The 69703-nt window shown below is 53.2% G+C and overlaps 2 protein-coding genes across 4 annotated transcripts; both read left to right on the top strand.

The window, feature by feature from the left end:
• The first annotated feature begins 9703 nt into the window (after positions 1 to 9703).
• SLC35C1 (solute carrier family 35 member C1) lies at positions 9704 to 22688 on the top strand. Of its 3 annotated transcripts, none has more exons than XM_029060896.2 (3): positions 9704 to 10101; positions 16409 to 16941; positions 20039 to 22688. In XM_029060896.2, the coding sequence occupies exons 2-3, from the start codon at positions 16440 to 16442 to the stop codon at positions 20596 to 20598; spliced, it is 1062 nt and encodes a 353-aa protein (XP_028916729.1). In that variant the 5' UTR covers positions 9704 to 10101; positions 16409 to 16439; the 3' UTR covers positions 20599 to 22688. The 3 variants fall into 3 exon arrangements, with proteins under 3 accessions (XP_028916729.1, XP_028916731.1, XP_028916728.1); XM_029060898.2 differs by lacking the exon at positions 9704 to 10101 and adding an exon at positions 13826 to 13853; XM_029060895.2 differs by lacking the exon at positions 9704 to 10101 and having other exon boundaries at positions 16314 to 16941.
• Positions 22689 to 35916: 13228 nt separating this feature from the next.
• Positions 35917 to 65839, top strand: CRY2 (cryptochrome circadian regulator 2). Its single transcript, XM_007668038.2, has 12 exons — positions 35917 to 36134; positions 47577 to 47685; positions 50263 to 50405; positions 53280 to 53464; positions 54074 to 54162; positions 57303 to 57443; positions 58605 to 58916; positions 59248 to 59399; positions 61285 to 61487; positions 61933 to 62028; positions 62452 to 62599; positions 65680 to 65839. Exons 1-11 carry the CDS (start codon positions 35917 to 35919, stop codon positions 62595 to 62597), a joined length of 1794 nt encoding a protein of 597 aa, XP_007666228.2. The 3' UTR covers positions 62598 to 62599; positions 65680 to 65839.
• The last annotated feature ends 3864 nt before the right edge of the window (positions 65840 to 69703 follow it).

Here is a 69703-nt window from a genome sequence, read left to right as displayed (position 1 = left end):
CGAGCTGGGATTCGAACTCATGACCTCTGACTCCCAAGCCGGTGCTCTTTCCACTGAGCCACGCTGCTTCTTGTATCCACACCAGCGTTTAATATAGTGCCTGGCTCATAGTCAACACTGAACAAATACCATTAAAAAAACAAAAACCCACAACCCAAAACCCATTTCAGTCTCGTTACCCAGGGGCTGTGCCTCCCAGAACAGTAAAGAGGAGTGAGCTCAGGGGAGTGACCCAAGGGGAGAGTCGCAGACTCCTGGCCTGAGTTTTTTGGGGTCCCCTCTCCCCCGGAATGTCTTGGATCGGAAGTTTTCATCCGACCCCGATGGATCTGTTCACGTAGACCGAGCCTGTGCTGCCCCACGATGGAGACCCACACTTACAGCAGCCTGCTTTTTCTAAGAAATGCCAACTGGATCCGTTTCCGAGGCCCACTCTCGGCCAAACTTCCCCTTTCACTCCCGGTGCACGAAGCCCTGAGCTCACTGCTGCTGCCCGCCTGCTACCTGAGGAGACGAGCGCCCTGGCATCCTTTACCACTTCATTTCAGTCCCTTGAGGGAGAGGAGAGACTCTTTTTTGGAGAAGTCCCCGGAGGAGCCTGATTCAGGTTTGCCTGGCCAGCCCCTGCCCCTCTCTTGCGGGGGGGGGGAGAGTCAACATTTCTCCGGGGATAGAAGGAAAGAGCCCTCACAGCAGCTGGGAGACACAAAGCAAGGCCCTGTGGGGCGGCCACCGCCCAGGAGAGATGAACTGTTCAGTTCCAGGAAAAATACCTTCTAGGCCAAAGGTTTCTGCAGAAATCCAAGGGGGGCGGGGGGGGGGGGGAACTTCTCGCTCCTTCTCCAAGCCAGCGATGCTCCAGGGCGGCAGAATTGGAGCCGGGAAGACCAGCCTCTCCCTCACCCACCCCAACCGCCCTGCCCTCTCTGCCCAGACTGTCCCCCTGCTAGCCCCAAACTGCCCCCCAGCAGTGGTCTCTCCAGGCTGTGACCACACTGCAGTCATTACAGCCATGCTGCGGTCACTGCAGCCTCACTGCAGTCGGTGCAACCACACTACAGTCATCACATCCGCGCTGCAGTCAGTGCAGCCGCACCGCAGGCATCACATCCATGCCGCAGTCACCTGCAGCCATGCTAACTGTGGTATTCGTTAAGCGCTTACTCTGTGCCGGGCGCTGTTCGAAGCACTGGGGTAATTGAGTTGGATGCAGTCCCTGTCCCACTTGGGGCTCACAGTCTCAATCCCCATGTTACAAATGAAGAAACTGAAGGAAGTGAACTGACTTGCCCGAGGTCACACAGCAGACATGTGGCAGAGCCGAGATTAGAACCCATGACCTGACTCCCAGGTCCATGCTCTATCCACTAGCCTACAGCCATGGCAGCCACGCTGCAATAATCACAGCCATACTGCTCATTCCGCGCGAGAGCAGGAAGGGAAATGAAGCTGCAGGAATCCACGACCCCGAGGCCTATCATTCCCTAACCACCCTCCACTCAGACCTCCCACTGGCTTGCAGGTCTCAGACCTGGGCAGTGGAAGAAAGGAAAGGCAGGGTCGATTCTATTCTTCCAAGCATCTAGTACAGTGCTCTGCACACAGTAAGAGCTCAGCAACTACCATCGACTGGATGGGGCAATCAATCAATCAATCGTATTGATTAAGCACTTATTTTGTGCAGAGCACTGTACTAAGAGCTTGGAAGAGTACAATATACCAGAGACGGTAGACACGCTCCCTACCCACAGTGAGCTTACAGTCTAGAGGGAGAGAGAGACAATAATATAAATACATTATATAAGATTATATGCCATTTAGAGAGAGGGACACATAAATAAATAAATTACAGATATGTTCTTAAGTGCTGTGGTGCTGGAGGAGGGGCGAATAAAGGGAGCAAATCCAAGTGCTTGTGCACAGAAGGGAGGATTATTAATAATAATGATAATGACAGTATTTTTTAAGCACTTACTACATGTCAAGCAAGCACTGTTCTAAGCACTGGGGTAGATACAAGCTAATCGGGTTGGACATAATTCACGTCCCACATGGGGCTCACATTCTTAATCCCCATTTAACAGATGAGGTAACTGAGGCACAGAGAAGTTAAGTGACCTGACTGAGGTCCCACAGCAGAACCCAGTAGGACGGCGTCCTATCCACTGGGCCACACTGCTTCTGTAGTCCTGAGGTTGAACTGCCAGCCGCCACCAGTGGCCGTGAACCCCGTGTTGTTCTGCCTGGGTCCCTCCCTTAGTCATTATAAACACCCACTGGGAGGAGGCCAGCAAGGAAGTACAGTGTTCTGCACACGGTAAGCATTCGCTAAATCTGACCATGAATGTTGCCACCTGTCTCATCAAAGGCTTAATGGCACCTGGGATCGCCCTGGTTTATTCCTTTTTCCTCCTCCCCCTCCCTCTGGTCCCCTGACTCACCCGACTCCACCTCCTTCTCCCGTCAGTGAGCCCCTTGGAATGTCCCCGGGAGTAGTAGCCAGCGGGAGGGGTGAGGGACGGGAAAACCAGCCGCCGCCGAGGCCCGATCAAGCGGCAGAATCCAGGGCCCGACTCGACACGTTTCGTGTCACCACTGGGCCTCTGGCTGCCAACGAAAGGACCTGTAATTGACTCGACACGTTTCCTGTCACCACTGGGCCTCTGGCTGCCAACAAAAGGACCTGTAATTGATTTTTTTTCTTTATATTAATGTCTGTCTCCCCCTCTAGACTGTAAGCTTGTTGTGAGCAGGAAGTGTGTCTATCACACCACTGAGTGATTGAGGCTGTGAGCCTGTGAAATCGGATAAGGTCAGGCAACCTCCATGCTCACAGGAGGCTGAGTTCATCAGAGCCCCAAGAATTAGACTCTTCAGGAAACAACAAGCGCTTAGTACAGTGTTTTGCACACAGTAAGTGCTCCGTAAATGTGGTTGAATGAATGAATGAATGACCTAGAGATCCCACGGCTGGGGGAGAGACCCATGCAGCAAAGGACTGTTGTCAAAGCCTCTGCCAGAGACCGTCCCTCCCCACGCCTACTCACACCACCCGTGACACTGTCTCTGGGAACGCGGAAAGTGCTCTGGAGACTGAGAACTCGCTTCCGTGACCCCCCCGCAAATACTGATCTCAACGGAAAATCCATCCTCTCTAAAAGGCTGGTTCAGTTCTTGATTCCTCCAGAAATCCCTCCCCTAATATACATAGAGCAGAATGAAGCGGATGTGTAATCTATCGTAAATATTCACGCTTTCCGCCTCCCCGATGTGACCATTTCTGAGCTCTGACAATTTTTCAGCCGCTTTCTGAAGCATCCCGTTCGGTGCCAAGCATCCTACTGTACTTCTTGAGAAGCAGCGTGGCTCACTGGAAAGAGCACGGGCTTTGGAGTCAGAGGTCATGGGTTCGAACCCCGGCTCTGCCCCTTGGCAGCTGTGTGACTGTGGGCAAGTCACTTCACTTCTCTGTGCCTCAGTTCCCTCATCTGTAAAATGAGGATTAAGACTGTGAGCCCCACGTGGGACAACCTGATTCCCCTGTGTCTACCCCAGCGCTTAGAACAGTGCTCGGCACATAGTAAGCGCTTAACAAATACCAACATTATTATTCTTGTTCATTCTCCCAGAAGTTCTCCCCACCAGACTGTGAGCTCACTGTGGGCAGGGAACGTGTCTGCCAACGCTGTTACATTATTATTTCGTACTCCCCTAAGCACTTCGCACTTCATTCATTCATTCAATCGTATTTATTGAGTGCTTACTGTGTGCAGAGCACTGTACTAAGCGCTTGGAAAGTACAATTCAGCCACAAATAGAGATGATCCCTATCCAACAATGGGCTCACAGCCTAGAAGTGGGGAGGGCACACAGTAAGTGCTCAGTAAGTATGACTGATGGGTTGACTGTTTAGCACAGCGCTCCACACACAGTAAGCACTCAGTAAATAAAATAAATACATAGTGGTATTTGTTAAGCGCTTGCTATGTGCAAAGCACTGTTCTAAGCGCCGAGGGATACAGGGTGATGAGGTTGTCCCACATGGGGCTCACAGTTTTAATCCCCATTTTACAGACGAGGGAACTGAGGCACAGAGAAGTAAAGTGACTTGCCCAAAGTCACACAGCTGGCAAGCAGCGGATCTGAGATTAGAACCCATGACCTCTGACTCCCAAGCCTGGGCTCTTTCCATTGAGCCACGCTGCTTCTCCTTGAGTCTGTGAAATCGGAAAAGGTCAGGCAACCTCCATGCTCCCACGGGGCTGATTTCATCAATGCCCCAAGAACTAAACTCTTTCCAAGTACGGCAAGCCCTATCCTTTTTATTCTCTAAGGTATTTGTTAAGCGATTACTATGTGCCAAGCACTGTTCTGAGCATTTGGATAGATAGAAGATAATCAGGTTGAATACAGTCCCTGTCCCACATGGGGTTCATAATTTTAATCCCATTTTAAGGGAGGCACAGAGAAATGAAGTGACCTGCCCAAGGCAAGTGGCAGATCCCGGATTAGAACCCAGGTTCTTCTGATTTCCAGGCCCGTGTTCCATCCACTGGGCCTCACTGCTTCCCACTTGCCTGCTGTGTGACCTCAGGCACGTCACTTAACTTCTCTGCACCTCAGTTTCCTCAACTGTAGAATGGGGATTCACTACCGGTTCTCCCTCCTACTTGATTGTGAGCCCCACCTGATTAACATGTAACTCCAGTGATTAGAATAGTATTTGACACATAATAAGTGTTTATAAATGCCATGTAAAAAAATGGAGAAGGCCATGTGGCCTGTTTGGACTGACTGGGACTGCCTCGGTGCTGCTGTGGAAAGGTTGTCCTTTACTGTGGAAACTTCTTGAACTTGAAGTCGGGGAAACTTCATAGCTCCTTGCCATTCCCTAACCTTTGGTTTGCAAATGAAAATTAATTCACTGAGAATCCATTCTTAAATTTGCTGCCAGGCCCCGGGGGATTGCCGGTTTTACAGGGCAATTAGAAACTGTTGTGTCCTCTTGGGAGGAGCCGTATTATATGCAAATGGACATTTGTCATGCTTTAATTTTACAGGACTTTTGTTGTAAATCCTCTCTTGCTCTCGCACAGAAACGCACTGAGATGAGAGATCCCTATTTTCCCAAAATGGAGCCTGAGACCACAGGAGCTGAGACAAAGCACAACTACCGAAGGGGTGGGGTTTCAACAGTAGGGAATCGATCATTCAATCAACTGTACTTACTGATCACCTACTGAGTGCAGAGCAGCATATTAAGTGCCTGGGAAAGTTCAGCAGAAGCAAAACAAACACTTTCACCCTCTAGACTTTGAGCTCCTGTGGGCAGGGAATGTGTTTGCTAACTCAGTTATATTGTACTCTCCCAAGCGCTTAGTACAGTGCTCTGCACACAATAAATGCTCAGTGAAGAAGCAGCATGGCCTAGTGGATAGAGCAGCATGGGAGTCAGAAGGACCTGGGTTCTAATCCTGGTTCGGCCACTTGTCTGATATGGGACCTCGGGCAAGTCATTTAATAATAATATTGCTAATAATTAGGTACTTGTTGTTAAGCGCTTACTATGTGTCGGGCACTGTATTAAGCACTGGGGTGGATACAATCAAATCAGGTTGGACACGGTCCCTGTCCCAGGTAGGGCTCACAATCTCAATACTCATTGTACAGATGAGGAAACTGAGGTACAGAGAGCTGAAGTGACTTGCTAAAGGTCACACAGCAGACAAGTGGCGGAACCGGTATCAGAACCCATGGCCATCTGACTCCCAGGCCTGTGCTCTATCCACTAAACCGTGCTGCTTCTCACTCCTTCCTCCCCTCCCTGTGCCTCAGTTATCTCATCTGTAAAGTATCTCCTCCTGCCTCCCGGTCGTCTCTACCTGGATGTCTGCCCCCCACCTAAAACGCAACATGTCCAAAACTGAGCTCCTTATCTTCCCTCCCAAGCCCTGTCCTCTTCCTGACTTCCCTATCACCGTGGATGGTATGACAATCCTCCCCGTCTCTCAAGCCCGCAACCTCGGTGTCATCCTTGACTCAGCTCTCTCATTCACCCCAGACATCCAATCCGTCACCGAGACCTGCCGGCCTCACCTTTATAATATCGCCAAGATCCGCCCTTTCCTCTCCACCCAAACGGCTATCTTACTGCTACGGGCTCTCGTAATATCCCGGCTGGATTATTGCGTCAGCCTTCTCTCTGATCTCCCTTCCTCCTGTCTCTCCCCGCTCCAGTCTATTCTTCACTCCGCCGCCCGTCCGCCGCCCGGCTCATCTTCCTGCAGAAACGCTCTGGGCACGTCACTCCCCTTCTTAAAAACCTCCAGTGGTTGCCCATCAAACTCTGCACGAAACAAAAACTTCTCACTCTAGACTTCAAGGCCTTCCATCCCCTTGCCCCCTCCTACCTCTCCTCCCTTCTCTCTTTCTACTGCCCACCCCGTAGGCTCCGCTCCTCCGCCGCCCACCTCCTCACCGTCCCCCCGTTCTCGCCTATCCCGCCGTCGACCCCCAACCCACGTCCTCCCGCTGTCCCGGAACGCCCTCCCTCCTCACCTCCGCCAAACTAACTCTCTTCCCCTCTTCCAAACCCTACTTAGAGCTCACCTCCTCCAAGAGGCCTTCCCAGACTGAGCTCCCCCTTTTCCCTCTGCTCCCTCTCTATCCCCCCCTTCACCTCCCCTCAGCTAAGCCCTCTTTTCCCCCCTTTCCCTCTGCTCTTCCCCCTCTCCTTTCCCCTCCCCTCAGCACTGTGCTCGTCCGCTCATTTGTATATATTTTTATTACCCTATTTATTTTGTTAATGAGATGAACATCCCCTTGATTCTATTTATTGCTATAGTTTTTGTCCGTCTGTCTCCCCCGATTAGACCGTAAGCCCGTCAATGGGCGGGGACTGTCTCTATCTGTTGCCGAATTGTCCATTCCAAGCGCTTAGTCCAGTGCTCTGCACATAGTAAGCGCTCAATAAATACTATTGAATGAATGAATGAATAAAGTGGGGATTGAGAGTGTGAACCCTACGTGGGACAGAGACTGTGTCCAACTTAACTTGTATCAGCACCAGCATTTGGTTCAGTGCCTGGCATAGTAAGTGCTTAAAAAATGCCATTTAAAAAAATAAAATTAATAAATGCGATTGATTGAAGCCACGTGCTAAAATTGAGAACTTTCCTCAAAAGTCACCAACCTCTCAAGAAGGATATCCAAAGGCCAATAGCCATTTAGGGACAGTCTCTATTCCTGCTGACATTAATTTAAGGCTGATTTTTCCCAAAGGGACACCGCCTACCCTTCGCTGCCCAGGGCCCGCTGCCCCACCCTCGCATTTGCTGCCCAGGAGGCTCCAAGACAAAGAGAGAGTTTTAAAAAATGAGTTGGAAAGCAGGTGTGGCAACAGGAAATGCTTCAGGAGGAAGTGTAAACCAGAGTGTTTGCCTAAGGCCAGGGGAGTGGGGTGACTGAGGGACAGGGTAGGGAGCCACCTGGCCCAGTGGGTAGAGCACGGGCCGGGGAGTCAGAAGGACCTGGATCCTAATCCCAGCTCCGCCACTTGTCTGCTGTGTGAAGTCGGCGCAAATCACTTTTCTGTGCCTCAGTTTCCTCATCTGTAAAATGGGGGTTAAGATTGTAAAGCCCCATGTGGTACATGGACTCTGTCCAATCTAATTAATTTGTCTACGCACCAGCGCTTGGTCCACACTTCTCTGTTCCTCAGTCTGCTCATCTGTAAAATGGGGATTGAGACCGGGAGCCCCACATGGGACGAGGACCGTGTCCAACCCGATTTGCTTGAATCCACCCCAGCGCTTAGTCCAGTGCCTGACACATAGTGAGTGCTTAACGGATGCCATAATGATTATGGCTTCAATAAATAGACACAGAAGCAGCGTGGCTTGGCGGAAAGAGCACGGGCTTGGGAGTCAGAGGTCGTGGGTTCTAATAATAACGATGGAATTTGTTAAGCGCTTACTATGTGCCAAGCACCGTTCTAAACCCCGCTCCGCCACTTGTCAGCTGTGTGCCTTTGGGCAGGTCACTTCACTTCTCCGTGCCTCAGTTACCTCATCTGTCAAATGGGATTAAGACTGTGAGCCTCTCAACCCGATGACCTTGTATCTACCCCGGCGTTTTAAACAGTACTTGGCACATCCTGTCTTGTCTTATGCCATCGAGTCGTGTCCGACCCATAGCGACGCCATGGACACATCTCTCCCGGAAAGCCCCTCCTCCATCTGCAACCGTTCTGGTAGTGGACCCACAGAGTTTTCTTGGTAAAAATACGGAAGTGGTTTACCCCCGCCTCCTTCCGCTTTGTCAACTTGAGTCTCTGCCCTCTACTCTCTCCCACGTCACTGCTGCCCGGCACAGGGAGTTTTGACTTAGAGCAGATGGCCTTCCCCTCGCTAGCCACTGCCCGAGCTAGGAATGGAATGGACAGGCCTCTGCTTGACTCTCCCTCCCGTAGTCGAGACAGGTAGGGGACTGGAAACTCTCCAGGGTCGACCCTTATAATAATATTTGTTAACCACTCACTACGTGCCGAGCACTGTTCTAAGCGCTGGGGTAGACCCAGGGGAATCAGGTTGTCCCACGTGGGGCCCACAGTCCCAATCCCCATTTTACAGATGAGGTCACTGAGGCACCGAGAAGTTAAGTGACTTGCCCAAAGTCACACAGCTGACAGGTGGCCGAACGGGGATTCAAACCCATGACCCCTGACTCCAAAGCCCGTGCTCTTTCCACTGAGCCACGCTGACTTGGGACATAGTAAGCGCTTAACAAATACCATCATTATTATGATGATGAAGGCTCACCTCCTCCAGGAGGCCTTCCCAGACTAAACTCCCCTTGTCCTCAGCTCCCCCTCCCTTCCCCATCGCCCCGACTCCCTCCCTTTCCCCAACTCCCCCCCCCCCTTACCCACACCACTTGTGTATAAATTCACATATCTAGAATTCTATTTATTTCCATTAATGCCTGTTTACTTGTTTAGATGTATGTAGATCTAGAATTCTATTTCTATTGATGCCTGTTTACTTGTTTCGATAGGTATATATCTTTGATTCTTATTTATTCCTATTATGCCTGTTTACTTGTTTAGACGTATGTAGATCTAGAATTCTATTTCTATTGATGCCTGTTTACTTGTTTCCATAGGTTTATATCTTTGATTCTTATTTATTCGTATTATGCCTGTTTACTAGTTTTGACGTATGTAGATCTAGAATTCTATTTCTATTGATGCCTGTTTACTTGTTTCCCTAGGTATATATCTTTGATTCTTATTTATTCGTATTATGCCTGTTTACTTGTTTTGACGTATGTAGATCTAGAATTCTATTTCTATTGATGCCTGTTTACTTGTTTCGCTAGGTATATATCCTTAATTCTTATTTATTCGATATCTGTCTCGCCCCTCGTCTAGACCGTGAGCCTGGTGTGGGCAGGGGTTGTCTCTCTTTGTCTCTGGGTTGTACTTTCCAAGCGCTTAGTAGACTGCTCTGCACACAGTAAGCGCTCAATAAATACGACTGAATGAAGGAATTATTCTTCTTAGGAGGGGACCGGGGAGCGAGAGGGGCGGCGTCCAGGCGGGAGACCGGAGGAGCAGGAAGCAGGAACAGGCCCGGGGCGGGGAGAGGAGGCGGAGCCCCTGCAGGTGCAGGTCCGGGGCTTTGCAGGTGCAGCTCCGGGGCCTTGCGGTGCAGCTCCGGGGCTTTGCAGGTGCAGCTCCGGGGCCTGGCGGTGCAGCTCCGGGGCTTTGCAGGTGCAGCTCCGGAGCCTTGCAGGTGCAGCTCCGGGGCTTTGCAGGTGCAGCTCCGGGGCTTGGCGGTGCAGCCCCGGGGCTTTGCAAGGGCAGCTCCGGGGCCTTGCAGTGCCGCTCCGAGGCTTTGCAGTGCAGCTCCGAGGCTTTGCAGGTACAGCTCCGGGGCTTAGCAGGTGCGGCCGCGGAGCTTAGCAAGTGCAGCCCCGGGGCTTTGCAGCTGCAGCTCCGGGGCTTTGCAGCTGCAGCTCCGGAGCCTTGCGGGTGCAGCTTCGAGGTCTGGCAGGTTGCAGCCCCGTCGGGAGGGAGCTGAGCGGAGGGCCGCTAGCCCGGTAGGTAGCCGGGCCCAGGGCGGGCGAGGGAGGGGCTACGGCCGGGCAGAGGTAGCCGCCGGAGGAGGAATCCCTCTCCCCGCCTTCAGAGCCTTACTGAAGGCGCACCTCCTCCGAGAAGCCTTCCCAGACTAAGCCCCCCCATTTCCTCAGCTCCCCCTCCCTCTGCTCCCCCCGCCCCACGGCACTTGTGTGTATTTGCATCCAGTGCTTGGCCCACAGTAAGCGCTTAACAAATACCATTACTATCAGAACGATCTGTATTTAGATTGATGCCTGTTTACTCGTTTTAATGTCTCTCTCTCCCCCCTCCCCGCCCCCCCCCGACCTGTGAGGTCGTTGTGGGCAGGGATGTCTCTGTTGCTGTCTCGTGCTTGGCAAGCGTTTAGTACAGTGTTCCGCACACAATCAGCGTTCAGTGGATCCACTGTCCCTTGAAGAGGGTGGGGAGGGCGGCTGTCGAGGAGCTGTCTCTTTAAGGGAGCATGGCTTGTAGGATGGGCGCCTGTCCCTTGAAGGGCGCGGGCATTCCCTTAAGGGACTGTCCCTTTAAGGGACTGTCCCTTTAAGGGGCTGTCCCTCTAAGGGACTGTCCCTCTAAGGGGCTGTCCCTCTAAGGGACAGCCATGTTATCCGGGTGCTGTCTCTTTAAGGGACGGGGAGGGCAGCAATTGGGCGCTGTGTCTTTAAGGGAGGGGACACGCTGGGCGGGAGGATGACCGAGTTCTGTCTCTTTAAGAGAGAGGGGAGGGCGGCTGTGGAGGAGCTGTCTCTTTAAGGGAGCATGGTTCGTGGGGAGGGCGTCTGTCCCTTTAAGGGGACGGGGAAGGCTGCTCCTGGGCGCTGTGTCTTTAAGAGAGGGGAAACGGTGGGGGAGGAGGATGTCCGAGTTCTATCTCTTTAAGAGGGAGGGGAGGGCGGCCGTGAAGGAGCTGTCTCTTAAAGGGAGCATGGCTCTGTAGGGAGGGGGGCTGCCCGGGTGCTGTCCCTTTAAGAGGATGGGGTGGGGCTGTGCGGGTGCTGTCTCTTTAAGGGAGCATGGCTCGTAGGGTGGGCGGCTGTCCCTTTAAGGGCCTGGGCATTCCCTGTAAGGGACTGTCCCTTTAAGGGACTGTCCCTTTAAGGGACGGCCATGCCGTCCGGGTGCTGTCTCTTTAAGGGACGGGGAGGGCTGCAATTGGGCGCTGTGTCTTTAAGGGAGGGGACGCGCTGGAGGGGAGGATGACCGAGTGCTGCCTCTTTAAGAGAGAGGGGAGGGCGGCTGTGGAGGAGCTGTCTCTTTAAGGGAGCATGGCTCCTACGGTGGACGGCTGTCCCTTTAAGGGAGCGGGAGGCTGCTCGAGTGCTGTCCCTTTAAGGGAGCTGGGGGGGGGGGGGGGCTTTAGAGCTGTTTCTTTAATAATAATATTTGTATTTGTTATAATGCTGGTATTTGTTAAGCGCTTACGATGTGCCGAGCACTGTTCTAAGCGCTGGGGGAGATACAGGGTCATCAGGTGGTCCCACGTAGGGCTCACGGTCTCTTGTCAGCTGGGTGACTGTGGGCGAGTCGCTTCACTTCTCTGGGCCTCAGTTCCCTCATCTGGAAAATGGGGCTGAAGACTGGGAGCCCCACGTGGGACATCCCGATTCCCCCGTGTCTACCCCAGCGCTTAGAACAGTGCTCTGCACATAGTAAGCGCTTAACAAATACCAACATTATTATTATTATTCATCCCCCTTTTCCAGATGAGGTCACTGAGGCCCAGAGAAGTGAAGCGACTCGCCCACAGTCACCCAGCTGCCAAGTGGCAGAGCCGGGAGTCGAACCCATGACCTCTGACTCCCAAGCCCGGGCTCTTTCCACTGAGCATGGCTTTAAGGGAGCATGGCCCGTAGGGTGAGAGGCTGTCGGGGAGCTGACGCTTTAAGGGGACGGGGAAGGCTGCTGCCGGGTCTCTGTCTCTTTAAGGGAGGGGGAAACGCTGAGCGGGAGGCTCTCAGTGCGTTATCTCTTTAAGGGGGGGGGGGGACGCTGCTATGGAGGAGCTGTCTCTTTAAGGGAGCATGGCTCGTAGGTGGGGCGGCTGGCCGGGTGCTGTCTCTTTAAAGGAACTGAGGGGGCTGTCGAGGAACTGTCTCTTTAAGGGAGCATGGCTCGTAGGGTGGGTGACTGTCCCTTTAAGGGAGAGAGCGGCTGTCGAGGAGCTGTCTCTTTAAGGGAGCAGAGCTCGTGGGTGGGGCGGCTTTCCGGGTGCTGTCCCTTTAAGGGAGCAGTTAATAATAATAATAATAATAATGTTGGTATTTGTTAAGCGCTTACTATGTGCTAGACCTAGGGGAATCAGGTTGTCCCATGTGGGGCTCACAGTCTTAATCCCCATTTTACAGATGAGGGAACTGAGGCCCAGAGAAGTTAAGTGACTCGCCCACAGTCACACGGCTGACAAGTGGCAGAGCTGGGATTCGAACTCATGACCTCTGACTCCAAAGCCCATGCTCTTTCCACTGAGCCACGCTCGGCTGCCCGGGTTCTGTCTCTTTAAAGGACTAGGAGTGCTGCTGTCGGGGAGCTGTCTCTTTAAGGGAGCATGGCCCGTAGGTGGGGCGGCTGCCCCAGTGCTGTCTCTTTAAAGGAACTGAGAGGGCTGCTGTCGAGGAACTGTCTCTTTAAGGGAGCATGGCTCGTAGGGTGAGTGGCTGTCCCTTTAAGGGAGAGAGCGGCTGTCGAGGAGCTGTCTCTTTAAGGGAGCATGGCTCATAGGGTGAGTGGCTGTCCCTTTAAGGGAGAGAGCGGCTGTCGAGGAGCTGTCTCTTTAAGGGAGCATGGCCCGTAGGGTGGGTGACTGTCCCTTTAAGGGAGAGAGCGGCTGTCGAGGAGCTGTCTCTTTAAGGGAGCATGGCCCGTAGGGTGGGTGACTGTCCCTTTAAGGGAGAGAGCGGCTGTCGAGGAGCTGTCTCTTTAAGGGAGCATGGCTCGTAGGGTGAGTGGCTGTCCCTTTAAGGGAGAGAGCGTCGAGGAGCTGTCTCTTTAAGGGAGCATAGCTCCTAGATGGGGCGGCTTTCCGGGTGCTGTCCCTTTAAGGGAGCACTCGGCTGCCCGGGTTCTGTCTCCTTAAAGGACCAGGAGTGCTGCTGTCGGGGAGCTCTGTCTTTAGGGGAGCGGCGAGGGCAGGGCGGGCGGTTGTCCGGGTGCTGTCTCTTTAAAGGAACTGAGAGGGCGGCCGGCGAGGAACTGTCTCTTTAAGGGAGCATGGCTCGTAGGGTGGGAGGCTGTCCCTTTAAGGGAGGTGGAGGATGGCGAGGAGCTGTCTCTTTAAGGGAGCATGGCTCGTAGGGTGGGTGACTGTCCCTTTAAGGGAAGGGGAAACGTCAGGGAGGCTCTCGTGCGCTCTCTCTTTAAGGGGGGGAAGGGCTGCTGTCGAGGAGCTGTCTCTTTAAAGGAACTGAGGGCGGCTGTCGAGGAACTGTCTCTTTAATAATAATAATAATAATCATGTTGGTATTTGTTAAGCGCTTACTATGTGCAGAGCACTGCTCTAAGCGCTGGGGGAGACACGGGGGAATCAGGTTGTCCCACGTGGGGCTCCCAGTCTTCATCCCCATTTTACAGAGGAGGTCACCGAGGCCCCCGAGAAGTGAAGTGACTTGCCCACAGTCACCCGGCTGACCAGTGGCAGAGCTGGGATTCGAACTCATGACCTCCGACTCCAAAGCCCATGCTCTTTCCGCTGAGCCACGCTGCTTCTCTTTAAGGGAGCATGGCTCGTAAGGTGAGTGGCTGTCGAGGAGCTGGCTCTGCAGAGCTCGTAGGAGGGGTGGCTTTCCTGGTGCTGTCTCTTTAAGGGAGCATGGCTCGTAGGGTGGGCGACTGTCCCTTTAAGGGAGAGGGCGACTGTCGAAGAGCTGTTATTGCAGTTGTTCTCGTCTGTCCGTCTCCCCCCATTAGACCGTAAGCCCGTCAAAGGGCAGGGGCCGTCTCTGTCTGTTGCCGACCTGTTCATCCCAAGCGCTTAGTACAGTGCTCTGCACATAGTAAGCGCTCAGTAAATACTAATGAATGAATGGATGGATGGATGAATGAATAAGGGAGCCGTCTCTCTAAGGGAGCGGGGAACGCAGGGCCGGGGGCCTGCGGGGAGGGCTGATGCTGGGCGCTGTCTCTTTAAGAGAATAATAATGTTGGTATTTGTTAAGCGCTTACTCTGTGCCGAGCACTGTTCTAAGCGCTGGGGTAGACCTAGGGGAATCAGGCTGTCCCACGTGGGGCTCACAGTCTTCATCCCCATTTTACAGAGGAGGGAACTGAGGCCCGGAGAAGTGAAGTGACTCGCCCACAGTCACACAGCCGACAAGTGGCAGAGCCGGGATTCGAACTCATGAGCCCTGACTCCAAAGCCCGTGCTCTTTCCACGAAGGGGAGGGGGCTGTCGAGGAGCTGTTTCTTTAAGGGAGCAGGGATAGTAGGGTGGGGTGGCTGCCCCCTTTAAGGGAGGGGAAACGCTGGTAGGGAGGCCGTCCTGATGCCGTCCCTTTAAGACGAATAATGTTGGTATTTGTTAAGCGCTTACTCTGTGCAGAGCACTGTTCTAAGCGCTGGGGGGGAGACCCGGGAGAATCAGGTGGTCCCACGTGGGGCTCACAGTCTTCATCCCCATTTTCCAGATGAGGGAACTGAGGCACAGAGAAGTGAAGTGACTCGCCTAAGGTCACACAGCTGACTCGCGGTGGAGGGGGATTAGAACCCGTGACCTCCGACTCCCAAGCCCGGGCTCTTTCCACTGAGCCACGCCGCTTCTTGAAGAGAGCCAGGAGGGCTGATTAGACCGTAAGCCCGTCATGGGGCAGGGACTGTCTCTATCTGTTGCCGATTTGTACGTTCCGAGCGCTTAGTGCAGTGCTCTGCACATAGGCGGCGCTCAGTAAATCCTGTCGAATGAATGAATGCTATCGAGGAACCGTCTTTAAGGGAGTGGGAAACGCTGGGCGAAGGATGCCTGGGGTTCTGGCTCCTTAATGATAATAATAATAGATATTTATGAAGGGCTTACTATGCGCCAAACACCGTTCTAAGCGCCGGGGGGGATACAGGGTGATCAGGTTGTCCCCCGTGGGGCTCACGGTCCTACTCCCCGTTTTACAGATGGGGGTCACTGAGGCCCAGAGAAGTCAAGTGACTGACCCAGCGTCACACAGCTGACAAGAGGCTGAGCCGGGATTTGAACCCATGACCTCTGACTCCCCAGCCCGGGCTGTTTCCACTGAGCCACGCTGCTGCTTTAAGGGAGAGGGTGGGTGTCCGGGTGCTGTCCCTTTAATAATAATGATGATAAAATAATAATAATAAGGATAATAATGGCATTTGTTAGGCGCTTACTCTGTGCGAAGCAGGGGCGTTTTCTATTTCAGAGAAAGGGAAAGCCTGGGCGGGAGGCCGGACGACCTCTGTCCCTTTAAGGGAGCGGGCGGGCGCTGTCCCTTTAAGAGCGCGGGAGCGCGGCCCCTTTAAGGGCGGGCACAGGGCGGGAAGTGTTTCCCGTCGGCGGCGGCCGAGCAGCGGGCCCCGGGCCGTGCCCCCCCCCCCCCCCCGCCCCCCAGCTGTGCCCCCCGAGGGGGCAGGCCCTGACCCTCTGCTGGGGGCGGGCCCCGCCCCCCCAGCCACCCAGCCCGCTATTCGGGGCATTGCCCCTCCTGCCTTGCCGCCCCGCTCCTGTCTGCGTGTTTGCCCGCTGCACCTTTTTTTTTCTTTAACCCTCCCTTGCTCCTTTCCACCCGCCTGTCCTGCCCCTCCACCCTCATCCCTTTCCGCCCCCCCCCCACCCTGCCCCTCTACCCTCATCCCTTTCCCCCTTCCTGCCCTGCCCCTCCACCCTCATCCCTCTCCTCCCCCCCCCCGCCCTGCTCCTCCACCCTTATCCCTTTCTGCCCCCGGTGGCCTGCCCTTCCCCCCTCATCCCTTTCCACCCCCCCGCCCTGCCCCTCCCCCCTCATCCCTTTCCCCTCTCCTGCCCTGTCCCTCCCCCCTCATCCCTTTCCCCCCTCCTGCCCTGCCCCTCCTCCCTCATCCCTTTCCCCTTTCCTGCCCTGCCCCTCCCCCATCTCTTTCCCCCCCTCCTGCCCTGCCCCTCCCCCTTCACCCCTTTCTGCCCCCCCCGCTCTGCTCCTCCGCCCTCATCCCTTTCCACCCCTCCACCCTCGTCCCTTTCCGCCCCCTGCCCTTCCCCTCCACCCTCGCCCCTCCTGCTGCCCGCCTTGCCCCCGCCCGTAGGCACCTCCCCCCCATCCCGTGCCTCGTGGGCTGACCCTCTCCCCGCTCCGCCATGAACAGGACCCCCCTGAAGCGCTCCGGGATCCTGAGGATGGCCCTGACGGGTGACTCGGACCCCCCCGGGGAGGAGGAGGATGACCCCGGCAAGGAGAAGCCCTTCCTCCTGCGGGCCTTGCAGATCGCCCTGGTGGTGTCCCTGTACTGGTTCGTCTCCATCACCATGGTCTTCCTGAACAAGTACCTGCTGGACAGCCCCTCCCTCCGCCTGGACGCCCCCCTCTTCGTCACTTTCTACCAGTGCCTGGTGACGGTCCTGCTGTGCAAGGGGCTCAGTGTGCTGGCCCTTTGCTTCCCGGGCACCCTGGACTTCCCGTCCGTGCGCATGGACCCGAAGGTGTCCCGCGGCATCCTGCCCCTCTCCCTGGTCTTCATCGGCATGATCAGCTTCAACAACCTCTGCCTCAAGTACGTGGGGGTCGCCTTCTACAACGTGGGCCGCTCCCTCACCACCGTCTTCAACGTCCTGCTCTCCTACCTGCTGCTGAAGCAGACCACCTCTCTCTACGCGCTGCTCACCTGCGGGGTCATCATCGGTGAGACACCCCCCCCCTCCCCCCCAGGTCCCAGGGCGAGAGGGAGTGCCGGGAGGGGTGCGGCGTGCAGAGGGATGGAAAACCAAGTGTCCCACGGGGTGGGACTCTCAGGAAGGTGGGCCGCCCTCTTGCCTTCCTCCCCCACGCCTTCCATCCTCCCCTTTGGAGCCCAGGAGGTTCCGGACTCTCCCGAGCGCTCAGCTCGGTGCTCTGCACGAGGTGAGCGCTCAATAAATATGATTGGAGAGCCCGAGGATTGGGACTTGGTCATGGGCACATGTGGAGTGGTGCCCCACCTCCAGGTTCTTATCTGCTACTCTGTCTGGGACCTGGAATCTGTGACCTTTTATCTCAAGACGGAGCAAAGGTAACTCAGGCCTCACTTTCACACACGTGTTGGTGAGGCAGGGATGGTGTCTTCCATCTCCTGTGTACTTTCGCAAGGTCTTATGATGATAATTATGGTATTTGTTAAGCGCCTACTGTGTACCGAGCACCGTTCCGAGCACTGGGGTAGATAAAGGGTAATCAGGTTGTCCCATGTGGGGCTCACACTTTTAATCCCCATTCTGCAGGTGAAGTAACTGAGGCCCAGAGAAATTTAAAAGCGACTTGCCCAAGGATTAGAACCCACGTTCTCTGACTCCCAAGCCCGTACTCTTGCCACTGAGCCACGCTGCTTCTCATACCGTGCCCTGCACACGGAAGGCACTCAGTGCTGTTGATGACGGTAATGATGATGATTGTGATATTTGCTGAGCGTTTACTATGTGCCCAACACTGGGGTAGATACAGTGTTGTCCCTGCTCCACATAGGACGTGTGACTTAAGGCAGGGTGTTGAATCCCCATTTTCCAGATGAGGAAACGGGCGCAGAAAAGTGAATAACTGGGAGAATCAGTGTGGCCTAATGGGTAGGGCGCAGGCTTGGGAGTCAGAAGTACCTGGATCTGATCCCCGCTCTGCCACTTGCCTGCTGTGTGACTTTGGGGAAGTGTCTTCACTTCTCTGTGCCTCAGTTACCTCATCTGTAAAATAGGGATTCATACTTTGAGAGCCATGTGGGACATGAACTGTGTCTAATCTGATTAGCTTTTATTAACCCCAGCGCTTAGTACAGTGCCTGGCGCGTAGTAAGCACTTAAATACCATTTAAAAAAAGAAAGAAAACTTGCCTAAGGTCACACAGGAGGTGTCAGTGCCTGGCTTAGAGTTCGCTAAACCACACTGCTTTTAGGATGAAAGAAGCACTGTGGAGACCTCCATAACTCCAGGTTCATTTGGGGGTTATTATTAATCATTATTCCCTCAAGGGAATCCCTCCCACCAGCAGTTGCACCATGATCCCTAAAGACCCCAGCCAGGGCAAGGCATATGGGGACCGAGGTCATGGAACCAGCCCTCAGGGAGAGCTGGGATGGGTGACATGGGACTGGTTTTCCAGGGAAGGGCTCCTGCTTCTCTGCCCAAGGGAGCTGTTGGAGTTTGCTGAGCGGTCAGCCGGTGAAACGGGTTTGAGGTGCCTCGTTCTCTTGTCCAGTATCAGATTCAGTGCAGCGAGAGGAGGATTTGGAGAAGGGAAGGTCACTGCTGTGAGAGCGTATGCTCATCGGGGACTGGATCCAGGACTGGGTGTGCAGCGGGGAAGTGCAGCGTGTGCTCAATCCTGGCAGCCCCCAATCCCCACTTCTCGAGGAGCTGGGAAGGCCCTGAAAGATTCCCAGCAGCTTCTGACCTGAGCTGGGAGGCCTCTCCCCAGGTGAGCTGTGGAACGTTGGTGTGGCTGACCTGAAAATCCCCCTCAGTAACACACGCCCTTCCGTATGTCCCCGGCTCCCTCGCCTTAACACAACTCTAAGCAAAATTCACTGCTGCCGCTGCCAAAGTAATGTCCCAGATCCACCAACCCCAGGCGCTGCCTTCACAGATACTCTGGTGTCCCGCCGCCGTGGGAGGTGTGGGGAAGAGAAGAAGGGTGAGCTGCTGAGGAAATTGGAGAGCCCCGGGCTTGGGTTTTGAGAGGAAACTGCAGTAGCCGATGAGGAGATGATGTCCCCGAGGGAAAGATTTCATGGGTCAGCGAATGGACGCAGAACGCTGACCACTCCCCACTGCCCCACTAAGGCTCCAGGTTAGCCTAATTTAGCGGAGGAAATTCATATTGAAGTCATGGCTCTAATTTATCCTAATTTAGAATTCATCTACCGTGGAGAACAGGCCAGCTGGCTCTCCTCTAACGCTGGTTCCCTGCCTTCCTCCAGGGACATAACAAGACTGTAGACTGTAAGTTCCAGGCCCTAAGCTCAGTGTGGGCTGGGAATGTCTCTGTTATAGTGTTGTATTGTACTCTCCCAAGCGCTTAGTACAGTGCTCTGCACACAGTAAGTGCTAAATAAATACAATTGACAAGGAGGAAAGGCAGGGGGAACTGGTTCCCTGGGTCTCAGTCCCCTTGCAGGACCAGGTGTACACACCAGCCAGTAGGCCCCGGGGGTTCAAGCTTCCCTCTCTTCATTTCATTCTGTAAATCTCCATCCATGTGACAGGCCCCTCAAAGCCTTGGTCACTAGTGTTTGGAGCCCGATCCTTGGTTCTTTTATTTGTATTTTTGTTTCATGCCTTCCTGGGCGCTGAGAAAGGAGGCACACTGGCTAACCGGCTGGGCCACCAGTTCAGCCATAAAGGTCGTTGGCACAGCCAGTTCCGGGCGGATGATGAAGAGTTGGGAGCAGAGGGTGGGGTGCAGTCCATTCTTCCGACAGGATTGATTCCTTGAATCACAGCCAGACGCCTATGGAGGCCCCCACCCGCCGTTGCTCTTGGGGGTCACAGCGACCCAGGAGTTAGAGGAAGCGAGCGGCTCAGAGCCAGCTGCGGTCTGGTCCAGGGGCCAGATTCAATCTGGCCCTCTGTCCTCGAGGCTAGAAAAGGCAACCTCTGTGCCTGCCACTCACAACTCCCGTGTCCATGTCAGGGCAGCCATGCTGGCTAGACATACTCTCCTCACTGCCCACGACGCCCGGGGCACGTGGAAGAGCGAGGACCTCAGATTCTTGGTTGAACACTGACCCGCCCCTATCCTTCTCTTTGGTTGCAGGGGGCTTCTGGCTGGGCGTGGACCAGGAAGGGGCAGAAGGTACCTTGTCGTGGACGGGCACCCTGTTTGGAGTGCTGGCCAGCCTCTGTGTCTCGCTCAATGCCATCTTCACCAAAAAGGTGCTCCCGGCCGTGGATGGTAGCATCTGGCGCCTGACCTTCTACAACAACGTCAACGCCTGCATCCTCTTCCTGCCCCTCCTCCTGCTGCTGGGGGAGCTTCACACTCTCGCCGCCTTCGACAAGCTGGCCAGCGCCCACTTCTGGGGCATGATGACCCTGGGGGGGCTCTTCGGCTTTGCCATCGGCTACGTGACCGGCCTGCAGATCAAGTTCACCAGCCCCCTGACCCACAACGTGTCCGGGACGGCCAAGGCCTGCGCTCAGACGGTGCTGGCGGTCCTGTCCTACGAGGAGACCAAGAGCTTCCTCTGGTGGACGAGTAACATGATGGTGTTGGGGGGCTCTTCGGCCTACACCTGGGTCAAGGGGCTGGAGATGAAGAAGGCACAGGAGGAGCCCGGCCCCAAAGCTGGGGAGAAGGGCGAGACTGGGGTCTGAGCCCACTCCCTAGCCCCACAAAGGGTCGAGTCTGGGCCGGTCCCAGGTCGGGGTAGAGGAAGAGGGAAATACTCAGGGGTATGAAGGAAGGTGGGGGAAGGTATTGTCTGTGGATGCGGAGACCTTGGCTCGTAGGGGGTTTGACTGAAGTCTGGGCTCTGGACCAGAAGGCTGCTAGGGTGGAGTTGAGGGAGTTGATGTGGAGGAGGGGGCTGTCCTTTGTTTTGTTTTTTTTTTTTTAAAAGCACCGTTGGAAATCTACCAGCTTCCTTTCGAGCCCTTCTCCCCACTGCCATCACCCTGGGAGAAGGGACCGGTGGGGAACATTCCACTTGGGAAGCAAATTGGGTCAAACATAAGGGCTGGTTCACATGGTGCAACCTGGAGTAAAAGGGCGTTCTCCAGGTACCGGTCTGCTTTGTCCGCAAGTCAGTCGGTCAGTCGACCGTGTTTATTGAGCACTTACTGTGTGCGGAACGCCGTCCTTAGCTCTTGAGAGAGCTTCCTTGCTGCTCTCTGGCACGGTGTGCGTGTGTGTGAATCAGTTTCCCCCACCCCCAGTACACAGGAGTGGCCATGATGAGAATGCAGCAGGGTGCTGGGGGAGTTCAAATGGGGAGGGGAGGCCAGTGGTGAGCCAGATGTCGCCAAGCATGGGCTCCCTGAAGTGAGCGTGGAGTATTTGCTGGGGGAATTTGGTGCTGGCAGGGTTAAGTGGCCAAAGGCACAGACACGCACCCATCGCCCCAGGGCTTCCTTGGCCAGCAGCAAGCTTCTTGTAAGAAGGAAAGCACAAACTTTGTCAGGGGCAGGAAATGAGGACAGTGTCCACAAAATGGAAGAGGAGGCGGGGGTGCATCGGAGAGAGCTGGTGATTCGTGCGGTCAGGACATGCCGTAGTTTGGTCGTGATATGGGACCCTGAGGAGCAGAGGCAGGAAGGGGCAGTAATCAGGCCTCCCCACCCACCCCACTCCCCCAAATCAAACCTGCAGCTCTGTAGGCCTCTGGACCCAGTTCCCGGAAAACCCCAGCCTTGTGGGTAATGTCCATGGGCAAAGATGGCTCCCCTTCCAAGACCGCCCTGGCTGGGGCTGGCAGGCTCTGAGCCTCAGCATTCATGAGTTTTGGCCCATCTGTCCTGGGTGGAATCCTGGGGGCTGGGGTCCAGGCAAGTGAAGCGCTCAATTTGTACATTTCAAGCGCTTAGTACAGTGCTCTGCACATAGTCGGCGCTCAATAAATACTACTGAATGAATGAAGCCCTAGGCCAGAGTTGCTGGCTCCAATAGCAGATCCCTGAAAAGCCAGCTGAGGTTTCTGCTTGCTACTGCTTTGGATTAGACTATGCTGTCAGCTTGATGTGGCAGGGAATGTGTCTGCTTATTGTTATGTTGTATTCTCCCAAGTGCTTAGTACAGTGCTGTGCACACAGCGCTCAATAAATACGATTGAATCAATGAATTGGGCGGCTCAGGCCTTACAAGCCTACCACTAAAGCATGATCGAGCCTGGGGGGCTTTCCAGAGCAACCCGAAATCCCCCAGCTGGATGCTTCATGTGGATTTAGGGGACGTGTTCCTGGGTCCAGGCTCCTGAATCCCATCACCTGAAATGCTGCTTTTGCCTATTTGAGCCCCCAACTTCTGTTCCCCTGAGGAAGCGTTGAGGGGAGGCCCCTCCGAGCCCAGGAGCTGGGCTCATCCTCCTTCGGTCAATTCTTTGACCACCCCCCCCCCCACCCCCCCCCCCTCTTGAAACACTAGGGCATTTTGTACTGTGTCTTTAAGGGAGGAACCCAGGCACTCAGACTCTTAACCCTCTCCATACACCTTGTCAGTGGCACCGAGGTGGGGTCTCGCACCCAATCCCCACCTTGCCACCCTCAATTTGGGTGATTTTTATATTGGAACTGGTGGTGTGTGTCAGTCCGACCCGGTTTACTTGTTGAGCTTGTTTAATAGAAAATCAGTGAATGCCAAGGGGAGGAGAGAGGGATGGATGAGACGCTCTATACCATTTGATTAAGAATTACACATAATGGACTGTTTCCTTTTCCTTGTGATTTATTAAAATGCGATGATAATGATATTTAGTAAGTGCTTAATCTGTGCTACTTGGGGTAGATGCCAAATAATCTAACCACACAGTGTCCATGTCCCGCTCGGAGCTCACATTCTGAATTAGGGAGAGTGGCTCTTTTTCTCACCAGTGCACAGAGAAGACTGAAGCTGAGAGGTCAGATGACTTGCCCAAGTTACACCCAGCGGACCGGTGGTAGAGATGGGACCAGAAACTAGGTCTTCTGACTTCCAGTCCCGTGTTCTTTCCACACTGCCTGTGGGAAACTACAGGGAGGGTGTAGAAATGCAACCTGATGGGGGATTTGGAAATTGGTTTATTTTACAAAATTCTGGTGGAGGTTATGTGGGCATTTGAAGTGAAAATGTGGCCCTGGTGCCCCCCACCTCACATCAGCATCCAACCAGGACATGGGGGGAGTGGGATGGAGTGGTTTCTGTTTTCTGTCTGAATTTTGGGGTCTCCAAGTCAGGGTGAGGAGGTGGGTGGTAATGGCAGTCTCTCTATTCCATTCTACCCCCACGTTCATTCATTTTCCGCCCCCAGATCCCCTCCAAATCCTGCCAGTAGGCCTTTAACTAGGCTCACCCGTCAAAGATTCCCCGACTTCCACAGAGCTTAGGGGTGAAGCTGGGGATAAGGCCATGCCCTTTGCCTTGCATGAACTCTTTACCTGCATAAAAACATATCACCTAACTTTAAATCTCATTTCAGGGCCTTAAAACTGAAAGTGAAATGAGGACACGGAAATAAGAACAGCATACGAGGTCTGGATGGAGTCCAAGAGTCTTGCTGTTTCTGAGCCAGCCTCACCCCGGGGTGCTCCAAGTTTGTGAGGGGTGGGAAGGAGGGGGAAGAGGGGCTAGGAGGTAGGGACCTGGGTTCTCTCTCAGCTGATGAATCCCTTTCCCTCTGTTCCTCAGTTTCCTCACCCGTAGGGGAGACTCAGCCTACCATCCCCGGGAAGTGGAAAGGGTGCAGTAACATTTGGGAGAAAGAAATTGCAGTTATACCTTCAAGGGATTTGGATGAGAACCAGACCACACAGGACTTTGTAAAGCAGAGCCCTTTTATAAACATATTAAAACTTTAGGCCTTCCCAAGACATATGCCCTGAAGTAATTCTAGGTCTTTATTCCACCCACGCAGGAGAGAGAGAAAACCCAAAAGGAAGAGGCTGAAGTTTGTCTGACTCTAGACACCTTCCAGCTGTGATTATTATAATTAAGCATTTACCATCCTCAGTGGATTCACAAATAATAATTGTGGTATTTATTAAGCTCTTACTATGCATCAGGCACTGTACTCAGTGCTGGGATGGATACAAGTAAATTGGATTTCACACAGTTCCTTGTCCCATTTAGGGCTCACAGTCTCAGTCCCATTTTACAGATGAGACGGCTGAGACCCAGAGAAGTGAAATGACTTCCACAAATGGCCAGACAACCTTCACTGGAGAGCGGGGAAGCTATTCTGATCCTAATAAATTCTGTTAAATTAGGTACCTGTGAAATGGGGACCTTCCCCTAAGAGTAATAGTATTCATTAAACACTCTATACCACTGTACTGAGTGCTGGGGAAAGATATAATCGAGTCAGACACAGCCCCGTGTCCAAGATGGGGCTTTCAGTTAAGAGAAGCAGCGTGGCTCAGTGGAAAGAACCTGGGCTTGGGAGTCAGAAGTCATGGGTTCAAATCCCGGCTCTGCCACTTGTCAGCTGTGTGACTGTGGGCAAGTCGCTTAACTTCTCTGGGCCTCAGTTCCCTCATCTGTAAAATGGGGATTAACTGTGAGCCTCGTGGGACAACCTGATTACCCTGTATCTACCCTAGTGCTTAGAACAGTGCTCTGCACATAGTAAGCGCTTAACAAATACCAACCTTATTATTACTACTGTGTGCCAGGCACACTATTAAGCACTGGGGTAGATACAAGTTAATTAGGTTGGACACAGTCCCTGCCCGACATGGGGCTCACACTCTTAATCCCCACTTTACAGATGAGGTAACTAAGGCATTAGAGAAGTTAAGTTACTTGCCCAAAATCACCCAGCAGGCGAGTGGCAGAGCGGGGATTAGAACCCAGGTCCTTCTGACTCTCAGGCCCATGTTCTTTCCACTAGGCCACGCTCCATCTCCAGCCTGTCACCTCTTTCTCTGTCCTTCTTGGCCTCAGGGGTTCGTGGCTGGATTGCCACCTCTAAAGTGGTGGGCTCCCTTCAGCAAAGGAAGCTATGAAAATATGGGAATGGGGCCCTTTTCTAGATGGGAAAAGTAAGGTATAGGGAAGGAACTTGGCTGAGGGGTTCCACTGGGGGTAGACCTGGACTCATTTTAGAGCAGGGACTATATTCTGGTTGGTTTGGGATTTGAGGGGGGATTTAAGCACTTACTATGTGCCAAGCAATGTACTAAAGGCCAGGATAGACACAAATTAATGGAGCTCACTGTCTTAATTCCCATTTTACGAATGAGGTAATGGGCACAGAGGAGTTAAATGACTTGCCCAAGGCCATACAGCAGAAGAGTGACGGAACTGGCATTAGAACCTAGTTCCTTCTGACTCCCCGCCTGTGCTCTATCCACAAAGCCACATTGCTTCTCCTCCCCCTCTGCTAACACTGGTTGCGGTTTACTTGAGATTTTCTTCAGGTTGGTTACCGCCCACTTCTCCAAAACTTTCTCCAGGAACTCTTGCAGCTAGTAATGGCCTTGGGGATGAAATTCTCTTCCTTGAATTAAGAGTGCAAGACCTTCTCCATAGGCTCGACCCCTGACCAGCCCCTGGGCCCGGCTGAACCTCCAAGAACAACCAAGGAAGCGTTTACCTCTTCCTCCCTTCCAACGTCATTAACAGGATGGAGCCATTCCTTCAGTCAGCCTCAGGTTTCTAAGTACTGTGGGTTGATTGGACATTGACCCTCCAGCCAGTTATGACAATAATAATCGTAGTATTGAAGTGCTTACTATGTGCCCAGGCGCTGTCCTAAGCACAGTCGTTGGGCAGCCAACGAGGCCGAGGGAGGCAGGGTGAATTGACACCCCTCAGAGGGCTCCAATCCCAGGCCCTCCACCCTCTGGTCCTAGAAAAAGCACCAGGAATGGGATTCCATGAATCCCCTCCCATTGCAGGCTCTGGTCTAATCTCATCTGCTCTTGTGGATACAATGGGTAGGGCAGGGCAGAGCTGGGCCAGTCAGGGTTTTCACAAGTGTCCTCCTCGTCCCCCTGACCTCTGGTGAGAAGGTTGGGGAAATGGAATCACTCCTCTGTCTGCCAGCACAATTCCCAGCAAATGGGATGATGTGTTGTGGCCCAAGCTGCTCCGCTTCTGACCTTCACAGCTGTTCTGAAGACTCTGGATACAACATGGGAGGTAGTTCTGTGCCCCTTGGTTTCCCTTCTTCCTTCCCCTGTGAGCCTCACTGAGCATCTCCATTGGCTGGCAAATCTCCCCTCACGGTGGTGCCACTTTTGCCCCTTGGGGTTCTGGGCAGAAGGGTCAGTGTATATGTAAAGTCAGTGATTCTTGTTGGGGCTGATAAAGGAGAGAGGAAGACTGGGCCAACCTCTGCTGGTGATTTTCCTTGAGACCTAGAAGGGGTCATTTCCCAAAATAATAACCATAATAACGGTGGTGGTATTTGCTAATCAATCAGTGGTATTTATTGAGTGCTTTCTGTGCGCGAAGCAAGCATTAGGTGCTTGGAAGAGTACAGGAGAAGCAGCATGACTTAGTGGCAAGAGCCCGGGCTTGGGAGTCAGAGGTCGTGGGTTCTAATCCCCCCTCCGCCACTTGTGAGCTTGTGACTTTGGGCAAGTCACTTAACTTCTCTGTGCCTCAGTGACCTCATCTGTAAAATGGGGGTGAAGACGGCGAGCGCCACGTGGGACAACCTGATTACCTTGTATCTACCCCAGTGCCTGGCACATAGTAAGTGCTTAACAAATACCATCATTATTATCATTACAGTGCAACAGACTTGATAGAAATATTCCCTGCCCACCATGAGCTTAGAGTCTAGAGGGGGAGACAGATATTAATGTAAATAACTTATCGATAGGCACATAAATGCTGTTGGACTGTTGATGGATATATAGATATGTACATGAATGCTGTTGAGGGAGGAGGTAAAAACCAAATGCCCAAAGGATATGTGTCAGGCACTGTAGTAAATGGTGAGGCAGGCACAAAATAATCAGATTGGATACAGTCCCTTGTCCCTCATCAGGCTCACAGTTTAAATAGGAGAACAGATATTGAATCTCCACTTTACAGATGAGGAAACTGAAGCAGAGAGAAGGTAAGTGACTGGCCCGAGGACACTTTTTCACTTTTCTTGTCCTGCACTCAGTAGGATTGCCAGCTGCTTTCCCTTTGAAAGCAGAGGTGTGTTCCAGGGAGGGGCTGTTGAGCTGGGAACGTGGGGAAGAAAGTAGGCTGGCTGACCTAGACATCAGAAGGACCGGTAGCCCCCAAGAATGAACGATTACCCAAGCCTGTACGATAGGCAGAAGCAATGATATCCTCCTGTGAAACCCAAAACTAGGAGAGGAAGTATTTCTACAAATATCCAGAAATGAAACCAGCCAGTTCAGAGTTTGGAGACTCACCAAGCCCCAGGGAGATAGTAACCCTGGTATTGATTTGTTCAGCACTTTTTAAAATGCCCTAGATTAAAAAAACCCCTCAGCCCTGTCAGAAATCCATCTGGGCTAAAATGAACAGTCGAGACTTAAAAGCCGCAGTGAAAGATCCATCAATCAGTGGTATTTGTGGCACACTCACTGTGTGCAGAGCACTGTATTAAGCGCTTAGGAGAGTACAATAGAACAAAAAAAGATGAACAGAAGTCCACACCACTGGCTAGTTAATAAGAAACATTTATTTAGCGCTTTCACATTTGCTAAGCACTTGCATTTGCCTTCATTGGCTACTCCCCATGAGGACTCCCTGAATACGTTCATGTTATTAACAATTTACAGATGGGGTGAAGAGTTTGGGAGTTTCATTCATTGAATTGTATTTATTGAGTCCTTACTGTGTGCAGAGCACTGTAGTAAGCGCTTGGGAGAGTACAGTACAACGGTAAACAGACACATTCTAGCGTACATTCTAGAGGCGGGGAGACAGACATCAATACAAATAAATAAATTAAAGATATATATATGAGTGCTGTGGGGCTGGGAGGGGGTAAGACAAAGGGAGCAAGTCAGGGTGATGCAGAAGGGAGAGGGAGAAGAGGAAAGTGGAGGCTTAGTCTGGGAAGATTTTTTGGAGGAGAGTTTTTTCCCAAAGTCACACGGTAATATAGGAATAATGGGCAAACTGAAGACACAAGGTCTGGGCTATTTTCAGAACCTGGCTAAGCACACACAACCGCTACGCCCCTTTTGTTGGCATCTCCCCCTCCCCCCAATATGACCTTGAGCTTCACTGCAGGTTCCGAGGTACCCCTTTGTTAGCCTAAAGCCTCTCGCTGTCGCCCGTCAGATTTCTAAACCTGCCCCCTGCACAGTTCCATGTTGTCGGGATGGATGTTGCGAGAAAGGAAGGCTCATCGCTGCATTGGGAAATTCTGTAGGCCTTTTAAGGTTTGGTTTCCGCGAAGTCCCTTACCACCCGGAGTCTCTGGGCTAAGAGCGCAGACCGGTAAGAATGTGCGGCTATAGATGAACAGATCTGGGCTGGAAGTTTGCGAGGAGTTGGAATGACTCTCTAAATCCTTCTATTTTGAACTCTGCCCGGTCTGGCTCACATCCAAGCTGCTCCACTCCTTTTCTTCCATCTCAGTCCCCGGAGCCGATATCCAGAACAGAGTCTTTACCCAGCCGAAGCCGCATGAGGGCTCTGCCGCCCAAAATATTCCTCCATGAGGACGCCCTCAATTTAGGGACACAAGGCTCCAAGGTCAACTACTTCAGTCTCCTGCCTCCGAGCAGCGCAGTCCCAATGCCAGTGTTAAGCGACTCTTACTGTTGGCAAATGTGGGTTGAAATGTGAATCATTCCTCTTCTTTTGATCTTTGGAGGAGCGCCGTGGCTCAGTGGAAAGAGCCCGGGCTTGGGAATCAGAGGACCGGGTTCTAAACCCGGCTTGTCAGCTGTCTGACTTTGGGCCACTTCACTTCTCGGTGCCTCAGTTCCCTCATCTGTAAAATGGGGATTAAGACTGGGAGCCCCATGTGGGACAAGCTGATCACCTTGTGCTTTGCACAAAACAGTGCTTTGCACATAGTAAGCGCTTAACAAATACTATCATTATTATTATTATCTCAGTGGAGAAGAGTAACTGTTTTTCACCATCAGCATTACAGTAACCTACCCTTCAAGACAATATTAAGTCACTCTTCACCCTTCCCCAGATTTATAAATTCTGACTCCTTTCCCTATAATATTAATATTTCCATTTCTGAATGACACGATACTCTTCTGGACTCTGCCATTTCTCGCGATCCCTCGAACTGTGGAGCTTTGAACTGGATGCCACGTTTAGCAGAGGCCTGTACAATGCAGAGTGGTACAGTGAGAAGATGATTTTCTATCCTTTCGAGGGGTCATGTTCCTGTTAATTTACCCTGCGTGTTTTCATTGTTAATGAGTCCTCCACCTCTGTCTCATATTCATTCTTTAACTATGGTAATTGGTGAGTTTTTACTATGTATCAAGCACTGTACTAAGCACTGGGGTAGGTCAAGGAGAAGTGGGTACCACTTGGGTGGGGCTCACAGTCTAAATAGGAGGAAGAGCAGGTATCGCATCCCCAGTTTGCAGATGAGGGAACTGAGGCACAGAGAAGTTCAGTGACTTCCCCAAGCTCACACAGCAGGCAAGTGGAGGAGCCAGGATTAGAAGCCAGCTCCTCCGGCTCCCAGGCCCACGCTCCTTCCACTAGGCCATGCTGCTCCCCTTCCTCTCTTTCCACCCCTTCCGCTAAAGCTATTTTATGGGGTGCTTCTTCCCGGTCAGTAATTCCCCATCTGGTTCTTAAGTTTTATCTTGCACTGTTGAGTCGTCTCTGACCCGTAGCGACTCCACGGACTCCCAGAACCCCCCGCCTCCATCTGCAATCGTTCTGGTAGTGGCTCCATAGAGTTTCCTGGGTAAAAAAATGCAGAAATGGTTTACCGTTGGCTCCTTCCGCCTAGTCAACTTGAATCTCAGCTCTCAAGTCTCTCCCATCGCAGGTGAATTTTCACTAGGAGCAGATTGCCTTCCACTCGCTAGCTACTGCCCAATCTAAGAATGGAATTGTTGTTCCTCCGCTTGGCTCTCCCTCACATAGTCAAAACGGGTAGGGTGCTGGAAATTCTCCAGGCGCGATCCTAGTGTCTGTAATTGATTTATGTTAATTTAATGTCAGTATTTAATGTTAGTATTTGTTAAGCGCTTACTATGTGCAGAGCACTGTTCTAAGCGCTGGGGGAGATACGGGGTCATCAGGTAACTGCGTGAGGGTCGCAGTTAATCCCCATTTTACAGATGAGGTCACCGAGGCACAGAGAAGTTAAGTGACTCGCGCACAGTCACACAGCTGACAAGTGGCAGAGCCGGGAATCGGACCCATGACCCCTGACTCCGAAGCCCAGGCTCTTTCCACTGAGCCACGCTGCTTCCCCTCCCTCTTCCTCTCCCTCTAGACTGTAAGCTCACTGTGGGCAGGGAATGCGTCTACCCCTCCCAAGCGCTTAGTACATTGCTTTGCACACAGCAAGCGCTCAATAAGTACACTGATTGATGACGAAATGATCTAGCTTGTCTTCAAAACTTCCTTATATGGCTTTTGCGCACCCAGAAGATTTAGTTATCCGGAATAAGGGTGATTTCCCCTTCCAATAACTCTTTGACAGAGAATTTTGAAACTCATTTATCCAGGATGGGCCTTGGGCTGAATTCATAGCAATTCCTTACACGCTATGTAATGATAGTAATAATAATAAGGGTATTTGTTAAACGTTTACTCTATGCCAGGCACTGTACTAAGCACTGGGGTGGTTATAGACCAATTGAGTTGAACAGAGTCCCCGTCCCACGTGGGGCTCACAGTCTCAACCCCCATTTTACAGATGAGGTAACTGAGGCACAGAGAAGTGAATTGATATGCCCAAAGTCACACAACAGACAAGTGGCAGAACCAGGATTAGAACCCATGACCCTCTGACTCCCAGGCCCATAATTTATAATAATAATTTATATATAGATATAAATATATATAATAATATAATTTATAATAATGTTGGTATATGTTAAGCGCTTACTACGTGCAGAGCACTGTTTTAAGCACTGGGGGAGATACAGGGTCATCGGGTTGTCCCACGTGGAGCTCACAGTCTTCATCCCCATTTTACAGAGGAGGGAACTGAGGCACAGAGAAGTGAAGTGACTTGCCCAAGGTCACACTGTTGACAAGTGGCAGAGCCGGGATTCGAACCCATGACCTCTGACTCCCCAGCCCGGGCTCTTTCCCCTGAGCCGCGCTGCTTCTAGAGCACAGACCTGCGAGTCAAACGGTCGTGGGCACTGATCTCGGCTCCGCCACTTGTCTACTGGGTGACCTTGGCCGAGTCACTTTACTTCTCTGTGGCCACATCTCGTGGGTGGAAGAGAGGAATGAACGAGCCCGTTATTGGGCAGGGATTGTCTCTATCTTTTGCCGAATTCCAAGCGTTTAGAACGGTGCTCTGCACAGAGCAAGCGCTCAATAGATACGATTGAATGAATGAACAGGAGAAGTGGGTGAGCAGAGAGGAAGAAACGAGAAGGCTCCTCCTCAAGCACTTAGGACAGTGCTCTGCACACGGTAAATATTCAATAAACGCGATTGATTTATTAAGTTGCGGCGGACAGGTAGCTTGAAAAGGGAGAGAGGGGCGATGAACGACTTGAGAGGTCAAGGCAGGATCCCATTTTGTGGGTCTCGGTCGGAGCCGTGGTATTTCTTGAGACCTCGCTGGGCGCTAAACCAGCGGCAACGTAACGACCGCTGTAGCGGACGAGAGCGGCTCCCTCAGCGACCGTGTAAAAATTGGACGAGGGCCGAGGCGGGCACAAAGAGGTGATCTGTTCCCAAGGGTCAACCTGAGGCAAGGAAAATTTCCCTCTCCACCTCCTAAATCAAGTCTCTGAACCTACAACTCTTCTCCGGAGGTACCCCGACAACCTCCTCTCCTCAGCTCCAGAACCCTTAATTTCCCTTGTTCACATAGACCCTATTTATTTTATTTTGTTTTCACCCTATTTATTTTGTTTCATGAGATGTACATCACCCTGATTCTATTTAGTTGCCATTGTTTTTATGAGATGTTCTTCCCCTCGACTCTATCCATCGCCGTCGTTCATGTCCGCCCGTCTCCCCCGATCAGACCGTAAGCCCGTCAGAGGGCAGGGGCCGTCTCTATCTGTTGCCGACTTGTCCATTCCAAGCGCCTAGTACAGTGCTCTGCCCATAGTAAGCGCTCAATAAATACTATTGAATGAACACAGACACCATTTGGATCTGCGACCTTTGGGCATCTGTTGTTAATCTCACTCTCGGCTCCACGGCACTTAAGTCCCGATCGATAAATTATACGTTATTATATATATTATTCATTACGTATTTATATTAATGCCCAGCTCTCCCTCTAGACTGTAAACCTATTGTGGGCAGGGAACGTGTCATACCGTGGTCTCCCGAGCACTTTACAGAATGCTCTGCCTACACTAAGTGCTCAATAAATGTTTGTCGGTATTTGTTAAGCGCTTACTCTGTGCCGAGCACCGCGCTGGGGGAGATGCAGGGTCATCGGGTCGTCCCACGTGAGGCGCACAGTTAATCCCCATTTTCCAGATGAGGTAACCGAGGCCCAGAGAAGTGAAGGGACTCGCCCACAGTCACACGGCCGCCAAGCGGCAGAGCCGGGAGTCGAACCCACGACCCCTGACTCCGAAGCCCGGGCTCTTTCCACTGAGCCGCGCTGAAATACTACCGGTCGGCTCCGACTCGGGGCGCTTTTAAATTTTTAACAGGTGCCACCTCCCACGCAGAAGTCATCCCCACACCCGGGCCTCCGCTCCCTCGAACGGTGCACCCTGAGGAGGTGGTTTCCCTTGCTTATCGTCTGAAACTGGCCGTGACGGCACTCGGACTTTTAAGAATCACTCTGCAACTTCTTGCCGTCGGCTGCAAGACCGAGCTCCCCGCGAACCACCACCACTGCAGAAAAACAACGCGACTCTCTATCTTGCCGACGGGAGGAAACTCATATTTTGCTTCCTCAATCAGCGGGGGTCTCCTCAGTGGAAAGAATCCCGGCTTGGGAGTCGGAGGTCATGGGTTCAAATCCCGGCTCTGCCACTCGTCAGCTGGGTGACCGTGGGCAAGTCGCTTCACTCCTCTGGGCCTCAGTTTCCTCATCTGGAAAATGGGGATTAACTGGGAGCCTCACGTGGGACGACCCGAGGACCCTGTATCTCCCCCAGCGCTCACCACGGTGCTCTGCACATAGTAAGCGCTTAACAGATACCAACGTTATCATCATTATTATTAGAACAGTGCTCTGCACATAGTAAGCGCTTAACAGACACCAACATTATTATTTTTACCACGACGGATCCGGGCGCACGTGCTAAATCTTGGGTCTAAATAAAAGATAATCTGAGAGGATCTGGTCCTCGCGATATTCAACCTCGAGAAGCAGTATGACCTGGTGGACAGAGCACGGGCCCGGGAGTCACAGGGACCGGGGTTCTGATTCCCAGTCTGCCACTTGCCTGCTGTGTGACCTTGGGCAAGTCACTTAACTTCTCTGGACCTCAGTTACCTCATCTGCAAAATGGGGATTAAGTCCGTGAGCTCCATAAAGGACATGGACCACGTGCACTTTGATCAATCAATCAGTTGTATTTATTATTTACTGTGAGCAGAGCACACATGAGAAGCAGTGTGGCTCAGCGGAAAGAACCTGGGCTTGGGAGTCAGAGGTCACGGGTTCTAATCCCGACTCCACCACTTCGTTCGTTCAGTCGTATTTATCGAAGGCTCACTGTGCGCAGAGCACTGGACTAAGCGCTTGGAATGGACAACTCGGCAACAGACAGAGACAATCCCTGCCCAACAATAGGCTCACCGTCTAAACGTTGTCAGCCGTGTGACTTCGGGCAAGTCACTTTACTTCTCCGGGCCTCAGTTCCCTCATCCGTAAAATGGGAATTGAGACTCTGAGCCCCACGTGGAACAGGGACTACGTCCAACCCAATCTGCTTGTATCCGCCCCAGCGCTTAGTATAGTGCCTGGCACATAGTTAATCGCTTGACAAATACCGTTATTACTATGATGATGATGATAATTAGAAGCAGTGTGATTTAGTGGAAAGAGCGTGGGGCTGGGAGTCAGAGGTCGTGGGTTCTAATCCCGGGCCTGCCACTTGACTCTGGGCAAGTCACTTCGCTTCTCGGTACCTCAGTTCCCTCATCTGTCAAATGGGGATTAATAATAACGATGGTATTTGTTAAGCGCTTACTATGTGCCAAGCACCGTTCTGAGCGCTGGGGGGGGAGGGGGGGGGGGATACAAGGTAATCGGGTTGGCCCACGTGGGGCTCACAGTCTCAATCCCCATTTTACAGATGAGGGAACCGAGGCCCAGAGAAACGAAGTGACTCGCCCAAAGTCACACAGCTGACGAGCGGCTGAGCCGGGATTTGAATCCATGACCTCTGACTCCCGTGACTCCCAAGCCCGGGCTCTTTCCACTGAGCCACGCTGGGTTCCGATCCCCGCTCCGCCGCTGGTCAGCCGTGTGACCTTGGGGAAGTCACTTGGCTTCTCCGGGCCTCGGTTCCCTCATCTGTAAAATGGGGTTGAAGACTGTGAGCCTCACGTGGGACAACCTGATCACCTTGTACCTACCCCAGCGCTTAGAACGGTGCTCGGCACACGGTAAGAGCTTAACCAATGCCAACATTATTGTTATTATAATTACCCTGTATCTACCCCAGCGCTTAGAACAGTGCTCGGCACATAGTGAGCGCTTAACAAATACCAACATTATAATTATCATAATTATTACCCTGTATCTCCCCCAGCGCTTAGAACAGTGCTCGGCACATGGGAAGCGCTTATCAAATACCAACATTATTATTACGGGCTTTGGAGTCAGAGGTCATGAGTTCAAATCCCAGCTCTGCCACCTGTCAGCTGTGTGACCGTGGGCAAGTCACTTCACTTCTCTGGGCCTCAGTTCCCTCATCTGGAAAATGGGGATGAAGACTGTGAGCCCCACGTGGCACATCCTGATTCCCCTGTGTCTACCCCAGCGCTTAGAACAGTGCTCGGCACATAGTGAGCGCTTAACAAATACCAACATTATCACCCTGTATCTATCCCTAGCGCTTAAAACAGTGCTCGGCGCAGAGTAAGCGCTTAACAAATGCCAACATGATTATTATCATTATTACTACCCTGTATCTCCCCCAGCGCTTAGAACAGTGCTCGGCCCATAGTAAGCGCTTAACAAATGCCAACATTATTATTATTACCCCGTTATCTCCCCCAGCGCTTAGAACAGTGCTCGGCCCATAGTAAGGGCTTAAGAAATACCAACATTATTATTATTATTATTATTACCCTGTATCTACCCAAGCGCTTAGAGTGCTTCGCACATAGTAAGGGCTTAATAAACGTCAACATAATTATTATTATTATTACTGCCCTGTATCTCCCCCAGCGCTTAGAACAGCGCTCGGCCCATAGTAAGCGCTTAACAAGTACCAACCTTATTATTATTATTATCACCCCGTATCTCCCCCAGCGCTTAGAACAGCGCTTGGCCCATAACAAGGGCTTACCAAATGCCAACATTATTCTTCTTCTTACCCTGTATCTCCCCGATAGCGCTTGGCACATAGTAAGCGCTTATCAAATACCAACATTATTATGATTACTAAGCACTTGGAAGAGTCCAAGTGCCGGCCCCCCCCTCCCCCCCCCCCCCTCCGAGCGCCCTTCCAGCGCCCGGCAGAAAACACATGGAGGGAACGTGAGGGGGCGTGGCCTCGGCGGGCACCCGACCAATAGGCGGGCGGGGCGGGGGAGCGGGCCGCAGCCAATGGGAGGGCAGATGGGCCGCGCCTCCGGGGGGCGGGGGGGCGGGCGGCGTTCTCATTGGTCGGGCGCGGAGGGGTGGGCGGGGCCTGGGGGCGGCGACTCCAAGGGGCGGAGGGGGCGGGGGGGGGGAGGCCGCAGTGGCGACGGGGATGGCGGCGGTGACGGTCGCGGGAGCCGCGGGTCCGGCCCCTGCAGCGGCTGCAGCGGGTGCAGCGGCCTCCTCGGTGCACTGGTTCCGCAAAGGGCTGCGGCTGCACGACAACCCGGCGCTGCAGGCGGCCCTGCGCGGGGCGCGCTCCGTGCGCTGCGTCTACATCCTGGACCCCTGGTTCGCCGCCTCCTCCTCGGTGGGCATCAACCGCTGGAGGTGAGCCGGGACGGCGGGGGCGCGTGGTATTTTTTCGGTAGTATTTGTGAAGCGCTCACCGGGTGCCGAGCACTGTTCTAAGCGCTGGGGTAGACCCGGGGCAATCCGGTGGGCCCCCGTGGGGCTCCCGGTCTTCATCCCCATTTTCCAGATGAGGTCACCGAGGCCCAGAGGAGTGACTCGCCCGCGGTCTGGGATTCGAACCCGTGACCTGTGACTCCCAAGCCCGGGCGCTTTCCACTGAGCCACGTAGGAGACGCTCAATAAATACGATCGAGTCAATAATAATAATGCTGGTATTTGTATTTGTTGGTATTTGGTAAGCGCTTCCTAGGTGCCGAGCACTGTTCTAAGCGCCGGGGGAGATACAAGGGTCATCGGGTGGTCCCACGGGAGGCTCACCGTCTTCATCCCCGTTTGACAGACGAGGTCACCGAGGCCCAGAGAAGAAGAAGAAGAACGTTGGTATGTGTTAAGCGCTTACTAGGTGCGGAGCACTGTTCTAAGCGCTGGGGGAGATACAGGGTCATCGGGTGGGCCCACGGGAGGTTCACCGTCTTCATCCCCGTTTGACAGATGAGGTCACTGAGGCCCAGAGAATAATGATAACGTTGGTATCTGTTAAGCGCTTACTGTGTGCAGAGCACCGTCGTAAGCGCTGGGGGAGATACAGGGTCATCGGGTCGTCCCACCTGAGGCTCCCCCCAGTTAATCCCCATTTTACAGATGAGGTCACTGAGGCCCAGAGAAGTGAAGCGACTTGCCCGCGGTCACACAGCTGACAGGTGGCGGAGCCGGGATTCGAACCCGTGACCTCGGACTCCCAAGCCCGGGCTCTTTCCACTGAGCCACGCTGCTTCTCTTGGTACAGCGCTCTGCGCGGGGTCGGGGGTTGGGCGGTGGAGAGCCCACGAAACACTCTCCCTTAACTGCATCTGGGTGGTTGGGACGAGCTGGATGGCGTTAGTCTGTTTTTCTCTTGGAAGGAGAATCCATCCTCCGTTTTACTCTTGGAAGAGAGAAACAGATCATATGCCCAGGCCCTAAAGGCTCGGTGCAGTGCCTTGCACAGGGTAAGCGCCCAATAAATACGACCGAGAACTCGTGGGCAGGGATTGTCTCCCTTTAGAGCTGCATTGTACTTTCCCAAGCGTTTAGCACGGTGCTCTGCACGCAGTGAGCGCCCAATAAATACGACCGTGAGCTCGTGAGCCGGGATTGTCCCCTTTTAGAGCCCTGTTGTACTTTCCGAAGCGCCTAGTACAGTGCTCTGCCCACAGTAAGCGCCCAATAGATACGACCGTGAGTTCGTTGTGAGCAGGGATTGTCCCCTTTTAGAGCCGTGTTGTACTTTCCCAAGCGCCTAGTACAGTGCTCTGCCCACAGTAAGCGCCCAATAAATACGACCGTGAGCTCGTTGTGAGCAGGGATTGTCCCCTTTTAGAGCCGTGTTGTACTTTCCCAAGCGCTTAGCACAGTGCTCTGCCCACAGTAAGCACCCAATAAATAAAACCGTGAGCTCGTTGTGAGCAGGCATTGTCACCCTTTGGAGCCGTATTGTACTTTCCCAAGCGCTTAGCACAGTGCTCTGCCCACCGTAAGCGCCCAATAAATACGACCGTGAGCTCGTTGTGGGCAGGGATCGTCTCCCTCTAGAGCCGTATTGTACTTTCCCAAGCGCTTAGCACAGTGCTCTGCCCACAGTAAGCGCCCAGTAAATACGACCGTGAGCTCGTTCTGAGCACGGATCGTCTCCTTTCAGAGCCGTATTGTACTTTCCCAAGCGCTTAGCACAGTGCTCTGCACTCAGTAAGCGCCCAGTAAATACGATCGAATGGATGAATGATTTATAATAGTTAATAATCATTGTACAGTGCCTCGCACTCGGGAGCCGCTTAATAAATGCCTCTATTACCACAACTCCCAATCGTTCCGGCATGGGTGGATTCATTCATTCAGTCGTATTCGAGTGCTCACTGTGCGCAGAGCACTGTACTAAGCGCTTGGGAAGATAGAACATAAAACTGACACATCCCCTGCCCACGGTGAGCTTGGGGATCAGCTGTGTGACTTTGGGCAAGTCACTTAACTTCTCGGTGCCTCGGTTACCCCATCTGTTAAATGGGGATTAAAACTGTGAGTCCCACGTGGGACAACCTGATTCCCCTGGGTCTACTCCAGCGCTTAGCACATAGTAAGCGCTTGACAGATACCAACATTATTACCGGGGAGTCGCGGAGGGTCTTTTCCAAACTCCTACCCGGAGCTCGGGGTGGTTGCCATCTTTTTGTCACGCACCTCCCCTGCCCCGGAGTGTTCATCTAAGTGGTCGGGTCGGGCCCCGTTGCTTTTATTAGGTGCCGTGACTCCAGAAATCCCGATTTTTTTTAGAAGCAAAATCGTAGCAGAGCGTCTCGGGTTTGGGAAGCGTGTGAGCAGCCTTTAGCTTGTTAATGTTATCCTTTTTCCTCCCCTCTCCCCTCCGGAGGATTTAACGCACTCCGGAGAACGATCCTGAAGATCAAATGCTAGGCCGAGGGGCTCGCAGTCTTAATCCCCATAGAACCTGAAAACCCTGTATCTACCCCAGCGCTTAGAACGGTGCTCGGCACGTAGCGGGCGCTTAACAGATACCAACGTTATTATCATTAACAAAAAACAGCCCCATTCCACTCTGTAGAAGGATCCTGAAGATCAAATGCTAGGCCGAGGACAGGGAGCAGCTCAAGGCGTGATGTCGAGGACACCGTGGTGAAAGACCTCAGGTGTCCATGCGAAAGGATTATTTATTCTTCATTCAGTCGTATTTATTGAGCGCTTACTGTGCGCAGAGCACCGTACTAAGTGCTTGGGAAAGTACAATACAACAAAATATATACACTGTAATATGTATATATTATTAATACCAATTATATATATATTATATATATATATAATATTATCTAATATAATAATATAATAATATATATATTACAGTGTATATATTTCATTACCCTATTTATTTACCAAAATAAATAATATGTATGTATATATATATTACAGTGTATATATTTCATTACCCTATTTATTTTGTCAATGAAATATATATAAATATATATATATAATGTATATATATTACAGTGTATATATTTCATTACCCTATTTATTTTGTTAATGAGATGTACATCACCGTGATTCTATTTATTTGCTATTGCTTTAATGAGATGTTCTTCCCCTCGATTCTATTCATTGCCATTGTTCTCGTCCGTCCGTCTCCCCCGATTAGACCGTAAGCCCGTCAGAGGGCAGGGACTGTCTCTATCTGTTACCGATTTGTCCATTCCAAGCGCTTAGTACGGTGCTCTGCACTTAGTAAGCGCTCAATAAATACTATCGAATGAATGAATGAACAAAAAACAGTCCCATTCCCTGCCCACAACGAGCTTACAGTCTAGAGGCGCAGTCTACAGTAAACCCCGAAAAGGTACTTCGAAACCAAAGCAGAACATAATTTTGTATCCTTTAGGCTTTAAAATGCTGCGGAATGAGAGTTGATCTATTAATTTTTTCCCCTGGTATTAAAAAGAGGGATGCTGCCTTGTATCATCATTACGTGTTGGCGGTGGGGGTTCTCAGAGAGACCACCTCCCGGGACAGCATTCCTCCCGCACTGCAGTACGTTTGCAGTCGCTAATGCCCTGGCGATATCTGTAGCGCTTAGTACGGTGCTCGGCACCCGGGAAGCTCTCAGTAGATGCGACTGAATGAGAACGTTCCCTCTGCCACCTCTCTGGAGAATTAGAACTGTTTGTGCGGCCGTCTCTAATCTGGTCAGAAAGTCTTTAGGCTGGCACCCGCGGAGATGGCTTCATGCAACGGGAGTAAGTGCTTCAGCTCTCGCGGACGGTGGTGAGATTAGTATATTAACTGACATCTGCAAATAATGGTTGACATTCTCCACTGGTGTCACAAGCTCTTCACCCCCCGCCGTGCCATCTCCCACTCACACAGACACACGCACACCCACGCTGCTTTTCTGATTGGTAAGTAAGTAGGTCTTAAATCAGGATTTTGTATCACGGAGAAGCGTTCCGATTAAAACGTAATAAAATCCATCCGTCCCCGGTTATGGGCCCATCATACGGGACTTTTGCCTTTCTGCCCATCGAGGGCTGTTGGATTTGCTGGCACCTATTTGTGGATTTTCTTGTTTTCAGTTTCATGAAGGGTGTTCGGAGTGATTTGCCGATGAGAGTTGTGACGTGGCAACTCTCACGGCCATTTGAGTTCCGCTCTGGTCAGAGTCCCCAGAGAAATTATATGCGATCCCTCTGGCCGTCACCCCGAGCCCATCACCCCGAGCCCTGATGATCCAGGGAAGTAATGTATTGCTTTATAGTTGCAGGAAGTCTCATCTTTTTGGCAGTCTGAATAAGAGCTGGAGGTGAAATAACTGACAGTACGTCGATTATGGTTACAGGGACCCAGAACTTGAAACAGAAACACTACTTGCCCTCCGGTGCCCTTCTTTTGATATATCGGGAGCCAGAAATGCATGACTCCCTGTCATCGAAACTCGGAATTTTTTTTTTTTCTGCTGAAAAACCGTATGTCTCCGCAGCCGCGGTACATGTAATCTTCCCGTTGCTGTTTTTAGATCCGGGAATGGTAAATTGAGCTTCTTTGCGGCAGAAAGGCCCAGCTCTGCTGTTACGTGAGCCGCTTCGTGTCAGAAAAACAGGAAAGCCGAAGACCTGTAACTCCAGTTCTAGGCCGCGGTGGTGTTGGAGGCGGAACCTTGCCGTGTATCGCTTCGGCCGTGTCCGTTCCGTGTCCTTGCGTCGGTGTCGGTTCGGGCCCCTTTGCTCCGATTCATAATGAATATAATTAACACCTCTGATTCAGTGCTGCACCTGCTTTTTGGAAATCAGCGTAAACATTTGGAAAGGAGGTGGGGCTGCAGAGAATTAATCAGAATCTGTGCCGACGTGTTCTGGATCCATTTTACCATGGGGAGGTAAACAAAGTAGGTACGGCGGGAACCATTCGGTGGAACTGAAGCCAGACCGTCCCTTTCTGCTGTCCTTGAATCTCCTGTAGTGCTCCCAGAATGGATGGTTGACCTTTTCCAGGCTTGATTAGAGAGAGGTCGGGTGGCTGATTACGTGTACTTTTAGAGCAGTAGCCCAACAACATGTCAGTATAATCCTGGACTCTCGTCTGAGCTCTTTCACTCCGTCCCTTTGGACAAGCCACTTAACCTATTTTACTCAAAAGTGTAAATATATCTACATGTCCAGTGTGGGGGAAGCCCTGATCCCTTTGTCTTCTGAGTGAGGGAAGAAACAAGTCAGCCTGTATCTGTTCAGTGCTTTGAGAGCCCGTTCTAAGTTGGACCTTTTTAAAAGTGGATAATGTTTAGCAAGAGACGAAGTCCTGCTCTGTCTGAGAGTTGATTTCCTATATTTTTTATTCTTGTCCACTAGCCTGGGCCGGTGACATCCCAGGTCCTCAGGCATCCTATGCCAAAAGCAGGGACTATTGGTCGAGAACCCACTTGGACCTAAAAAATAAATTATTGCTTCACAAATGGCAGACAGTGCCTGTTTCTCAGACCAATCCATCCCTCTCCCTGTTAAACCCCCTTAGATCCATCGCTGCTCTTTTACTAGTGGCTACCTAAGAGGATGTGTCTACCTCGAGAAGCAGCGTGGCAGAGTGGATAGGGCACGGGCTTGCGAGTCAGTAGGTCGTGGGTTCTAATCCCGGCTTCGCCCCTTGTCTGCTGTGTGACCTTGGGCAGCGTGGCTCAGTGGCAGGAGCCCGGGCTTGGGAGTCAGAGGTCATGGGTTCAAATCCCGGCTCTGCCACTTGTCAGCTGGGTGACTGTGGGCAAGTCACTTCACTTCTCTGGGCCTCAGTGACCTCATCTGTAAAATGGGGATTGACTGTGCGTGGCTCAGTGGAAAGAGCACGGGCTTTGGAGGCAGCGGTCATGGGTTCGAATCCCCGCTCTGCCACTTGTCAGCTGTGTGACTGTGGGCGAGTCGCTTAGCTTCTCTGTGCCTCAGTTACCTCATCTGTAAAATGGGGATGAAGACCGTGAGCCCCACGTGGGACAACCTGATTCCCCTGTGTCTACCCCAGCGCTTAGAACAGTGCTCTGCACATAGTAAGCGCTTAACAAATACCAACATTATTATTATTACTATGTGGGACAACCTGATTACCCTGTATCCCCCAGCGCTTAGAACAGTGCTCTGCACATAGTAAGCACTTAACAAATACCAACATTATTATTATTACTATTGTCTTGCCTCATCTGTAAAATGGGCATTGAGACTGTGAGTCCCATCTGGGACAGGGATTTTGTCCAAACCGATTTACTTGTATACACCCCAGTGCTTAGTACAGTGCCTGGCACAGAGTAAGCACTTCTAGACTCTGAGCCCAATGTGGGCAGGGATTGTCAGTGTTGCTGAATTCCCAAACTCGTAGTACAGTGCTCTGCACATAGTAACTGCTCAGTAAATACGATGGAGTGAGTGAATGTACAAATCCCATAGTACTTTAAGCCCGTCAGTGGGCAGGGATTATCTCTATCTGTTGCCGAATTGTACATTCCAAGCGCTTAGTCCAGTGCTCTGCACATAGTAAGTGCTCAATAAATACTATTGAATGAATTATCATTATTCAGTTGATTGATATTGTTTACTCAGCACCTACTGTTGACAGAGCACTGTACTAAGAGGTTGAGAGAGTACAATAGAAAACATGATCCCTGCCCATGAGGATTTTAAAGTCTATTATATTATCATGACAGGCCCCTAAAGAGTCTTCCACCTCAGTAAAATGTAAGCTTCCTGTGGGTAGGTAGCACATCACTTCTTTATCCTGTAATTCCCAAGCATCTAGTACAGGGCTCAAATACTAATATTACTACTTCCAATCCAGCAGACCATCTCTCTCTCCTACTAACATCACTCCCCCTCCTTCCCCGACTAGGCCCTCATTTCGCCTTATTCACCCTTAAGCAATCGATAGTCACCCCCGCCCCACACCTTTTGTGCACATATCCATTTCCCCTAAATGTAATTTATTCAGCCGTCTCCCCCATTAGATTGTAAGCTCCTCGATGCTAGGGACACGTCTACCGACTCTATTATATTAACGCTCTCAAATGCTTAGTATAGAGTCCTGCACAGTAAGCATGAAATAAATACCATGGATTGATTGCCCTCTAGTATTATGACAGTTCTTTCTACAGCTTCCGATGTCCCCATTTGGCCTTTGGAGATGGATACAGAAAGTTTACATGGTATTATCTTTTTTTAAAAAAAAAATATTTGTTAGGTCCCTCCTGCGTGCCAGGCACTGAACCAGACATTCACGTCGTCCACGGTCCCTGTCCCACATGGGACTCACATTCTTAATCCCCCTTTTACAGAGGAGGTAACAGGCCCAGAAAAGCCAAGTGATTTGCCCCAGGTCACACAGCGGACAGGTGACGGGGTCAGGATTAGAACTCAGCTCCTTCCGATTCCCAGGCCTAGGCCATGCCGCTTCTCCGTCTATGTTTTCCTGCATGTGTTCCCAGCAAAGTGCAGCAGCCTTCCCCCGTCCCCTCGGTTCTTACTTGCAGATATTCTTCTCTTTAAAAGGACCCCAAGGTTGGCCCGAAGCCAGAAGAAGGTTGAGGGAAAGGGCTTGTGTTTTCCTTTCTTGAAAGAAAACAGACTGTGCCATAGCGAGCCTCTGTGGGATTGCCTTAGTATTATGTAATAATAACATTAGGCTTTATCTCAGGCCCGGGAGGGGAGTAGCGGTGCCCAACAGGTTGACTGGGGAAAAGCAATAAACAGTGGATTTTATCCAGAGCGGCCCGGCAGCATCTCAGTTGCTGCTCATCTTTCCACATTTCCCTTCCCCGCCTGTCTCCTTTCTCCACCTCCCAGTCTTCATCCCTCCACGCCCCCCACCCACCCCAGCTTCCCCCAGAAGGGACCAATTTCTGACTGGAGAGCTCTTTATCTGCATTTTGGGACATGGAGTCCATCCAGAACTTGACAACCCAGAGTGCATTCCTGTGCTGCCATCTTGAGGGCTACAATTCAGAGCTCTGACATAAAGGAGCCATTCCCGCTTTAAAATGTCTGGCCTGCCACCGTCAAATTATTTTACATTTGGCCGGCCTTCAGATTTTAGAGTACTCTTAAAGCCCAGAACAGGCCGGCAGATAGGAAGTGTTGAGGCCCGGAGGCTGAGATCCTCCTTGGTTTCGTTTTTTGTTTTATGGTATTTAAGCGCTTACTATGGGCCGGGCACTGTACTGAGCACTTGGACAGATACAAGCTAATCAGGTTGGACACAGTCTAGCTCCCCATTTTACAGATGAGAGAACTGAGGCACAATGAAGTGACTGGCCGGTCACAAGGCAGACAAGTGGTGAAGATCCAGCTCCTTCCAACTAGGCCGTGCCGCTTCTCCTCAAGTCTTCACTGTGAGCAGTGTAATTCTGTAAGGAAAAGGAACAGGCTGGCAGTTCTGTCAGCTACCCCAATGCGCAGAATGCTGGGGAGGGTGCTTCCGCCCCAGGGCCTCCTCTGCCTGTCCTGATTTTCTGACTGGATGGGGTGCAAGGTGTCCTTCAAGCTGGCTTGAGGAAATCACTAATAAAAGAGCTTTTTGTGGCATTTTAGAAATTGTTTCTGTCTCATTTGGGTTCGCAGAGCCTAGTGAAGCGGAGCAAGTGTCAGGGCACACATTTGAGGTGGCACCGGGAGTTATTTCCCTGGTGGGCTGCTCTTTCATCCCAAGAGGAACAGCGTGACGCAGTGGATAGACCACAGGCTTGGGAATCAGAAGTACTGGCTTCTTATAATCCCGGCTCTGCCGCTTGTCTGCTCTACGGTCTTGGACTGGTCACTTCACTTCTCTGTGTGCCTCAGTTACCTCGTTAACTGGTATTAAGGATTAAGACTGTGAGCCCCATGTGGGACATGGACTGCGTCTAGCCGGATTCACTCGTATCTACCCCAGCGCTTAGAACAGCGCCTGGCACACAGTAAATGCTTAAAAAAAATAACCATTTTAAAAAAAGAGAGAATGAAGGTGTGCTGTCCAGTCAGTATTTATTAAGTGGTGATGGTGATATCCCAACTTGACATAGCCACTCCACTCTTTCCTGAGTGATGGCTTTCTCAAAGTATAGAAAGGCAGGTCTCAAAAGAGCAGGCTTACACATGCAGTTGTCACTTTTCAATTTTTAGTGCAGGAGGGAAAAGTAGGCATCAATCAATCAGTAGTATTCATTGTGTATTTAGTGAGTGCAAAACACTGCTAAGCACTGGGGAGAATTTCCATAGAATTAGTAGTCGTGATCCCTGGCCTCGGGGAGCTTAGGGTAGAGTGGGGGAGACAGACCCTACATGAAATTACACGCAGGGAGAAGCAATAGCGTGCAGTGACATGCGGGAATGGGCTTTGAGAGGCAGGATACTAAAGAGCAAAGTGGGGAAGGGCAGCCTGAGTGGTGAAGCATAAATTGGGGGCACCCAGGGATATAATACCTTCTTCCAACTCCCAAAGAGTTTAAAGGGCCACCCTGCCAGGTCACTTGATTCCAGAAAATGAAAAGGAACCCAGCCTTTAAGCTCTACTCAGCCATATGGCCCCACTCCCTCTGCACCCTCAGGACCCAGACCGTTTGAATCATTGATTCTCCCACACTGGGATGTGGATCCATATTAGGAGATCTGCTCCAATTTCAAGCCACAGGATTTGGGACAGTTGTTTGCCTCTGGATCTAGGGTTCCCAGTCTGTTTTAAGGGGGTAATTACTGGATAAATCACTCTTCTAAAATGAATAGGGCCCCCCGGGAGTGGGTCCTTGGAGCTAAACTCTCTGAGAATTTCAGAGTCTGTTTAGGATGACTCCCTCCAGCCAGCTGTTCTGGCTTAGCCTGCTGTCCAGGGTGCTTTAGCATTTATGGGATGTCCAGAGTCATGTCCACTGTGGTCTTTGGTGGGTTATAGTGGTTTAAAGTGGTTAACCGTGGCCAAAAATGGGAAATCTGACTACAGATCTGGTGGCCCAAGAGCCCGAGGTCTTTGGCGCTTTGATTGAAGAGAGATTTGCAGAGCTGATGCCTGAATGTGAGCAGCAGTATGGCCTAGCGGGTAGAGCACAGATGAGGGCGTTAGAAGGCCTAGGTTCTAAGCCCTGCTCCGCCACTGTTCTGCTGTGTGACCGTGGACAAGTCACTTAACTTCTCTGTTCCTCATTTACTTCATCTGTAATATAGGAATTAAGAATTACGAGCCCCTTGTGGGACATGGACTGTGTCCAACATGATTAGCTTGGATCTACCCCAGCATTTAGTGCAGTACCTGTCGGACAGAAAGTGCTTAACAAACGCCATTAAAAAAATCACCCCCCAAATATATAGTAATTCTGGTGTTTGTCAAATGCTCACTGTGTGCCAAGCACTTCGCTGAGCCCTGGAGTAGATGCAAGTTAATCGGGTTCCCCGTGGGCCTCACAGTCTAAATAGAGGGAGGACAGGTATTGAATCCCCATTTTGCAGATGAGGGAACTGAGGCACAAGGAAGTGAAATGACTTGCCCAAGGTCACATAGACAAGTGGCAGAGCCAGAAGGGTCGGAATCCAGGGACTCTGACTGTCTCGCCCGTGCTCTTTCCACTAGTCCATGCTGTTTCTCTATAGGCCCATCCATGCTCCAGAGCAAGTGTTGAAAGAAGGGAGTCATCATCTCTGAGGCTCCAGGGAATCACTGTCTGTGGCCTGAACAGAAGATGACACCCTAATGACTTTTGTGTCATGAGTCTACAGTGTCAGAGATAGAAGCTGAGAGATTCTTTCCTTGCTACCAAGGTTTTGGTTTTACGGTCACGTTTTCCTGACTTTTTCCCTGCTGCTCCTCCTGGGCTGCCCGGTATCTTCCCTCCAACCCGCCAAAAGCATGACCCTTCTGAATCCCTCCGGAGACTTTTCGATGTTGGGACCAGACTCGGAAATTCACGGCCCTCCTGCCTCAAACGGGATGCCCAGTCCCATAGTAATGGTGGTGGTTTTTGTCGAGCACTTAGTGTCTACCGAACACTGCACTTAAGTGCTGGGATAGGTAACCAGATAACCTGGTTAGACACAGTCCCTTGGCCCACAAGGGCTCACAGTCAAAGTCCCATGACTCCCAACCTCTTTTCTAGATGGTCCCAACTTAATTTGGCCCAAGTGAGTTTTAGCTGAGTTGAGAGGGCATCAGGACTACAGAGAAGTGTACCATCTGTGCCTTGGGGGCACCGGGCATGATGCCTGGGAGTTTGTTTATTCCACCTGAAATACCATGACCTCTCCTTGCTTGTCCCTGGTTTCCCCTTCCCTTAGCGGGGAGGTATCCTTTCCAATCCTACCATTAACCAGCCCCATTTGGGTCCTCCAGGTTCCTGCTCCAGTCTCTGGAAGATTTGGACACCAGTTTGAGGAAACTCAACTCCCGCCTGTTTGTGGTCCGGGGGCAACCGACAGATGTGTTCCCGAGGCTCTTCAAGGTAAGAGGTGTAGAGGCCCCGAAACGGAGGCAACATGGCCATTCATTCATTCAATCATATTTACTGAGAGCTTCCTGTGTGCAGAGCACTGTACTAAGCATGTGGGAGAGTACAATAAACAGACACCCCAAAACGATGACCCTGGGATTTGCCCCTGAATCTGGGGAAGAGCTCTCCTTCGATTTTGCTCAGAGGTAGGTTAAAGGGATGGGTTTGGCCAGGGGCTGTGAGAGTTACCAATCTCTAGATGATTTGACTTAGGGAAAGCAGATGGTTATGGCTGAACCAAGATTGGGGACAGTGTTCAATCACTGGTATTTATTAAGTATTTAAGTGCACACAGAGCACTGTACTAAGTGCTTGGGCGACGACGATACAGTGGAGTTGGTAGACGTGATCCCTGCCCATTAAGCGCTTACAGTCTAGGTGGGGAGTAGCTTGAGAGTTTGGTGGGGGTTTTTGTGCAAGAGAACTGAAAGCTTGAACCGCCAGGGCCTCTCAAATTAGCCAAATTGCTAAGAGCTATTTGTAGAAGCTTTATGGAGGGTAAATTCTGGGAAGTCGGAGTTCTCTTGCTGAATCTCATTCCGTCCAGGCACAGATCGTTACAAATCTGACCAGTTTCTCAAGCCAGATGCTACCGGCTTGCTTTCTGTGTTTCACTTGTCTCGTGCCAGTGAGATTGTCAAAGGTTGTTTCTCCTTTGGGGCTCTAAGCCGCTGTCTAGGTTGAGGTTTTTCTGGTCAGCAGGAGATGCCCTCGTTCTGGCTCAGCTGTGGATGCCGGAAAAGGAAGAAGCCAACCTAATTTGGGCATCGTTGCCCCTTTCGACTCATCCAGCTGGTTGCCTTGTTTGTTTGACCGTGCCATCGGTTTCCCAGCTCCTGGAAATAGCCCTCTGATGTCCAGTTGATGGAAGCCGTCCTTGGAATCAGAGGGCTTTGGGGCAATTCTTGAGATGAATTTGCTCCCTTCCTTCCCCTGGGCCCTTAGCAGAGATCCAGAGTTGGCTTGGTTCCAGCTTCATGAATGGATGGCCATAAATGTCCAGATGAAGATGAGAAGCAGTGTGACCTAGTAGACGGAGCATGGGTTTGAGAGTTCCAAAGGACCTGGATTCTAATCCTGGCTCCGCCACGTGTCTGTTGTGTGACCTTAGACAAGTCGCTTCACTTCTCTATGCCTCAGTGACCTCATCTGTAAAATGGAGATTAAGACTGTGAGTCCCATGTGGGACGTGGACTGTGCCCAACCCGATTAGCTGATATCCTAAAAAAACCCAACTCCTTCCTTGACCCTACGGCTCCCTCCAGTTTTTGCCCCCTCTCCCTCCTGTCATTCCTCTCCAAAATCCTTGAGCGAGCTCTTTGCACCTGCCGCCTCAAGTTCCTCTCCTCCAGTTAGTACAGGGCTTGGCACATAGTGAGTGTTTAACAATTTCATCATGCACTTTCTCTCCACCGATAGTCCAATCTGGATAGGGGCAAAACCCTCAGACCATTTCCAGCCTCGATCTGCGCTTCCCAGAGTCAGGGCAGACCGCGCCGGCCTCCAGGAAGTAGCTGAGGGGGAGAAGAGTCAAAGCAGCACAGGCCTAGGCACGTTCCCTGATGCATTTGGGACATCATTGCCCGGGAATCTTCGTCTGGAATCACTGCTTTCCCTGGTATTCATCCCTGGGGCCTATAGTGCTGACTGACCAGCCCTGCCTCAGGTCCACTTCCTCCCCAGCACTGGCTGTTTATAAGTCTTTTCCATCTGGAGATCAAATATGCAAAAAGAGATTAGCCGTGGGGTTGGGTGAGATGGGGAAGAAAATCCCAAGCTCTGTCTTCGTCGGAAAGCTTGCCTGTCCGGCTTCCTCTGACCTTTGGAGTGGGACGGGGGCTGGGCAAGGAGACTACGGTTCAGAGGTTGGAGCAGCCGTACCGTGCCGGCAGTATCCCGCGGGCCTGTCAGCTCTGTCTGTTTGCCTCTGCTTTGGTTGGTGGGGGAGGTGGAGAACGTCGCCATGGAGACCATTAAGCAGCCCGGCGTAGCCCAGGTTCGCCAAGGAAACTAGGCCACGGGTTTGCAGGGCCGCGCCGCACTCTGAAAGTGTTTGGCAGGGCCTGTGGGAGGTGGAGATCCTGCTCCATTTTCTCTGATTCCCCTCCCCCCTCAGTGAGTCAGCTGCTGTTCTTGCCAGGGATATGCAGGCTGGAATCCTCTCAGAGCAATATTTCTAGGCCCTGCGTGAATCACCTCAGCACCCTGCTTCTTCCTACGAGCAAAAAACACCCAGATGGGTTGGTTCGAGCCCCTCCCCGTCTCACACTCCGAGTCCGGGGCGCCGCCGCTCTCCCGCCTTCACTCCGGTACGGGGGACGTGGCATGAGCCCTCCAAATTCCTGTCCCGTCCCAGAGTGGTTCCGGTCCCGCCAGGGTTTCCGCTGTTGCCGTGGAGTTCCAGGACTCTTCCATCCCGCGCTCTCCCCGACCGCCTCCCGCATCTCCATCTTCCTGCCGCCCTAGGGTGGGAGGGGCGGGAGGGCAGGCAACCCCCGACCCAGCCCGTGACAGGGACTCTGCCCACAGGAATGGGGTGTGACCCGCCTGACCTTCGAATACGACTCGGAGCCCTTCGGGAAGGAGCGGGACGCTGCCATCGTCAAGATGGCCAAGGAAGCTGGCGTGGAGGTGGTGACGGAGAATTCTCACACGCTCTATGACCTGGACAGGTGAGGGTTCTGGTGACGAGCTGCCCTCGAGGTAGGTCGGGGGCACTCAGGCGAGCCCCCCAAGCAGGTTGCAGGGTGGTCCAGAGGAAAGGTGGGAAAGGCAGAGCGGCTGTGGATATCGGGTGCGTTGCCTTTCCCTCCGGAGGACGGGAGGACCGGCGGCCGCCGTAGGGCTAAGCAGATCTTTAAAAACGCTCCCCCTCTGAGAGCTCCACTGGGCAGCAGAGAGGCACTTCAGGTTCAGGGCCAGCCTCCCGAGAAGCAGCCTGGCTTAGCGGAAAGAGCGCGGGCTTGGGAGGCAGAGGTGGTGGGTTCTAATCCCGACTCCGCCTTTTGCCCAGCTGTGTGCCGTCGGGCAAGTCACTTAACTTCTCTGTGAGCCCCACATGGGACAACCTGATAAGCGCGTTATCTACCCCAGCGCTTAGAACGGTGCTGGGCACACAGTAAGAGCTTAACAAATACCATGATTATTATCATCATGAGGGCCGAGAGGCATCTACTCCCAGCTCACACTTCCCCGAGGCTGTCGAGGCCGTGGCACAGTCCCGTCTGATCGCCTCTCTTCCCTGCTCCGAGCCTGTCCGCCTCACCCTTAGCTCTGCCCTCATAGGCCACTTGCTGCTCCATCCCTCTGTCCATCTGGGCTTCCAGGCCACACTACTCACCTTGTCCCCTAACAGGCCAAGGCTGAATGCTTTCGCAAGCTGCCACTAAACTCATCCTCCACCAACCAACCCCCCCCCCCCCCCGCAGAGAAGCAGCGTGGCTCAGTGGAAAGAGCCCGGGCTTGGGAGTCCGAGGTCATGGGTTCGAATCCCGGCCCCGCCACTTGTCACCTGGGCGACCGTGGGCGAGTCACTTCACTTCTCTGGGCCTCAGTTCCCTCATCTGTAAAATGGGGATTAACCGTGAGCCTCACGTGGGACAACCTGATCACCCTGCATCTACCCCGGCGCTTAGAACAGTGCCCGGCACATAGTAAGCGCTTAACAAATACCAACATTATTATTATTATTAAATGAGAAGCAGCGTGGCTCAGTGGATAGAACACGGGAGCCAGAAGAACCTGAGTTCTAGTCCCGGCCCTGCCCCTGTCTGCTGCGTGACCGTGGACCAGTCACTTCTCTGAGCCTCAGTTACCTCATCTGTGAAATGGGGATTAGCAGCGTGAGCCCCATGTGAAACAGGGACTGTGTCCAACGTGATGAACCTATCTGCCACGGTGCTTGGAACATAGTGCCTAACGAGTATCATGATGATGATGATTATAACTATTATCAGTATGATTTAGTGCAATTGGAGGAGGAGAAACTCCCTCCCTCCCTCCTTTCGCCTCCCTCCATCCCTCTGCCTCCCCCGTCCCTCCCTCCTCATGGCTGGGAGCTCCTCTCCTCCCTGCTGCTGCTGCAGAGCCCGACGGGTAAGCGGCCGGTAGACGTACCTACTGGAGGCCGCTGGCAAGCCAGGTCCCGCAGCCTCACATGTGAGCGAGGCCAGCGGGAGAGAGACGCCAGGCGTGGAGCTCCTCCCCTTGGCCGCGTGCCAGAGGAAGGGGAGAGGCAGAGGGACCAGCTCCACCTCGTAGTCTTTCCCGCGCAGCAAAAAAAACCAAAAAAAGGATGAAGAGCTTAATCCCTCAGCCCTGCTGTGAGCTGATGCTTGGCCGCAGAGGTCACCGAGAGCTCAGCCGTGTGGCCCGGAGCCTTCCTCCGGGATTTATACAACCGGACCGTCCGCGGCTGGCCATCGGTTCGCTCGTTCCCTTCCCCCCCCCCCCCCCCCGGCGGCCGAGCTGCCCTGAGTGACCTCCTCCCACAGCGGGACGTCCCTCAAGCTTAAGCCATCCCAGAATTCCCTCCTGCTCCAAGAGCCGTATTCTCTGCAGATCTATCTGGGTCAAGATGGCTCCAGGCATGGAGCCACACTGCCTCCCGACCCTCAGGCCTTCCGTGGGGGGGTCAGGGATGGAGGCAGAGAGAGAGTAGAGGCCTTCCCGGGGGCTGCCGTCTGCCTGCGGGACCGGCTGAATAATAATCATAACGTTGGTATTTGTTAAGCGCTTACTACGTGCAGAGCGCCGTTCTGAGCGCCGGGGTGGATACAGGGGAATGAGGTTGTCCCACGTGAGGCTCGCAGTCTTCATCCCCATTTTCCAGATGAGGGAACTGAGGCCCAGAGAAGTGAAGTGACTCGCCCACAGTCACACAGCTGACAAAGCGGCGGAGCCGGGATTCGAACCCACGACCTCTGACTCCCAAGCCCGGGCTCTTCCCACTGGGCCACGCTGCTTCTCGCTGAAGACTCCCTCCTCCAGCTGTGAGCAGGTGGGGGTTGGGTGCCCTCAGGTTCTGCCAGCTGCCCCGGACCCCACCCCTACAGGAGCAAGTCTCCCCCCGACTGACGGCGGGGAGGCCCACGGGGGTTCCGATGCACTAGATGGGGGACCCGCTGGTTGCGAGTCGGAGATGGTCACGTCCTCGTATGACCGCGGAACAATTAGGAGAAAGGAGCCAGGGAGCTAATCCCTGCTACTGCTGCTCTGCTCGGAAACCTGGGGAAACCACCTCAGTTTCCCTCACTGCAGACTGGGTGTACTCCATTTTTTGGCCCCCTTTCTCTCCTGGCAACGTTCGGTGGGCAAATAGTGTTTATTGAGCGCTTACTACGTGCAGAGCACTGTACTAAGCGCTTAGAATGTACAATTCGGCAACAGATAGAGACGATCCCTGCCCATCGACGGGCAAAATGAGGCCGGGGGGAGAAGGGATGGTGTTCTGGAAAGGAAGGTGCCACAGGAGGTTCCCAGGTAGGGCACCCTCGCCGGGGCCACGGTGCTCGAGGGTTCGCGTTGGCTGTGCTTCGGGTCTCCAGAATCATCGAGCTGAATGGCCAGAAGCCACCCCTGACCTACAAGCGCTTCCAGGCCATCATCAGCCGCATGGAGCTGCCCAAGAAGCCGGTGAGCTGCGTGACGAGCCAGCAGATGGAGGGCTGCAAAGCGGAGATCCAGGACAACCACGACGACACCTACGGCGTGCCGTCCCTGGAAGAACTGGGTGGGTGGCCCAGCTAGAGGGCCGCGACTCATTCCCTCCTCTGCCCCTCACCTCCCCACTTCCGAAGCCCGGCCCCCTCCGCAGCGGCTTCTCTGAGCGTAGTCGCCCCCCGGAGAAGTTGGCACCTCCTCGTCGGGGAACTGCCCGGCGACTCCCCAGGGCCCGTGGGCTCTGCTGGTCTCCTTTAGTGTCTCTGGGGTCCTGGGATGGAGCAGAAGAACCGTCAGTACTGCCCAAGCCTGATCGCAGGTTAATTGACCACAGACGTGTCTTCTTCTGTGTTTTTACCCCAGAGAAGTGAGCCTCTCTCCCTCCCCGTTCCATGATTCCTCTCGGCCGATCTTGGATAGAGCGGGTCCAGGCTGGTCTACGGAAGGCCCTGCCTCGGGGGGTGATGTTGGCCTTCGGGGAGGGAGGGAGAGGGTCGACGGCTGGTGACAGGCTGACACGGGAGGATAGATGGGGATGTGTGTGACGGTTTCTTGAACCTCCTATTTCAAACACCTCCATCTGGCCCCAGAGAGACCGCACAGTGATGAGCCGAAGGGCTCCGGCACCTTGCTGGAGCGGCCCAGACTCCGGGCTTGTGACCCACCTGTCCCCCTACAGGATTCCCCACAGACGGTCTCGGCCCGGCCGTTTGGCAAGGAGGAGAAACCGAAGCCCTGGCCCGGCTAGACAAGCACTTGGAAAGGAAGGTGAGATGCCCTGCGAGCCAGGGGAGGCCGATAAAGCGATACCAGGTACAATAACACATCGGGTTTTCTGAGAGAATCAAGCGGGCTCTGGCCCCCTGCGCTCATCGCCTTGGCATAGGCTAAGCTCAGACGAATCTGGGCTGGGCAGCAGAAATTTTAGCTTATGCCGGTCTCCTCTGGGGTCTCTCTCTCTCTCCAGGGCTTCGTTAAACTCCGGGCCACGCTCCTGACCCAGTGCAGGGAGCCTGGAGAGTTCCCGGCAGCCGGAGAAGGGAAACTACTTGCACTGCACTGTATCAAGAGCCAGCATGGTTTAAACATAATAATAATAATAAGGATGATGATGATAATGTCGGTATCTGTTAAGCGCTTACTATGTGCAGAGCACTGTTCTAAGCGCTGGGGTAGACATAGGGGAATCAGGATGTCCCACCTGGGGCTCACCGTCTTAATCCCCATTTTACAGATGAGGTAACTGAGGCCCAGAGAAGTTAAGTGACTTGCCCGCAGTCAGCTGACAAGTGGCAGAGCCGGCATTCGAACTCATGACCTCTGACTCCAAAGCCCGTGCTCTTTCCACTGAGCCACACTGCTTCTCTAATAAATATGATGGTATCTATTAAGCACTTACTATGTGCCGAGCCCTGTTCTAAGGGCTGGGGTAGTTACAGGGTAATCAGATTGTCCCACACGGGGCTCACAGTCTTAATCCCCATTTTGCAGGTGAGGGAACTGAGGCCCAGAGAGGTTAAGTGACTTGCCCAAGATCACACAGCAGATAAGCGGTAGAGCCGGGATTAGAACCCATGACCCCTGACTCCCCCCAAGCCTGGGCTCTGTCCACTAAGCCCCGCTGCTCCTGATGATGGTATTTAAGCGCTTACTATGTGCCAAGAACTGTTCTCAGCACTGGTGTAGCTGCAGGGTCATCAGGTTGTCCCACGTGGGACTCGCAGTCCTAATCCCCATTTTACAGATGAGGTAACTGAGGCACAGAGAAGTTAAGTGACTTGCCCGAAGTCACACGGCTGAGCAGAGCCGGGATTGGAACCCACGACCTCCGACTCCCAAGCCCGGGCTCTTACCGCTAAGCTTCATGCCCCCGGGTCTCGGAACCAGCTTGAAGTGGGGCCGGACGGTGGCCCATTTCAGGCCCCCGGCAGGGCTGAGACTAGCACCGAGTCCTGGGTACCGGGGGAGCGGCCGTCTCCCGACTAGAGCAGAGAGAGAGAACGGTCTGTTTCTCCCACCCCGGCCCCGGAAACGTCACTACGGACTCTCGGGATCAAGTAGGAGCGGGGCAGAGGCCTAGGCAGCAGAGGAGAGAAGAGGGTCGCAGGAACCAGAGACAAGTCGGGGAAACTGGAAAAAAAATCACGGGAATGAAAATGATGTTGGTATTCGTTAAGCGCTTACTATGTGCAGAGCACTGTTCTAAGCGCTGGGGTAGATGTAGGGTCATCAGGTTGTCCCACGTGAGGCTCACAGTTAACCCTCATTTTACAGATGAGGTAACTGAGGCACAGAGAGGTGAAGTGACTTGCCCACAGTCACCCGGCTAACTAGTGGCGGAGCCGGGATTCGAACCCTTGACCTCTGACTCCCAAGCCCAGGCTCTTTCCACCGAGCCACGCGAGGAGATACCGTTGGACGGACGTGGAGGATGGAAGGCCCGAGGCAGGGGACTAATTCACCCAGTTTCAGGGTTGGGGATACGAGTGGAGTGTGGAGAAAAGGAAGGCAGAGAGAAATCTAGGTAAGGCGTCAGAAAAGTAGTCCTGGGAAGGATATTGGAATAATTGGTTTCCCAGGGAAAGGATTGGGATTTAGCTCCCTGCTAAATGAGGGGTTGCTGGCCATCTGGTGGCCGGACCAAGAAGAGCTGTGCTGGCATTGTTTTTCCTGGGAATTCAGTGGTGCTCACTATGTGCAAAGCACTGTACTGAGCGCTCAGGAGAGTACAATAAAAGAGTCAGGGGTTAGGGGGGGGTTTAAATGGTATTTGTTAAGCCCTTACTATGTGACTGACACTGTTCTAAGCATGAGAAGCAGCGTGGCTCAGTGGAAAGAGCCTGGGCTTCGGAGTCAGAGGTCACGGGTTCGACTCCCGGCTCCGCCGCCTGTCAGCCGTGTGACTGTGGGCAAGTCACTTCACTTCTCTGCGCCTCAGTTCCCTCATGCGTAAAATGGGGATTCAAAGTGCGTGAGCCCCACGTGGGACAACCTGATCGCCCGGTATCTCCCCCCGAGCGCTTAGAACAGTGCTCGGCACCTAGTAAGCGCTTAACAAATCCCAACATTATTATTGTTATCCCCTCCCACGAGGAACATACAGTCGAGAAGACAGGAAGGGAAAAGGGCAGGATTACTTAACTAACAGGGGTCACCTAAAATGAACGAGAAGCAGCGTGGCTCAGTGGAAGGAGCCCGGGCTTGGGAGTCACAGGTCATGGGTTCGAATCCCGGCTCTGCCACTTGTCAGTTGTGTGACTGTGGGCAAGTCACTTAACTTCTCTGGGCCTCAGTTAGCCCATCTGCAAAATGGGAATGAAGACTTTGAGCCTCACATGGGACAACCTGTTGACCTTGCATCTACCTCAGCGCTTAGAACAGTGCTCTGCACATAGTAAGCGCTGTACAAATACCAACATTATCATTATTATTATGAGTAAAGGACAGGCACTGTTATGAACTGAATATTATTTAAGCTACCCAGAATATGGTAAGGGCTTAGTATATCCTAATCAAAGAAAAGAATATGATAGAATCAATAATCTAGCCAATTGGCTCACCCAAGACCGGGTAGTTTACGGGCCCAAAATTAAGAGGAAGACTTTCGTGATTAGAAAAAGCAGGATATGATTTCAAAATGATGCCAGGGAGAGGAAAAAGAGACAGAATATAAAAAAGTGCCCTGGAAAGTAGAATCGTTTGAAACATAAAACAGTTCAAATTTGGTCATCTTATGAAATTGTAAAACATTATACTTACTCTCCCATGGGTGGAACTCCGGCCAGGAGCCCCAAGACAGCGTGGGCCCTTGTTCTCTGCCCGAGTAAAGGGAGGCAGTGAGCTTCCTTGGAACCTTTTCCTGCTCCCTGACCCCTCGCCCACCTCTCGCCCCTTCCCTCTTCTCCCAGGCCTGGGTGGCCAATTATGAGAGGCCGAGGATGAACGCCAACTCTCTGCTGGCCAGCCCCACCGGACTCAGCCCCTACCTTCGCTTCGGTTGCCTCTCCTGCCGCCTCTTCTACTACCGCCTCTGGGACCTGTACAAGAAGGTAACTAGACCCCCACCCCCCCACCCCTCTTTGCCCTCCCCTTTCCCCGCCCCCCCAAACACACACTCTTTCCAATTGTCCCAGGGCTATTTGGGCTTTTCTTCCTGTTCAGATTTACTTGTTCTTCTCAGGGGTGGGGTAGAAAGCAGAGCTCCTTCCCCTCTCTGGGTCAGTTGTAATAATAATAATGATGGCGTTTGTGAAGCGCTTACTACGTGCCAAGCACTGTTTTAAGCGCTGGGGGACATACAAGGGAATCAGGTTGTCCCAGGTGGGGCTCACATTCTTAATTCCCTTTTTACAGATGAGGTACCTGAGGCACAGAGAAGTTAAGTGACTTGCCCGAAGTCACACAGCTGACAGGGGCCGGAGCTGGGATTAGAACCCACGACCTCTGACTCCCAAGCCCGTGCTCTGGTTATCTCCGCCTTAAGTTGCGAAGGTACTTGGGTGACTTGCCCAAGTCACCCAGGCCAGTTCTAAACCAGGAAACAAATCCAAGGTTATTGCGGGAGGCTTAGAAGTAAATTTAAAAATACAGGCAATAACCTAAATTAATTAAATTGGCCTTTTTCAGAGATAGGGTTGGGGTCCAGGGTTTATGAGCCCACCCATCCCAATCTTATAGAATCTCAAGTGGTTAAATGTCATTTTCTTGAAGCAGCAAAGAAGAAGAGTCGCATCCAGACTTTCCTAGTTTAGGCTGAGGTTCGGGCTGCTTTCGGGACAGGCTTAGCCTAATCTAAATGCAGTGGATGCCTTATTTTTTACACACATTTTAGTTGAAAAGAGCACAGTAGGGCTGAAGAAGTGACTCTGAGGCCCAGAGGTGGCTTGTCGACGGGGGTAACCCAGTCACGGCAATCCTGGTCAACCCCTCTCTCGCTTTGCTGACTTCAGCCACGTGGCCGCTCGGCGGGGTGTCAGCCAGCATTCTGGGCCCCTCGCTCAAGTAGAAGTTGGCAGTCAAGCACACCTTATGGGCACGTGGTGCCACCATCTTGAATTTTGGGGAGCGGGGGAAACCCAAGAATCCGGGGGGTGCCAAATCCAGAATGGCTTCCATCTATCTCTGGAGTCCAGGGACTAACGCCGGGCATCGGTGCTGCTCGAGCTGACCGGTGAGAGTTAAATGCCCCTCTGCGACTCGTCTCCCTCCAGGTGAAACGGAACAGCACGCCTCCACTCTCCCTGTACGGGCAGCTGCTCTGGCGGGAGTTTTTCTACACGGCAGCCACCAACAACCCCAGGTTCGATCGGATGGAAGGGAACCCCATCTGCATCCAGATCCCCTGGGACCGCAACCCGGAAGCCCTGGCCAAGTGGGCAGAGGGCAAGACGGGCTTCCCCTGGATTGACGCCATCATGACCCAGCTGAGGCAGGAGGGCTGGATCCACCATCTGGCCAGGCACGCCGTGGCCTGCTTCCTCACCCGAGGGGACCTCTGGGTCAGCTGGGAGAGCGGCGTCCGGGTGAGTCTCCCCCCGGATCCGAGCCGGGATGGGCAGACTTGGCCGGGAGCCAGGCGGGAGGCTTGTCGTGGGCCGGCGGTATGGTGGTATTGTGCTCTCCCAAGCGCTTAGTACGGCGATTGATTGATTGAAGTCAGCCGGGAGGAACGTGCCAGGGTGGGTGTCTCCGGGCTCCCGGGCGGGAGAGCTCCTTTTATATGGCTCCCCGCCAGCCCTTTAGCAGACCGCTTTTTTTGATCTGCCCTCTACGTGAGCCGGGGAAGATTTGCCCGTGAAAAAGCGGAGCGGCAGGCCTGTCGGGTGCCGACTCCCCGGTCTCTGCCCTCCGCAGGTGTTCGACGAGCTGCTGCTGGATGCGGACTTCAGCGTGAACGCGGGCAGTTGGATGTGGTTGTCCTGCAGCGCTTTCTTCCAACAGTTTTTCCACTGCTATTGCCCCGTGGGCTTCGGCCGGCGCACCGACCCCAGCGGAGACTTCATCAGGTGGGCACGCGGGCCCAGCCCCTCCTGGAAAGACTCCTCTCTCGAGCTCGAGCCCCAGACTCCCCAGCCCTGGTCTTCCCCCCTTCCCGTTTTAATTTTTTTAAATGGTATTTGTTAAGTGTTTACTATGTGCCAGGAACCGTCCCAAGCACTGGGATCAATACGAGGTAATTGGGTTGGACAAAGTCCACGCCTTACGTGGGGCTCACAGTCTTAATCCCCATTCTATAGGTGAGGTAACCGAGGCACAGAGAAGTTACTAATAATGATGGTGTTCGTTAAGCGCTTACTATGTGCCAAGCACTGTTCTAAGCGCTGGGGTAGATGCAGGGTAATCGAGTTGGTCCACATGGGGCTAACACTTTTAATCCCCATTTTACAGATGAGCTAACCGAGGCACAGAGAAGTGAAGTGACCTGCCAAAGGTCACGCAGCAGACAAGTGGCGGAGGTGGGATTAGAACCCACGTCCTCTGACTCCCAAGCCCGGGCTCTTTCCACTAAGCCACGTTGCTTCTCTTAACTTCTTGGGCAAGTTAAGTGGCTTTCCCAAGGTCACCCAGCATATGCGAGGCAGATTAGATTAGAACCCAGGTCCTTCTGACTCCCAGACCTGTGCTCTACTCATGAGGCCACGCTGTTTCTCTCCTGCTCTTTCCTTGAAGGAGGTATCTTCCAAGTAGCCTTCCCAACTGACTTCTCTCCCCATCTTATTCTCCTTCCCTTTGGTATCGCCTGTTGCATTTGGGTTTGTACCCTTTAAGCTCTTTGATAGTCACCCTTCCCCAGCCCCACAGTACTTAGGTACTTATATCCGTATGCTCTGCTGTTTTCCCTGTCTGTGATTTATTTTAAATATCTGTCTCATCACTAGACTGTAAGCTCCTCCAGGACAGGGATCGTGCCTGCCGACTCTGTTGTATTGTTCTCTCCCAAGAGCTTCGTACAGTGCTCTGCACACAGTAAGCACTCAACAAATCCCATTGATCGACTGACCGATGTCAAGCGGGGACTCGGGCTGGGGCTGCGAGAGGCAAGGCCTCCCCGAAGGGCGCCCTAAGGCTCTGGCTTGGGGGTCAGTCGGTCAGTTGTGGTAATGATAATTATGGTATTTGTTAAGCGCTTACTATGTGCCAAGCACTGTTCTAAGCACTAGGGTAGATACAAGGTAATCAGGTTATCCCACGTGGGGCTCACAGTCTTCATCCCCATTTTACAGATGAGGGAACTGAGGCCCAGAGAAGTGAAGCGAATTGCCCAAGGTCCCACAGTTGACAATAATGATGTTGGTATTTGTTAAGCGCTTACTATGTGCAGAGCACTGTTCTGAGCGCTGGGGGAGATGCAGGGTAATCAGGTTGTCCCACGTGAGGCTCGCAGTTAATCCCCATTTTACAGATGAGGGAACTGAGGCACAGAGAAGTGAAGTGACTCGCCCACAGTCACCCAGCTGACAAGTGGCAGATGCGGGATCCGAACCCACGACCTCTGATTCCCAAGCCCGGGCTCTTTCCACTGAGCCATGCTGCCGCTCTAAGCCAGTAGTCAGTCATATTTATTGAGCGTTTACTGTGTGCGGAGCACTGTACTGACCGTTCGGGAGAGTACCGTATAACAATAAACCGTCACGTTCCTTGCCCACAAGGAGCGTATAGGCTAGAGGGGGAGACTGACATTAATATAAATAAATAAATTACAGATATGTACGTAAGTGTTGTGGGGCTGGGACGGGGGATGGATAAAGGGAGCAAGTCAGGGTGGGAGTGGGAGAAACGGAGAGGAGGGCTTAGTCAAGAAAGGCCTTTTGGAGGAGATGTGACTTCAGTAAGGCTTTGAAAGGTGCGAGAGCGGTTGCCTCGTGGAAGTAATTGTCTGTTGGGTTTTAGGCGGTACCTGCCCAAACTGAAGGCGTTCCCCTCGCGCTACATCTACGAGCCCTGGAACGCCCCTGAGTCGGTTCAGAAGGCGGCCAAGTGCGTCATCGGGGTCGACTACCCCCGGCCCATCGTCAACCATGCCGAGACCAGCCGGCTCAACATCGAGCGCATGAAGCAGATCTATCAGCAGCTCTCCCGCTACCGGGGTCTCTGTGAGTAGCGGCGAGAGCGCGGGCCTCCCCGCCCCCTCCCCAGCGACCCAGGAGACAGGCAGCCCCTCCCCAACTCTCTCCCAGTCACGAGGAAACCTTTGCCTTTCGTTCGTTCGTTCAGTTGTATTTATCGAGCGCTCGCTGTGTGCGAAGCACCGTACTGAGCTCTTGGAGAGTGCAGTAGAACAGTAAACAGCCACATTCCCTGCCCACCACGAGCTTACAGTTTTGCTGCCACTCTCGCCAATCTTCCCCGTCTCGGGATCTTTCCTCTCGGTTCCCTAGGCCCAAGTCCTCGGACTCAGCCGGGCCGGTGGGGGCCGAGGCCCTCCCTGGGCGGAAGCCCCTCGTCCCAGGTGCCGCCCCACCTCTTCCTGCCGCTCTCGAGTCCCGTCGAGAAGCCCGTCTTCCTGATTTTCCTCCTCCTCCTTTTGTCCTCCCCTAGGCTTACTGGCCTCCGTCCCCTCCTGTGTGGAAGACCTCAGTAGTGCGGCGGCAGAGTCCGGCCTGGGCCAGGCCAGTGGCAGCAACATCAGCACAGGTGGGTGGCCACCCTCGGCCTGGGCACCGAGCCCTCAGGGAGGGCCCCCGGGGGGTGGGGATGGAGGTCAGTGCGTTTACGGCTCAGGCGGGGAAGGTCTGTTCCTGAAACTATTGCCCCAGTGGGCCCCGCTCGGGGATTCATGGGCCGACGCAGCGGCGGGGCATAACAGACAGTCAGAAGGGGTCAGGGGCTCGTAAGCCTCCAACCGGGTTAGGATGATCTCTCAGAAAGCATCTTAAAGAAGCAGCCCCCTAGAGAGAGGAGCAGAAGACCCGCTGGACCTCCCGTGGGATTGGCCTTGCCCTCCTAGAAGCCCCAAAAGCCCCTCGGACCGGCACTCCTCCAGTCACGCACCCACTCCGACCGGTCCCCAGGTGCCTCCGAGTCCCGGACTCACCCTGACCCTCCCGTTCCCTACAGCCCCCAGGCCGCCGCCGCCGCCCTACGGCCCCGCTTCGCCCAAGCGCAAGCTGGAAGCGGCCGAGGGACTGCCCGGCGAAGAGCTCTGCAAACGACCCAAAGTGGCGGGGCGGCCCGGCCCAGAGCCGCCCGGCGAGGACGCTTGAGGGTGAGTGGAGCCACCCTGGAGCGGCTTCTGGGGGCCGAGTCGGGACGACTGCGGGGCTGGGGGCACCGGCCTCCTCTGGGACGCGAGACAGAGGAGCCGGAGCTGGTTAAGAGTCGTGCCGGGCTCTGAGGGGAAACCCGGAACCTTCTCCTCATGGCTCGTCCGGGCAGAGTAGGTGCCCGAAGCTCGGGGCACGTTAACTGGGTCACCCTCTAGGAGCCCAATTGGGCCGTTCTCTCTTTGACGGTCGGGATGCCTTTTTCTCTAGCTGCTTCTTTCCCCTGGGAAAAAGAAAACGCAAACACGGACACACACGCACCACTTTCCACTCTTCAAAAGAGTGCTGAGAGGTTGCCCAGTTGGAGCACGGGCATAAGCAACCTGGGAAACACTTCCCGGGGCCAACGGGAAAACGGGATCGTCCCTCTCGATTTCCCCAACGGACTTCTGTTCTTCTGATAGACAGCAGGGGGCAGTACCGATTCTTCGGAAGAAACGACTCTGTAATAATAATAACGTTGGCATTTGTTAAGCGCTTCCTCTGTGCAGAGCACTGTTCTAAGCGCTGGGGGAGATACAGGGTCATCGGGTGGTCCCACGTGAGGCTCACCGTCTTCATCCCCATTTTACAGATGAGGTAACAGGCCCAGAGAAGTGAAGTGACTTGCCCACAGTCACGCAGCTGACGAGTGGCTGAGGCGGCATTCGAACCCATGACCGCTGACTCCCAAGCCCGGGCTCTTTCCACTGAGCCACGCTGCTTCAAATGCACAACTGGCTCCCTTTGCTGGCCCATGCCCCAGGGAGCCCAAGTTTCTCCCTTTCCCCGACTAATAGCCATCCGCAAGCCCAGGCCAGCTTCCGTCAGCTGGGGAGGCCGATCTCCCATCCCCCCCCCCCCACACTTTTTATTTCGTATCTCTTATGCACGAGCTGCCCATCACTCCCCCCAGGATTCCGCTCTAAAGAGCCTCCGGGTAGCCCCGGTCGACTCCATATTGAGATTTAGGGAGGACCCTCCCCAGTGGGAGATGGGTCTGGTTCCGATCTTGTCTTTTTGTCATCACCGTTAGCCCTTTCTCTTTTGTCGGCCCTAGTGCGCTGATATGGTTTATATTGTACCCTCTGGGGCTCCAAAGTAAGGGTCAGAGTGGTGAGTTCAGTTCTTCCTTCCCAAGGCTTGCCAGGGGAAGGGGAGGGGAAGAGCCCCCTCTCCCCTGTCAGTCAGTCATTAAACTCCCAAGGATTTAGGTCTTTCCTTCATTTCTCTTGTTAATGACAGACTGAAAGGAGTCCCCCGATGCCCGCCCCGCCCCTCAGCTGAAGAATGGCTGAGATTGATTTTCTGCCTGTCCTTTGTTAGAGGGCTTTTTCCCTAGTGCCAGACCCCCAGCTGGGCTTCCCCTCCCTTTAGTGCTTCCTTCCTCTCTCTGCCTGCAAGCCCTTGTCTGATTTCCCCAGCCCTCTATTCCTGCAGATGTTAAGAGTACAGTACCAACACCAGATTATATACAATGCCCGCCTTCTGTGGCACACAGAGTGTGACTAGTGCAGGCCCTCTGCCTGTAGTAATAAGAAGAAGAATTAATACTTTCTATATGCCAAGCACCGGGGTAGATGGATAATCAGATCGAGCACCATCCCCATCCCAAGTGGGGTCACCGTCTAAGGAAGAGGGAGGACAGATATCTAGTCCCCGTTTTACAGGTGAGGAAAATGAGGCACAGAGAAGTGCAGTGACTTGCCCAAGGTCACGCAGCAGGCAAGTGGTAGAACCTGTATTGCTGCCAGGGACGGAGTGCTGTCCTTCTGCCGTCTGTCCTGCCCTACTGGGTGGGTGGGCTGGTGGTCCGTGCAGTTTTCTAGTTTGGTGGGTGCTTTGTTCCACTTTAATGAGGCTGGGGAGGGTAGTAATGCCCTAATGTGGAGCATTCCAGGGCTGTCTACTTAAAGGGGACCTCTGCGAGCCCACTGAGGCGGCTCAAAAGTAATCCGCCCATCTATAGTAGGGCGATTCATCTTTCTTCCGCTCCCACCTCCCGTTGATCCACGTCGCACAGTGCCTAAATTTAGAGAAGTCACAAGCCCTAGTGGAAAGAGTGCAGGCCTGGGAGTCAGAGGATTCGGGTTCTAATCCTGGTTCTGCCACTTATGTGCTCTATGACCTTGGACAAGTCACTTAACTTTTTGGTGCCTCGGTTACCTCATCTGCGAAATGGGACTAAACCCCCGTTTTCTCTCCCCACCCCACCTCTGAGATTGTGAGGCTCACGTGGGACGGGGACTGTGTCCAAGCTGTTTATCAAGTAATCACTTACCGAGTACCATAATTATTATTCATTTCCCTAAGTGACATTTTTCCCCCGTCCAGGCATTCCAGTTCGAGTAGGTGGAATTTCACTTAAATCCCATCTAAGGGGCCGACAGCTCTTTCCTCCCTTTAGCTGCCTCACTTTGGGGCAGTTCCCTTTGTGGGCCAAACACGATGAATCAGACTTGTTTGAGACCAGTCTGCCCGTTCCATGGGCGTATCACCTTGGGCCTCAGATTAGTCAGACCCATTTTCAGTCTCTCTGTTGGTTTAGGAGTAAAGGGATTACAGCAGTTCCCTCTTCTAATAATTAACTGGGGTATTTGTTGAGCTCTTAATGTGTGCCGAGCACTGTCCTAGGCACTTGGGGTGCCCAAGGTCACCCATCAGGCAAGTGGCAGAGCCAGGATAAGAGCCCAGGTCTTCTGGCTCCCAGGCCTGTGCCTTTTCCACTAGGCCACACTTCTTCTCTTCCAATTTTTTCCTTGTAGCCCAGCCTAAAGCGTAAAGCTGGGTTAGGATTGCAGCCCAGGGTTGGGCTTTCCCTTCCCGGTTTCCCTTCCCGGCTCTTCTGAAGAGACTGGGCCAGCGTGGCTCCGTGTCCCAGTTTGTGATGCCCCGGGGGCGTCTCGGGGACCCGGCCTGCCAGTTCAGCCAACTCCTGATCCTCGATCTGGACACCTTGCGGCCCGCAGTCCTGTCGGGGTTGGGTTCCTGGCTGGAAATGCCTACTAAATGTTTCCTTTCTGCGTTTGTTTTTCCCTTCCAGCTGAAGTGGCTCAGAGCTTCATGAAGGAAGAGTGGGTGCTGGGGCGGCAGCCATGGCAGCAGAGTCATTGACCTTTAAAAGGGACAATCACCGAAGAGGCAGACAAATGGCAGGAGGCCTGGAGCGGGAGAGTGTGTGTGAGAGGCGGCTGGGGGATGAAGAGGAGGGGGCTGGGGGGAGACGGGAAGGGAGGGGTGTGTGTGGGTGGGTGCATGGGTGTGTTTGTGTGTGAGAGAGAGATTGGAAATGCTATACCCCGGCTCTGTGGGGAAGCTAATCCTCAAGAGCCAGCCACCAACCTGAATAGAAATGGAGACACCCTCCATGGAGACGTCCACCCTTTACTGAGATTCTCACACTTCTCTCCCTTCCTCATCCCTCCCTCTGAACTCTAATAGTGATGATGATAATAATAATCGTGATGGTATTTGTGAGTGCTTACTATGTGGCAAGCACTGTTCTAAGCGCTGGGGTAGTTACAAGATAATCAGGTTGGACACAGCCCCCGTCCCACATGGGGCTCACAATCTTAATCCCCGTTCTAAAGATGCGGTAACTGCGGCGCAGAGAAGTTAAAAGACTTGCTGCCCAGCAGGCAAGTGGCAGAGGCAAGGTTAGAACCCAGGCCTACAGTAGAGCAAAGAGTAGAGAGCAGAACCTGAGGGTCTCTGGCTACCCAGGAGGCCACCCCCCCCGCCCCGGCTTCCTGTGGGATGCGGAAATCCAAGCAGCCCAGGCCACTGGCTGGCATTTTAACTAAACTGAGAGGTCAAGAGCCCCTTTCCCTGCCCCTGCCCGCCTCACACCTACGTTCTTCACCAGAGACCTCAAGGTGCTCTCCCTGGACATCTGGGGCCGAGTGTGAATCTCCTGTGTCCAAATGACGTCTCTGAAAATATCGGGCCAGGATGGGGCAAAAGCGTGCCATCAGAGCAATAAGCCACAGCATCCGGCTTAGAGGGAGGGAGTGGGGCTGGGGAAATCCAGGGAGCCCAGCAGGAGACCGAGTTCCAGCCGTTATCCCTTCTCTGGGTCTTCCCCACGGAGGCAGATTTCGCCACCGGGGACTCCTGGCTACGGCTGCCGACGGAGAAAGCGGGCCCGGCCTGGGCGGTTCGACGGCTTGGGGACGGCTGGCTCCTCCCAGCCGTTGCTGAGGCACCTGTCGCCATGGCCTCGGTCACCGAGCTGGGAGACTGTATCCGGTCCTGGTGGGTGGTAGCTGGTACCCGTTGGGGAGTCGGGGGTGGTGGGGGCCTTCCCCCTAGCAAACCAGCACCCCTGGAAACTGCAAGAGCAAAGCTTCCTGGGAGAGAGAGGCTCATTCTGGCCCCCAAGTCCCTCCTGTTGACTCTTTCCTCCCAGGACTGTGCCTTCTCTTCTCTCCTCATCCTCTCCTCCTCTCTCCCTCCTCCCATCCACACCCCACTCCCTCCCAAGAAAAAAAGCAATAGACATACCCCGTGGCCTGCCTGACAGGGCCAGCAACCACTGCTCAATGAGTGAGGCTCCAAACAGAACGAGCTGCAGTTGGGCCAACCTTAGTCTTCCTTCCTTCCGCCCTCTAGTCTGTGCTGAAGGTGTAGGGGAGGGGGTGTTTTTGAAAACTGTATAACTCCAAGTGCGCTCCGTTCCTGGAAGGGCTTTGTCAAAGCCCTGCTGGTCTGACCTTCCCAAACCTCTCTTTCATTTCCGTTCCCACCTCGTTCACTGGCCTCGGTCCTGTGGCCTGCACTGGGACCATTCCCTGGGATCCAGGTCCAGTTCTGAACCCAACAGCTGTCAAGGAGATGGGCTTCTTCATGGCCTCGGATATGAATTTCCCTTGTCTTACTCCATCTCGAGTCACGCACCTGTCTCTCTCTTCAATCAGTGGTGCCTATTGAGCACTTTCTGCCCGCTTGGGAGAGTACAATTCAGTAGAGTTGGTATGCACGATCCCTACCCACAGAGGGGCTCACGAAGAAGTGGGGCTAGATTGAGAGCTAAATTGTCTTCGAGGAGCTTTTGGTCTCCTCTCCTGCCCCCTCAGATTGCAAAAATGAAATGTGCCTAGGGTGTGTGAGAGGCTAAAAGCTGTAGTAGGGAATAGAAAGAGTGGATGTCCCTGCCCCTTCAGCTTTTGGCCAGTAGCTTGAATCCTAGCCACTTTTTAGAGCGGAGCCCAGCGTGGTCCGCGTCTAGAGACCACAGCTGGGAGGACAAGCGTGCGTGTGCCCGTGGCTTCCGAGCGGTGGAAAGGAGAGGAGCCGGTGCCTTCCATCGGCCTGTCGGACAAGAGTGAAGTCTCTGTGTTCCTTTCACGTCCGTGGATCGTTTTCATCTCCCTGTCCACCTCAAAGAATCCTGGCTCCCAAATCTAGTTAAGGCCAGAGCAACTCAGCCAGATAAACCAAGCAGCCCTACCCCCACCCCACCCCCCCGCTTCACTGTCTCCGGCATCCAGGCCCACGTCTTAGGTGTAAGTGGCAGATTCTGCCAAGGTGGCACTTATTCTCTGGCCACGGTCCACTGGTCCAGCTGGTGCGGGGAGACCAGGCCCTGGCCCAGGCCAGTCAGCAGCCTTTCCAAGGCTGGCTTTGCTCCACTTCTCTTCCCAGGTCAGAGAGGGCCCTGTCCCTCTCTTGTGGGCATGGGCAGCAGCAGGGGAAATGTATTTTGTCCACTGAAAGAGATTTGAGAAATCGATTCCTGTTGTTTGAAAGCCAGGGTGTTTCTCCAAGGTCGTGCCTGTCGATACGTCCGTGTTTTATAAATGTCCAGCCCCTCCTGGGCCTGGCTCTGCCGTGGTCTGGATTGTGGGCGGCCGTCGGGAGTATGGCATGGTGTAAGCTGATAGGGCTGAGGGAGGCCCGAGGCTGAGCGGACTCCAAGAACGGCCCGGAGGTTAAAGGAGGGAGGCAAGGAGCAGCCCCCAAGGTGACGCAGAGAGACTGGGGAGCTGCTCTCCCACGGAGAAGAGGCCCTGTGATTTCTGGCTTCTGAGCCTTAGCTGAGCGCCTACACCCATGGTCCCCAGCGGCCCAGCTGAGGCCCTGAGTAGCTCTGGCTCTCTCCGGCCACACCACCTGCCAGAGGTTCTTTCACAGAGGTACCGGTGCCCCTAGGCCGGGTTCTGGCTCTGTCGTGCGTCGGGGCGGCCCTTCCACCATGGGCCGCGATGGGGCTGCTGTCATCCCAGCCCCGTGGGTGCTGGATACCTGGCAACCCTGCCCCAATTTCGGGGTTTGGGGGCTGTGTCCCCTCCCTGGTGCCCAGGTAAAGCCAGGGTCCCAACTCACTGGGTCGCCACTGCCTAGAATGGTCATCGGGCGTCCTGGTGTCGTGCCCCGAGGGGCACTCACCCTTTCGGGGCTGGCGCGCACGTCCCCAAGAAGGTGGAAGCTTTTCTCATTTTGGAGCCCCTCACTCGCCCCATCCCAATTTTCTTATGGTTCATTCATTCAGTAGTATTTACTGAGCGCTTACTATGTGCAGAGCACTGTACTAAGCCCTTGGAACGTACCGTCTCGGTAACAGAGACGGTCCCTGCCCAGCGACGGGCTTACGGTCTAATCGGGGGAAACACAGACAAGAACGATGGCAATAAATAGAATCAAGGGGAAGAACATCCCATTAAAACAATAGCAAATAAATGGAATCAGGGTGATGTACATCTCATTAACAAAATAAATGGGGTAATGATTCTTCTTCTTCTTATGGTTCTTTGCCAGTCGGGGGATCAGCCCTCTCCCCACGGCCCCTCATTTAGCGGTAGCCTTCACTGGAAAGAAGCAGCTGCTCCCAGTCACGGGCTTGACCCACTGCCCGGGGCCTGAGGACCGTGAGATGGGAAGAGGAGTAATGCCTCGCCTCTCGCTTTTGCTCCCACTCAGAGCTGGGGAGGTGGCGGAAGGGGGCTGGGCCGGGCCAGGTGGCAAGTCCCAGGGCCAGAGGCCTTGACTGGAGAGGCTGAGGGAGCCCGGCCGCCACAGCCGCACCGCCGCCCCCTCCCAGGACTCAGCGGCCCGGGCAGTCGCAGCTG

Source organism: Ornithorhynchus anatinus, chromosome 3, assembly GCF_004115215.2.
Source record: "Ornithorhynchus anatinus isolate Pmale09 chromosome 3, mOrnAna1.pri.v4, whole genome shotgun sequence".
In the NCBI taxonomy this organism is placed as follows: Eukaryota; Metazoa; Chordata; class Mammalia; order Monotremata; family Ornithorhynchidae; genus Ornithorhynchus; species Ornithorhynchus anatinus.
The sequence above is the reverse complement of the archived record's forward strand: the minus strand, read 5'-3'. Positions and strand labels throughout refer to the sequence as shown.

Coding starts and splice junctions, on each gene's coding strand:
- CRY2 (XM_007668038.2), top strand. CDS start 35,917: ATGGCGGCGGTGACGGTCGCGGGAGCCGCGGGTCCGGCCCCTGCAGCG. Junction 50,406..53,279: donor ACGCTCTATGACCTGGACAG/GTGAGGGTTCTG, acceptor TCGGGTCTCCAG/AATCATCGAGCTGAATGGCC. Junction 59,400..61,284: donor CCCAGCGGAGACTTCATCAG/GTGGGCACGCGG, acceptor GTTGGGTTTTAG/GCGGTACCTGCCCAAACTGA.
- SLC35C1 (XM_029060895.2), top strand. CDS start 16,401: ATGAACAGGACCCCCCTGAAGCGCTCCGGGATCCTGAGGATGGCCCTG. Junction 16,942..20,038: donor CACCTGCGGGGTCATCATCG/GTGAGACACCCC, acceptor CTTTGGTTGCAG/GGGGCTTCTGGCTGGGCGTG.